At 38.1% G+C, this 68170-nt stretch overlaps 2 protein-coding genes and 1 long non-coding RNA gene across 5 annotated transcripts in view; all 3 read right to left on the bottom strand.

The window, feature by feature from the left end:
• Positions 1 to 29686: 29686 nt before the first annotated feature.
• Positions 29687 to 32707, bottom strand: LOC107837517 (uncharacterized). The gene is made up of 2 exons (XR_001663533.1): positions 32597 to 32707; positions 29687 to 29729 (listed from the first exon to the last, which is right to left on the bottom strand). It is a non-coding gene; the product is annotated as an uncharacterized LOC107837517 (long non-coding RNA).
• Positions 32708 to 33380: 673 nt separating this feature from the next.
• Positions 33381 to 42126, bottom strand: fsta (follistatin a). 3 transcript variants are annotated; one of them, XM_007563544.2, is made up of 6 exons: positions 41836 to 42126; positions 40479 to 40670; positions 40089 to 40307; positions 38196 to 38420; positions 36599 to 36829; positions 33381 to 34514 (listed from the first exon to the last, which is right to left on the bottom strand). In XM_007563544.2, the coding sequence occupies exons 1-6, from the start codon at positions 41927 to 41929 to the stop codon at positions 34426 to 34428; spliced, it is 1050 nt and encodes a 349-aa protein (XP_007563606.1). In that variant the 5' UTR covers positions 41930 to 42126; the 3' UTR covers positions 33381 to 34425. The 3 variants fall into 3 exon arrangements, with proteins under 3 accessions (XP_007563606.1, XP_007563605.1, XP_007563607.1); XM_007563543.2 differs by having other exon boundaries at positions 40473 to 40670; positions 41836 to 42125; XM_007563545.2 differs by having other exon boundaries at positions 34421 to 36433; positions 40473 to 40670; positions 41836 to 42125.
• A 6468-nt stretch (positions 42127 to 48594) lies between these two features.
• The window catches only part of itga2.2 (integrin, alpha 2 (CD49B, alpha 2 subunit of VLA-2 receptor), tandem duplicate 2), a 27149-nt gene continuing 7573 nt past the window's right edge, over positions 48595 to 68170 (bottom strand). Inside the window, exons 3-31 of the mRNA XM_007563542.2 lie at positions 67966 to 68089; positions 65763 to 65863; positions 65413 to 65504; positions 64053 to 64167; positions 62916 to 63043; positions 62687 to 62835; positions 61927 to 62077; positions 61039 to 61204; positions 60812 to 60888; positions 60382 to 60520; positions 59116 to 59261; positions 58858 to 59001; positions 58540 to 58743; positions 57280 to 57410; positions 57041 to 57204; positions 55850 to 56001; positions 55637 to 55747; positions 55446 to 55531; positions 54379 to 54517; positions 54094 to 54177; positions 53927 to 54003; positions 53741 to 53824; positions 53535 to 53637; positions 53343 to 53453; positions 53116 to 53223; positions 52476 to 52589; positions 52291 to 52380; positions 51956 to 52072; positions 48595 to 50648 (exon numbers count right to left, since the gene is read on the bottom strand). Coding sequence (XP_007563604.1) covers positions 50559 to 50648; positions 51956 to 52072; positions 52291 to 52380; positions 52476 to 52589; positions 53116 to 53223; positions 53343 to 53453; positions 53535 to 53637; positions 53741 to 53824; positions 53927 to 54003; positions 54094 to 54177; positions 54379 to 54517; positions 55446 to 55531; positions 55637 to 55747; positions 55850 to 56001; positions 57041 to 57204; positions 57280 to 57410; positions 58540 to 58743; positions 58858 to 59001; positions 59116 to 59261; positions 60382 to 60520; positions 60812 to 60888; positions 61039 to 61204; positions 61927 to 62077; positions 62687 to 62835; positions 62916 to 63043; positions 64053 to 64167; positions 65413 to 65504; positions 65763 to 65863; positions 67966 to 68089 — 3497 coding nt within the window. The 3' untranslated portion in view covers positions 48595 to 50558. The remainder of the gene's footprint in view (positions 50649 to 51955; positions 52073 to 52290; positions 52381 to 52475; positions 52590 to 53115; positions 53224 to 53342; positions 53454 to 53534; positions 53638 to 53740; positions 53825 to 53926; positions 54004 to 54093; positions 54178 to 54378; positions 54518 to 55445; positions 55532 to 55636; positions 55748 to 55849; positions 56002 to 57040; positions 57205 to 57279; positions 57411 to 58539; positions 58744 to 58857; positions 59002 to 59115; positions 59262 to 60381; positions 60521 to 60811; positions 60889 to 61038; positions 61205 to 61926; positions 62078 to 62686; positions 62836 to 62915; positions 63044 to 64052; positions 64168 to 65412; positions 65505 to 65762; positions 65864 to 67965; positions 68090 to 68170) is intronic.

The raw sequence follows: 68170 nt of genomic DNA, 5'->3' as shown, positions 1-68170 counted from the left end.
AAAAAATAGAAGTTGGAAAAATGAGTTGATACTGAGCAGTCACAGAAGGGTTTTGTTACCCTAGTTACAGACATTTAGTCTTTCCTGAAAAGCATCAATGATGGCGCCAAAAATATGAATCCGACTGCTCCAACAGGTCATCTGGAGGTAATCTCAAACTTCGGGCCCAAAAAAAAAAAAAAAATTGTCTTGACTTCAGGAAAATGTTGGTTGGCAGTCGAAATGGAAATATGCAATCAACTGTGTCATGTTTTTCTTGTCCATCATCAGACTGGAGAGAATTATTTCCACTTTAAATATCAGGGGCGCTGAAGAACAGTAAATTGTTATAAATCTGAGGAGTGAACATTTTTATAGACGCCATAAAGCAAGCGAAATGTTTTGGTTGTGTTTTTATCGTTTCATTGATATGATGGATTTTTTTGACATTTCTCATTTTGAAACTGCCCCGTTTTAGTGTTTTGACCTGCCAGGATTTTAACTTTACTTTCTTTTTACTTCTTGATCCGTGTAGTTCATTAAAAGCTGAAAAGTTTGTTCAAGCTAACAGTTTTACTGCTCATGCCCAGTTGTCCTCAACCACAAAATTCTCAGCTCATGGATTTCACTTAGTATAATTCAACGGTTACAGTTGCTGAATTTTCTTGGATTAAAATACCACATTCTGCATGTGACTTACTTGAAATGAATTATTTTTTAAGTGGTAAGAAAATATTTAAAACTAAGCTTACAAATTACCTTTGGTTAGCTTTTGATTTGTGTATTTTAGAATTTAATAGAAGTAATATTTTGCAAAATTATAATAATATAACAGACAAATGATGGATTAGATTGTTATTGTCTATGGGGAACATTTTACCAGTTACTGTTCTAAGCTCTTGTGAAGAAATATCACTTTATCTTCCTAAAAAACTACCTCAATACTACGCCAGCTTAAAGCAATGGAAACTGTGCATTGACATGTAAATATGCGTCTAAGTACAATTAAGTTATTATTCCTAACCCTTGCGGTTTTAGGTCTAAAGTGGACTTTTAATAGATTTCTGATGCAGATCAAAATGGTTTAACTCTGCTTCGCCTAAAAGCTTAGGTCTTGGTTCGGTTGAAGTGAACTCTGAAACAGTTTGAATGCTTATGTGGATGCAAGCAGATATCAGACTACAGAGCACCCTGGGTAAATGCAACCAAAACAAACGCACGAGTTTAGCACTAGCCCAAGAAATGGCTCATGGTCTTCCACCAAAGACAAGAGAGAAGTCCAACAGCCACTAAAATCTGATGGAACTCCATTTTCATCCCAACAAGCCAGATGTTTATCACCAGGCTGAAAGAAAGTAGGCCAGTGTGACAATTGGAGTAGGTGGGACCTGGGAGCCCCTTCAGGCTCCTATCAAAGATCTGGTCCAATTCTTCAGGGAATTAGCAAACAAGCACTGGGAAGTCGGCGACAAAACACAGACGAACCTCCCAGCACGCCGGCAGCAGCCACCCAAAGACTGAGGCCTTTCCAGGAGGTTCTCCTTTCAATGCAAGAATTTTACACATTTCAATGGCCATTACAACTTCAAAGAATCTAATTTTCATCATTGTCTGTCATCTGCCAGTTGATTTGTAGAGAGGGGGTCATTTTCCATGAACTCCACACAAAAGCCCGCCTTTCTTCTTGCCAAGGAGCCTGCGATGGCATCTAAGCCCAGTAAATTACAGGTCTAACCACGAAACTACAGCTTGTTTTAGTGAAACATCTTTTTGCTGCGCTTAGAGGCAAGTACAGCCTGAATTTAATCATAAACAAGATCTGCACATTGAAAAGATTGTTAAAATGAAAGGAAAAGGACAGACAAAAGGAGGAGGGATGAGGGGGGCTGGACTTCGCAAGTGCTTGGTAATTATTTCCGGCTGCCCTATCTACTTAACCTTAACAATTCCTTCTTGTCACAAAGAGGAGGAAAAACATGTTCTCCTCACCCAGAGGGGGTAATGGTTCATGACACAATAACACACAACATAGTGTTGCATAGCAGCAAAAACGATGTTTCTTCACCAGCTTGGTGATCGGAAATGTGTCTTGAATTTAGTTTTTATTTTCAAGGGTGTTCAAAGATCTGCATTCCCATAAATGGGAGGATAGAAACCTTTTGAAAGTCTTGGAGCGGAGACCAAAACCTAAAACTCACCCTTCTGTACATTTAAACATGAAATAAATCATATCTGCAATCAGAAACTTTCTTTTTGCCGACTTAGTTCTGGTGGCTGGATGCAGGAAAATCTTTCTTTGAGCCACACTAGAAATGATGCCTCTGGGATTAGCAGGTCAGACTATGGTTCCGCGTATGTAGTTACATAAACCATAACTGACACATGGGGCCCATGCATGGTACACTGGTGTGGTAATTTGTCCAGATGTAGCAGACCTTAAATCATATCGTAGGGAGTGGATCTGCACATAAACAGAGCCAAACAAGAACTCTGCCAAATCACTGAAAACCTTCTGCTCATTATCCGGCTTTGCATGCAGAAATACAAGTCTAGACCTCTATGATGCTCTTCTTGCATTACACCCGAGAGGTAGGAGGGTTATCGGCATAGCAGGCTCACCCACAATGCCCGGATTCACAAAGGAGGGTGGGGGTGGGGGGGGATGATTGTGGCTGGAATGTGGTGTGTTCCCAGGAGGACTAGAAAGGGTCGTCACAAAAGGAAAACCCACACGGTGGGCACTTTTTCTTCTGCCATGTACAGGAAGCAAAATGAGAACTATCAAGTTTGACACTATTCAGAGGGCCTTCACAGGGCCCTACAATACCTGGCTGGGCAGACAGAATGGCGGGCTTTAAGAAAGGAGGGTGGGGGAGATTGGCTGGCAAAGTCTTCGTCACGTGAAAGCGTGTCAATATTTCTGACACCTCCTGGCTACGGGCCAAATAAAAGCGCATAGGAGGCTGTCGCTGTGGGGCTGCTGGCCCACCAGACTGCTGAAAGCTGGTACCCCTAATACTCCAACAGAGACCTGGAGCTGAACACTTCTGGGTAAACAACAAAGAAATCTCAAAGTGCTTTAGTCTGGAGGAAAGAAAAACTGCTGGAAAGAAGGGTGTTGATAATATGAGCTTTAAACTTTGAGAATCTTGAGCTGATGGTGCTAAACGCTAAACCAAACACCTGTAGCACTTATGAGTAATGTTAAAATCTAATTACCTAAGGTTTCTAGAAACAATTAGATCCACATGTTGCTCAATAAAACTGAAACTGCATTACATTCCCTGTCGAATGTTTGGAACGTTTGACGGGGAATGTTTGGAGTAAAAGTCTGCGTTTTCTTTCCTCCTTGAATGTCGTGCTGGTCCAAGTTGAAAAACAAACAAAAAAAAAGCTCAGCTGGCTCACGCTTTTGGACGCAAAGCGCTCCAGGAAATTCATTCTCTAGTAACAGACATGTGAACAAGTGTCAATATGAAGGCTGAAAAATGCTGAAGGCTCTCTCACAAAATAAAAACCATGAAAACACACAACATGGCAAACAAATAAAACGACAAATGGAAACAGACCGAAAAAGTATATATGGAAAAGCACATTCTGATTTCCATTTAATTAGAAAAAGGATCAACTGTGAATGATGAATTGGACATTTAGAAGATGCTTTTTACATAATCTGTTTAATCGAAGGAAACCGTGAGAGGGAGAGCAGTTCCAACTGGAAACTTTATTGCTTTAGAAGAGTCGTGTGGTGGACCTTCGATAAAACTAAGGAGAACTTAACAATTTACATCACACAAGTTTTTAACGCATCCTAGACAACTTTTTAATGTGACATTAAAAATAAAACAAACAAATCAGACCTAAATAAGTCCTTGATTTATCTTAAGTACCTCCTAACGTGTCAGGAATACTGACCATGGACCATAATGCAATGGGCTGAGTGAGCTGTAAGTAGAGAAATGATGTCTGTAGTTCAGATATTCACTCATTTTTACACCATGCACAGTTACCAACCAGTCAATGCATTGATTATATTACAGAGAATTTAGTCAGTCACTTAAACTTCCCCTATGACGTTATCATCATTCGCAAGGAGAAAAAACAAACTTTTAAAGGTAGATTCTCATAGATCATTTTGCCAAATCGGCGCTAAGCATGGTTGGACACAAAGTCAGCGGATGGGACTAGATGAAAATATTAGCATTTAACCAGGCATTCAGCAGAGGTTCCTATATCTACAAAGGGTTTAAAGTTTTAAGGTTTTGCCTTGTTGCAAACCTGTTTGATACCTTCATCTGTCTGTAGTTTAACAGAATCCAGTGCCTCTGCCCATGTCTGTCTGTCAGTGTTCACTCACTAAATTTTCTTCAAAGAGACAACATAGAAAATGTGCAACAGGAAGACTGACATGTAGGCATGAGACAATTAACTGCCGTCTGTTTAGAGGAAGTAGGGATCTGTCTGAAAGAGGGAGTTAGGAGACAGGACTTTACCACCTAAATTCTCTGAGTCGGTTATTTTATTTTTAGCTTCAGGGATCAAATGGCAAACAGCAGAAGTGTTGTGTTCAGGTTTCAAAGTAAAAGAAAATCACAAAAAAAAACCAAGAATGTCTGCACAGATCCACTCAAACAATGTTTGAGAGAAGACAAAAGCAGCAATTATTCCTCCACCTTTGCAAATCAAGACTGATGTGCTTCATATCACCTACATAAGTCTCTCAGCTGTTTTATTTGTCCGGTTAAAGAAAACAGACAACAACGAGCAACTTGACTCTGAACTGGACATATAGGCAGCCACACTGTCCTTTCCTCTAAGTGTTCTTCCAGCCACCATTACCCTCGTATCGTTTAACACATCTTGTCAGCTTCAGATGATTTGCAGGTGAATATCCGCGTTTCCTGCAGTTCACTTCCCACAGTTTATACAAAGGAATATTAAACCCAGATTTCTTCCTCTCAGTGATCTAAAACATGGCCTCCTTAGTCCTTCCGATATTATTTGCAGACCGGTCCAAATGAAAGAGGAGATTTTCTGTGGTGTGTTATGCTTTTCTGTAAGCGACTGAGCTTCACCAAGACAGCAAATGTAATTTAGCCCTGGAAGTAGCCTGCCAACAATAAAACATATGGAAAAGGAAGAGAAAGTGAACAATCAGATATCACTTTTGGATGTGTGTTTGAGAAAGTCTTAATACAAATCAGATGAATTACTTAAAAAAATAATTTCAATTGTGGAAATGTCTACTGGCTGGAGGAGAAAAACTGAATCAGACTTTCAGAACTGAGAGACTTATGGCTTTGACTTTTAAACGTCTTTTACAATTTAAAAAAAAAAGTTTTTTCTAATCATAGAACCAGTTTTTTTCCTTTTTTTTAACTTTCAAAACGGTCAGAGTAAAAGTAAAGTTATTTTCTTTTACCAACATGTTTTTTTTTCTGACTGGAGTTAAAGGCAATTTTTTCTGGCTCAATGTCCCGATCAGAATCTGATGGAGAATGTTTGGAGGGAACTAAAGATGAGGGTGATTGCACAGAGACCTTCCAGCCTCAAAGAGCTGGAGCTTCTCAAAATAAAACATCACAATTGTTAACAGGGTAACAACGACTCAGCTTTTACATAAAAGGTTTGATTGGCCAATAAATAATTTATAACTTATTTCTACCAGAAACAGACTTCTTAATAGTTGGGAAAAAAAATCTAAACCTGCTCTGGTAGTGAATAATTTTGGTCTCTATTGTATATGAACAGAAACTGTCCAGGTTGTTTGGTTTTATTATTTGTGTTCAGCAGATCATGAAACAAAATGAAAAGGTGAGGTAAAGAAGCAATTCACAATTTTTTTAAACCACTTTTAAAATATGTAATGCTTAGTTTGGATTTTTTTTTAAAATGCAAATTATATATCATAAAAAAAATCCAGAAAGAGAGTAGTGATGATGCTTTGTTTAGGGTTTATAATGACCAAAAAAACTGCCTAAAATTGCTCTTTTTTGAATGATTGTGCTTTTATTTCTACGTAGAATAGGTCATCGTGACTCAAATGCATTTTTATTTTTAAATACTTGATCATAATTAAAGAATATTAATGGTATAAGTATTACTTTTTTAAGAATTCAACACGTTTTTAACTCTTCCATATATGAAGTAAAACTACAACAATTAAAAAAAATATAACAATATAATAAGGTTCAGCTGCTTTTATATGGTAAAAGCAACTGAACTGAAATGTAGTAATTCTGTTGGAAGTTTGTTACATCGCATATTAAAGGATTGCATTCTTGAATTAAGTAAGAGTTTTAACTCTGTCACTGATTTTATCCATAAAAACAATCAGGAAATATTCTGACAGTCAAAATTGTCTTTTTTTTTTTTTATAAGCTATGAAAAGACGTAGCAATGTACTTTGAGCCAGCTGACTGGCAGTGCAAAGCAACAGGTAGGAAAGGAGAAATGCTGCGTGGCTCTGGACTGCGTGAGAACTTTGCTGTTAATTCCCCAGACTTACACTGCGAAGTGCACTTCACGGCCAGGACTCAAACCACTAGGAAAAAGCAGAATTATGTATCTAATTCAAAACAAGTCGACGTAATTCAATGATAAATCTTCCCATCTGCTGACCCTTGAAGACAGCATTATTTGTTATGATGATTGTTACCTCTCCATGAACTGCAGCTTATTGGGGTAAAAGAAAACACAGAGGAATAATCCTTGCAGAAACAACATGATTAACGTGTTTGTCTAATAATTTTACTGGTTTAGATCAGTGTTTCCCAATCCCAGTCCCCAGAGGCCACTGCATTTTAGATGTGCCTCTGTTCCAAAACACTCGATTCCAATGATTGCAGGACCTCCTTTGCATGCCATCAAGCGCTGCAGAAGCCTGTTAATCACCCACTTATTCAGGTCAGGTGTGCGGCTGAAGGGAAGCACCTAAAACATACAACCGGTCCCTGATGAAGCGAGTAGAGAAACACTGGTTCAGTTAAATGTTTTATAACGGACATTACATTCAGCATTTAACCATTCTGAATATGATTTTTATGTGATTAATGCCATTCACTGACTTTTCTTTAAACTTCTTTAACATGAGGATTTGATAGGGTAGTTTGGATGTGGCCAGTTGTTTATGTACCTTTCAAACAAATTGTATTACTGGCAGAATAGCAAACTTTTATTCCAAGTTTAAATTAGAGCAGACACTAAAACTACAACAGTGCTGGTACATGGCTACAATTGCTCAACAAATGTTTCTCAGTTGTCCAACTTTTAAAACTCATTAATTTAAGCTTTCCAGCTGGCTCTGCACATAGAGGCAAATAAACACGAGCAGCAACATTTTTTGCGGACCTTGTACAAGAGTGACTCCTCTACCAAGCTGCAGCCTCTCACAGTACCAACACCTGTACACCAAAACTGCAGCTCAGCGGCGTAAAGGGGGCCGTAAGGTCAGCCGCGCTGAATGATGTTGAGTCAGCATGTGCTGAAAGCCCAAACACATCACCCTTAACCCCACACCGGCCGGCCCACACCCAGACCGAGAGGCTCACTCATCAGCCTCCGCCGGTTCCCACCTTCAGACGACTTTGAAGAGTAAAAAGCGTGCCAATTACTGATTGGACATAGGAGGGGGGCGCATCTAATAGAAACAAATATTATGTTGCTTGCTCATGTGTGGGAGTGATCCAACACTGGAGCAAGAAGCAGCTGGCTCGAGGGTCATCTCGGATCTCGCATTACACAGCCTAGTGAGAATCGGAAGAAGGGGACAAAAGGAAAGGTCATTCAGGGAAGAGTTGCACAAAGGCATGCCTGTTTGTTTGGGGGAACATCTTAATACTAAATAGGAGGTGAAACAACTTACTTGGAGGTGATGGAACCAAATCCTGGAAATGACACTTTTTCTGTTTTGTATATTTTTAATTTGTAGAACTTTGGGGAATCCAGTAGCCATTTTTCAGAATTGTTTAAAATTATGTAGCAGCAGTATTTCAGTTAAGTCATGAGATTCTCAGACCTTAAGTAAAAAATTTCACAGCATTTACCCCACAGCGTAAAGGATGATAGCCGGAACTAACTAAAACCTGAAAATACTTAAGACCCCCTCTCGAGCTGCCTGTTCTTAACAGCTTAAACATCAAATATACGTTAATGTAAATAAATACGCACAGCAGAAACCGTCTTAGGACTAATGCAGGAGAATTACAGTCTTTGTTATTTATGCTCTTGGTGGTATGGCCAATCAACACAGAGGAAAATAAGTAGCACTCCTGGATTGGCTGCTTTGCAAACGCCAGGTCAATAGCATGTCGAGTGGCATTGTGCCCCGTATTTCAGCTTTGCAAGCTGCATCACGAGTATTTTAGATATACTCTATACAAAATTCTGTTAAGAGATAAATAAATAATTTCTCCTGTTACCTAAATTAAGTTTGTATTACTGAGAATATACCATATTATGCCACGGGGGTGATGTATATAGTGTTCAAATCATGGCTGTTTGTGTTTTGTTTTTTTTTGTTTATTTGTTTTTGCAGTCACTGATATCTCCAAACATCTGAATCCGTCTTTCTTTTAAATGTTCTGTCCGCCAGTTGAACAGCAACGAATGGCAACAAGTGCAGGAGGGGCAGCGCTGCATTATTCTGCGTTCTGTCCAAGCAACCAAAAAAATAATTAAAAAAATCCAGAACTTCTTCTTGTATCACATGAAACCAAATTAAACAGAACATTTTTGAAACCACAACTTTATGAGACCTCAGTACACCTCCATACAATTAATTACCATCAACCAGGTTTTGTTTCCAAACTATTATTGTGATTGGAAAATTTTTTCAACAGCTGAATATCATATTTCTTGTAAGAGTGCGAAAAGATTTGCAGTCTTCTTTCAGCAAGCTGACTTGCAAAGGGCAGCAGCATGTTGAGGGAAAAGTCTTGTTATTTTCTGGTATGTTAATAGGATTACATGCCTGGTATCAATAAGATTTATCAGAAACGATGGAGCAGTTCTCCTTACCTGCACCCTACGATGGTGCAACAGTCATATGAGTCATGCATCATAGAATGATCCATTCGTTTCTGTTACTCATTTAGTTGTTTACCTTCTTGCTCATGGGGAAAACTTCAGAGCACATATTTGGAACCTTTGTCAGATTTTGTAAAATCGAGAGGGAACAAACACATTTTGAAGGCGGTCGGTTGCCTTTATCACTAACGAGCAAATGCAAGTGTAGGCAAACAGAAGTGACCCTCCTTTTTCCACTTCCAATCTGCAAACACAACCAGACACTTCCAACATGAAACTCTCACTGACAGCAGAAGAGTCCTCCTAAGAGGCTGGTTCTCAATGGAAGCAAGCGCTAATAAAGGAAATACCTTTTACTGAATGATGCATAATAAAGCCTCTTGTCTGGTACTCTTCAAAGACTAACATCCTCTGACCCTCTACACTCCAAACTTGAGCTGTGAGATCTTTTTTCCCCCCTTTTGGATAAACGCGCCGTATGAGAGGTTCAACCAGACAAAACAGACACTTAAGTTGCTGTGTGCAAAGGAGGGAGGAAGGGTGGGAGAAGGGTAAAAACGGAGGGGGGAGTCGGGGTAGTGAATGTGGTCTGCTCCATGGTAGGTCACCCCGTCTGCGAGAGTGGTCTGAATCTGAAAGTGTTCACCTCTGTACTGTAGACTTCAAAGTGCTGCTGCGACGCATATTTACATGCATGAGTTACCCGGACTGCGAGCGGGATGCAAGGAAAGTTCACGTATATGCATATGAATGGGCTTTACTCTTTTGTTTACAAATAACATTTAAAAAAAAGATTACAAATTTAAAAAAGTTTACATTTCTCCTCCATTTAGCAGCTGTTTTTTTTTGAGGAAAGATTTTGTGGCTTTCCAGATTAGGGCAAAAAAAAAAAAAAAAAGAAAAAAAAAAGAAAAGTGAACCAAAACTCCCAGTTGACTCCATTTTGAGGCCAATTAAAATCATCCTACATGAGAAACCCTGTCAGTCAAGATAAATGCTGACTGACAGGCGCAGGATCCCTCAATCTGATTCTAATTTAGGTCTTTAAAAAGAACCAACAACATGCCTTTTGAGTCAACCACCTTACCGCAGTCAAACCCAACATCTTGTGCACAGATGTTATGTCAATTGCCAGGCAAGTGGTGTGCACCGAGATTCACTAGAAACCAAGAATTTTGCACTAAACAAAGCATGCCAGGAATAAAATGGCCCTACCAATCTAATACACCCCCCTCCTCTATCCACCTTCTTTCCTGTTCGTCGATTCCTCGTGGCCTAATAACTGTCCTCCTCCGCCTTGTAAAACCCCACGGCCTTTAGAGAACTCTATAACAAGGCTTCAACAAGCGCTTTAAGATTATGGTGTTGTCTTTATGTGGAGAGAGAGCGCGGAGCGGGCCGTGGCTGAAGCGGGAGTAGTAGACGTTTGGACACTTGTGAATAAGCGGGGGTACAAAGTGCTGCTTATTGAGGCAGCTGTTATGGCTGTTTCTGCAGAAGGGGGCCGGAGTGCTAAAGCAAAAAGGAGCTGACTCTAATTGACTGAGGTCACAGACATTCCCTGTAAAAGCTGTGTATCAGTGGCCAGCCAGCCGGACCCTGGGAGCTGCCCAGCATGCTTAATCAAACAGTAATTACAAACAAAGGCGCGTCGGGCCGGGCAATCCGGGGAACAGCCCCGGGCACTGGAGCTCCATCACGCATCTTTTTTGTTTGGCCTCCATCCAAAACGTCTGACAATCACGTCAAAGTTTAGTTGGTAATATAGTCATAATTCAAATTTTACATTTGAGAAAATGGGGGGAAAAAACCCGTCAAATGCTTAAATTAATTCAAATTAAAACGGCAAAGAAAGTATTCATTGGGGAATTAGAAATTCTTTACATTGAAGCAATAAAATAAAGGTAGAGTTTGGCTTTTAAAATCCTGGAAGAAATGCTGCTGCCGCATAAGTCTTGAAAAACCCTAAATACACAGCCAGAATTATATTTTTGTGTTAGAATGGCCTAGTCAAAGATATAACATGAATCTAGTTGAAATTGTTCTCTATCCAGTCTATAGCACCTGAGCCTATATTGCAAAATCTCATCACATCTTTCTTGTTTGTAAAATAAAAATTGAAAGCTGTTGCTTTGTTGGTAGCTTATAGCATAAAAACCCTAAAAATAAGTTTAAGTTTGAGGTTTTAAAATTATAAGACGCTTAAAAACTTCAAGAGGTTTTTACTTTGGTATATCAGTATAAATTGGTTGATTTTAGATGCTTCAATTACTAATTATTGTTCTCTGTAACAGTCAGTTATTGAGCCTTTCCAATAAATTTGTTTGCATTCTGGGAGAGATGGAACTTTTTTGTCCTTCACCTCCTAAATTTGAGCGTAACAGAGAAGGACAGAAAACCTGTGGAGATGCGAGTTCCTGTAAGGGGTTGCATTTTCTTGGACAGATGAGAACAAAGGACAAGATAAGCGAGTATCACAGACAGAAAGAGTCAGACGGTTTCTGGAGCGAATTCAAAACATCACTTGCCCTGCTCAAAAACTGCAGCCTCATCTAAATGAAATAAGCAGAATGCCACGACCTCCTCTGGCTGGCAAAGAGAGGGAGCGCCCTCACCCGACATCACCTCTCAAAAGATCGAGATCTTTTTGCCGATTGGTCTCCACAGAAAGCAATTTCCACTTATCGACGGGCTGACGGCCGGCTAGAGTGCCGACGTGCTCCCAAATGCCCGGCAGGAAGAGCACTCTTGCTGCCCTCTTCCATGTGAGATTGAGACCACCGCACTGTAAACAGCTGAGGCCCTCTCTTTTTGGCCCGTCTGGGTGAGCATTAGAGTACTTCCCGCCGTCGCCAGCAACAACACGCCACAAAGGAAGCTCTGTGACCAACAACACTGAGGTGGCCACTGTCTTTTTTTTCTTTTTTTTTTTTTCTCCCCCAATTGAGTCTCACAAACTTTTTTTTTTCTTTCTGTGCAAACTCCTTTTCTTTAAAATCCCTCACTGTGTTTTGGAGGCCCTTTTTTCTCGTCTCTGCTGGTCCTCTCGGCGGCCCCTACTGAGAGGACAGAGACAGACACTCCGCCTAGCCAAAGGTTTGTCTGCCAGTATGGCCAGCTTTGCTTTGAGACAAAAGCACACCGATGCTGCTCACACCGCCCCCTGGCCATTTAAAAAAAAAAAAAAAAAGGTCCAAAACAGACTCCCTCATTCCTCCTAAAATCAATTTTGTTTGCACTTATTTTCTATGTCCTTGATGTTTCACTAAGACACCACAAACTTCAAATGCTTTGTTTTAAGCGGCTGGTGCAGCACTAACTTTGGCCACTTCAAACATCGATTTATTTTGTGTTCAGGTCAGAAAACTGCATGTTTTTATCCGTCTTGTATTGTTCTTTTTTTTTTTCTTTTTCAACCAACATTAGATCCATACGTGCCGATGAGAAAAGAACCCAAAACATAAAACATGCAGAGGTGAGTTCATGTTTTAATTAAAAATTGTGTAAAGCTGTGAGCCGCCTGTTTCTTTCCTGAACACTGAGAGTAAAATCTGTTTTGAGTAAAGTCACCAGATGTTTGTGGTCACATTTACTATGAATCAAAACAAAAGCAAAACACTGAATGTAAAGGATGGATACTTTTATAGTGAATATTTTAATTTTTGTGTAAAAATCTTTCCCTAAACGTAAAAAATAAATAGTGTCTGTGCACTGTTCTTGAACTGGTCAAAGACACATGCCATATAAAGTCATTTTGAGAGCCACAAATGGCGTGTTGTGCTAATTTATTTTATCTAAGCAAAATTACAGATCCAAACTCACAGCACAGGCTATAAAATCCTAACTTACATCTATCCCCTAGAAGACTCTGTGTGCCATGGATTGGTCACCTCTTTGGTTACCGAGCAGGAAATTTAACAGAAGGTAAATCTCTGTTTCCATTTATCAGTCGGCGAGAGAACAAATGTCTCAGAAGTCAAATGCCAAACCGAGGTCAAATACTAATTTACTAATTTAAATATTTACAAGTTTGCATGGAAGACTTGCAAGTTACATGTGGAACTACGATGACTCCCTACTGACCCTGGTTTCCTCTGTCCACAGATTGAATTTTTAAAACCTAAATGACATTAAATCAAATCAAATCAAGCTTTCTTTTCAATCTGCTGTGCATAGAATCGTAGTGAAGTAAACTAAAAGCGTGTCTTTCCCGGGTCAACATCACTAAGTCAATAAAGGCCACAATTAGGCTTGGTTGGTAGGTATCAGATCAGTAAGCTATTTTAACAGGAACATTTTTTTCTTCCACAAGGATCATTTCGATTTAATTTTCGTAAATGTCAGTTTATCTTAATTCTAGCTCCAATTCTGCACATTTCAAGTAAATTTCAGTTATCTTAAGCCATCACAGTCCGATTGTGCTTCACCGATCTTTTCCATCTAAAAGATGAGCTATGAAATCTCACATAAACTGCTTACAGGCTCACAGGCTGCTCATTTGTGGCCTGATTAGTGGGAAAAAAAAAACAAAAACAAAAAAACACCGCAGCAGTTAATTCATGATTACATGAGGTTGGTTTTCATGAGTTTCATAAATATAACTATTATTTAAATATGCATTTTGTATTTAATCGAGTTATGTTTGTCACATATTCAAATTTGGTTGATTATCTGAAACATTTAGTGAGTTAAGAAACCCAGAGGAAATCAGTAAGGAGGCAAAAAATTGTAGGTGACGCAAAAAAAACAAAAAAAAAAAAAACAACCTAATCATAAACATGGCAGAAGAGTGACGATCAAAATATTTCATATATGAATAAACAACAACAAAAATACACAGCAGTATTTATCAAACTCTTTGCATTTAGAGTTGTGGACCAGAATTTCTCCACCGGATTCGACTCTGGCCTCTTAGTTTGTTTGTGAGAATCTGTTGAATGCAAAACGTGATGCTCAAACAGACAATTTATTTGTTGGCCTATTTGATATTCATCTAACACCCTGCTTGACCTGTAAAAGAAAAAGTTAATTTCAGACATCGAGTGACACTGTTGATGATCACAGCCAATATTTAGTCATTAATAACCTGGGGTAAGGCACAGTAGAGCCAGGAAAGAGCTGCTACTGGATGCGATGAACCAATGTTACATTTCTCTCACTCTGTGCTCAATATAACATGAAACCTTATTGGTTTATGTAATGTTGGACAGCCACAAAACTGTACAATATCAACATATATTTGAATAACAAAGAAAACACCATAAGGGTCAAGAAATGAATCATCTGTAGTTATTTTGTTGCTCTACAAACTATATTTTTTCCGTTATACGTGAAACTAGATTTGAGCATTACTCGCAGCAATTCTGCCAAATTGCTGCCCAAATTCCACTCAGTAAGCTATTCAGTAGTTGTAATAACAAGGACGGCTGTGCCAAAAGGATTAATGTGAGCGTTGAGCATGCACACTAATGACGAAACCTGCCATCAAATTGTTGCAAAAGCCTACTGTCCTGTTGAAGCTGATTAAGAGTTTCCAACTGTTTACCAAGAAAATAATTGGTAGACGGCAGATCAGACAAAAAAAAAGAAAAAGAAAAAAAAGCAGCAGCTATGTGTCACGTTGAAAAGCAGGGATTCTTACCAATTTCTCATCAACGGTAATAAGTTGCGTGTCTTGTTCTGCTTTCTCTGCCAGCCTTGATGCTGATGTGCTTGCAGACCTGAAAAATCAATGAATGGACATTACACTCAACGGCCCACTACAAAGCAGGAAATTACACAAACAAGTGGCATTCTGCAGCCACCGACAGTCTTGGAGGACGCGGTGGGGTGAGGGTACAGTGAAAAGGAAGCGGCTAGGAAGGAATCCCCCCCGCCACCTATTAGTTCTGTCTGGTGAATCTCTGGCAGAGCCTCGCTCTCATCCTAATGACGGGACGTGCTTACTGTTGGCTGCTGGGTGACTGGCAGGCGGGGACTGTGGAGCTCTTTGTGAAAGTGCAGCCGTATCCTGACACTGAGCGGCGCAGATCCATCGCCACTCAGCCAAGGAAGGGCTCACTCAGCATAATGTCCTAATTATCAAAATATGACCGAGACAATTTGTCGGAATATTGGCTACAAAAGCGTAACTTTAGTTTTCACAAAAGAGAACGGAAAAGCTGTGCTGTGCTTGATGAAATGCGTTGATTGTTTGGCCGGTAACTGCAGATTTTTACCTCAACTGCATCAAACTAATAAACCAATCTGTACCGCTGCACATTGTCACATTAATTAATCAGAAAGCTTAGAGGGGGCATGACTTGGATTTTCTCTTTTTTTTCTGTTTGGCCTTTCATGGTAACAAATTTTGCTGGATGATAAATTGTCCCAGAAGTTATTGTGATATATTGCAATGTTGTTGTTCTGAGACCATTTTCAAGTAATATAGTGGTAATGATAAGGTAATATTGCAAAAAAGCGTTGTCAAAGATCAATGCAATTTTAATTCTTATAGAAATTTAACACTGGAACTGGAAGACATTTTAAATATCCAAAATAAACAAAACAATATAAACAACAACAAAAAAATCAATTATGAACAAAATTGTCCTTCGAATGTACGGCAAGTATTAAATACATTTCTAACTGTATTCTGATTTTGTAGAATGAGCGATATTCTAATGTTTTGATCCGTCATCTGGTATTTAATAATTATTATTTCTGGACGCAACTAGGCAAGGTTTCAAAACAACAACAAGCTTTAAAGTTTAACATCTCTTATGAGGAAACAAAAAAGAAGTTTGGAGATCAGTTTTTTTTTGTTTTTGTTTTCCAGCTGTAAACAGCGATGAGCACAAGGTCCTGTGAAAACCTTTCTTCCCTCCACTAGTTGCTGCATACTGCCAATCAGCTGTCTGAAGGAAGCTTATTTACACTTTTCCTTCACTTGCAAGACCGGCACACTTGTATGTTTGAAAGATTTCGGTCACAAACAACACAGATATTAAAGGAGCTAAAGAAGCACCACCTTCCATCTACTTAAGGAAGCACTATTTTGAAATTAAAATCGCTGTGAACTGCATGTCTGTTAGCAGCCGACTGCAGCCTGGCCATGATAGCTTATACATCATTACATAACTCATGTGGTGGGATTAAAAACAATTCCAAATACTAGTTAATGTTGACAGAAAAAGCACAATAACCAAAAATAAATAAATATCAACAACAAGCTGTCTTCAACAGAAGAAAATTAAAGTTTTGGAATGGTCCAGCNTCCAACAGCCACTAAAATCTGATGGAACTCCATTTTCATCCCAACAAACCAGATGTTTATCACCAGGCTGAAAGAAAGTAGGCCAGTGTGACAATTGGAGTAGGTGGGACCTGGGAGCCCCTTCAGGCTCCTATCAAAGATCTGGTCCAATTCTTCAGGGAATTAGCAAACAAGCACTGGGAAGTCGGCGACAAAACACAGACGAACCTCCCAGCACGCCGGCAGCAGCCACCCAAAGACTGAGGCCTTTCCAGGAGGTTCTCCTTTCAATGCAAGAATTTTACACATTTCAATGGCCATTACAACTTCAAAGAATCTAATTTTCATCATTGTCTGTCATCTGCCAGTTGATTTGTAGAGAGGGGGTCATTTTCCATGAACTCCACACAAAAGCCCGCCTTTCTTCTTGCCAAGGAGCCTGCGATGGCATCTAAGCCCAGTAAATTACAGGTCTAACCACGAAACTACAGCTTGTTTTAGTGAAACATCTTTTTGCTGCGCTTAGAGGCAAGTACAGCCTGAATTTAATCATAAACAAGATCTGCACATTGAAAAGATTGTTAAAATGAAAGGAAAAGGACAGACAAAAGGAGGAGGGATGAGGGGGGCTGGACTTCGCAAGTGCTTGGTAATTATTTCCGGCTGCCCTATCTACTTAACCTTAACAATTCCTTCTTGTCACAAAGAGGAGGAAAAACATGTTCTCCTCACCCAGAGGGGGTAATGGTTCATGACACAATAACACACAACATAGTGTTGCATAGCAGCAAAAACGATGTTTCTTCACCAGCTTGGTGATCGGAAATGTGTCTTGAATTTAGTTTTTATTTTCAAGGGTGTTCAAAGATCTGCATTCCCATAAATGGGAGGATAGAAACCTTTTGAAAGTCTTGGAGCGGAGACCAAAACCTAAAACTCACCCTTCTGTACATTTAAACATGAAATAAATCATATCTGCAATCAGAAACTTTCTTTTTGCCGACTTAGTTCTGGTGGCTGGATGCAGGAAAATCTTTCTTTGAGCCACACTAGAAATGATGCCTCTGGGATTAGCAGGTCAGACTATGGTTCCGCGTATGTAGTTACATAAACCATAACTGACACATGGGGCCCATGCATGGTACACTGGTGTGGTAATTTGTCCAGATGTAGCAGACCTTAAATCATATCGTAGGGAGTGGATCTGCACATAAACAGAGCCAAACAAGAACTCTGCCAAATCACTGAAAACCTTCTGCTCATTATCCGGCTTTGCATGCAGAAATACAAGTCTAGACCTCTATGATGCTCTTCTTGCATTACACCCGAGAGGTAGGAGGGTTATCGGCATAGCAGGCTCACCCACAATGCCCGGATTCACAAAGGAGGGTGGGGGTGGGGGGGATGATTGTGGCTGGAATGTGGTGTGTTCCCAGGAGGACTAGAAAGGGTCGTCACAAAAGAAAAACCCACACGGTGGGCACTTTTTCTTCTGCCATGTACAGGAAGCAAAATGAGAACTATCAAGTTTGACACTATTCAGAGGGCCTTCACAGGGCCCTACAATACCTGGCTGGGCAGACAGAATGGCGGGCTTTAAGAAAGGAGGGTGGGGGAGATTGGCTGGCAAAGTCTTCGTCACGTGAAAGCGTGTCAATATTTCTGACACCTCCTGGCTACGGGCCAAATAAAAGCGCATAGGAGGCTGTCGCTGTGGGGCTGCTGGCCCACCAGACTGCTGAAAGCTGGTACCCCTAATACTCCAACAGAGACCTGGAGCTGAACACTTCTGGGTAAACAACAAAGAAATCTCAAAGTGCTTTAGTCTGGAGGAAAGAAAAACTGCTGGAAAGAAGGGTGTTGATAATATGAGCTTTAAACTTTGAGAATCTTGAGCTGATGGTGCTAAACGCTAAACCAAACACCTGTAGCACTTATGAGTAATGTTAAAATCTAATTACCTAAGGTTTCTAGAAACAATTAGATCCACATGTTGCTCAATAAAACTGAAACTGCATTACATTCCCTGTCGAATGTTTGGAACGTTTGACGGGGAATGTTTGGAGTAAAAGTCTGCGTTTTCTTTCCTCCTTGAATGTCGTGCTGGTCCAAGTTGAAAAACAAACAAAAAAAAAGCTCAGCTGGCTCACGCTTTTGGACGCAAAGCGCTCCAGGAAATTCATTCTCTAGTAACAGACATGTGAACAAGTGTCAATATGAAGGCTGAAAAATGCTGAAGGCTCTCTCACAAAATAAAAACCATGAAAACACACAACATGGCAAACAAATAAAACGACAAATGGAAACAGACCGAAAAAGTATATATGGAAAAGCACATTCTGATTTCCATTTAATTAGAAAAAGGATCAACTGTGAATGATGAATTGGACATTTAGAAGATGCTTTTTACATAATCTGTTTAATCGAAGGAAACCGTGAGAGGGAGAGCAGTTCCAACTGGAAACTTTATTGCTTTAGAAGAGTCGTGTGGTGGACCTTCGATAAAACTAAGGAGAACTTAACAATTTACATCACACAAGTTTTTAACGCATCCTAGACAACTTTTTAATGTGACATTAAAAATAAAACAAACAAATCAGACCTAAATAAGTCCTTGATTTATCTTAAGTACCTCCTAACGTGTCAGGAATACTGACCATGGACCATAATGCAATGGGCTGAGTGAGCTGTAAGTAGAGAAATGATGTCTGTAGTTCAGATATTCACTCATTTTTACACCATGCACAGTTACCAACCAGTCAATGCATTGATTATATTACAGAGAATTTAGTCAGTCACTTAAACTTCCCCTATGACGTTATCATCATTCGCAAGGAGAAAAAACAAACTTTTAAAGGTAGATTCTCATAGATCATTTTGCCAAATCGGCGCTAAGCATGGTTGGACACAAAGTCAGCGGATGGGACTAGATGAAAATATTAGCATTTAACCAGGCATTCAGCAGAGGTTCCTATATCTACAAAGGGTTTAAAGTTTTAAGGTTTTGCCTTGTTGCAAACCTGTTTGATACCTTCATCTGTCTGTAGTTTAACAGAATCCAGTGCCTCTGCCCATGTCTGTCTGTCAGTGTTCACTCACTAAATTTTCTTCAAAGAGACAACATAGAAAATGTGCAACAGGAAGACTGACATGTAGGCATGAGACAATTAACTGCCGTCTGTTTAGAGGAAGTAGGGATCTGTCTGAAAGAGGGAGTTAGGAGACAGGACTTTACCACCTAAATTCTCTGAGTCGGTTATTTTATTTTTAGCTTCAGGGATCAAATGGCAAACAGCAGAAGTGTTGTGTTCAGGTTTCAAAGTAAAAGAAAATCACAAAAAAAAACCAAGAATGTCTGCACAGATCCACTCAAACAATGTTTGAGAGAAGACAAAAGCAGCAATTATTCCTCCACCTTTGCAAATCAAGACTGATGTGCTTCATATCACCTACATAAGTCTCTCAGCTGTTTTATTTGTCCGGTTAAAGAAAACAGACAACAACGAGCAACTTGACTCTGAACTGGACATATAGGCAGCCACACTGTCCTTTCCTCTAAGTGTTCTTCCAGCCACCATTACCCTCGTATCGTTTAACACATCTTGTCAGCTTCAGATGATTTGCAGGTGAATATCCGCGTTTCCTGCAGTTCACTTCCCACAGTTTATACAAAGGAATATTAAACCCAGATTTCTTCCTCTCAGTGATCTAAAACATGGCCTCCTTAGTCCTTCCGATATTATTTGCAGACCGGTCCAAATGAAAGAGGAGATTTTCTGTGGTGTGTTATGCTTTTCTGTAAGCGACTGAGCTTCACCAAGACAGCAAATGTAATTTAGCCCTGGAAGTAGCCTGCCAACAATAAAACATATGGAAAAGGAAGAGAAAGTGAACAATCAGATATCACTTTTGGATGTGTGTTTGAGAAAGTCTTAATACAAATCAGATGAATTACTTAAAAAAATAATTTCAATTGTGGAAATGTCTACTGGCTGGAGGAGAAAAACTGAATCAGACTTTCAGAACTGAGAGACTTATGGCTTTGACTTTTAAACGTCTTTTACAATTTAAAAAAAAAAGTTTTTTCTAATCATAGAACCAGTTTTTTTCCTTTTTTTTAACTTTCAAAACGGTCAGAGTAAAAGTAAAGTTATTTTCTTTTACCAACATGTTTTTTTTTCTGACTGGAGTTAAAGGCAATTTTTTCTGGCTCAATGTCCCGATCAGAATCTGATGGAGAATGTTTGGAGGGAACTAAAGATGAGGGTGATTGCACAGAGACCTTCCAGCCTCAAAGAGCTGGAGCTTCTCAAAATAAAACATCACAATTGTTAACAGGGTAACAACGACTCAGCTTTTACATAAAAGGTTTGATTGGCCAATAAATAATTTATAACTTATTTCTACCAGAAACAGACTTCTTAATAGTTGGGAAAAAAAATCTAAACCTGCTCTGGTAGTGAATAATTTTGGTCTCTATTGTATATGAACAGAAACTGTCCAGGTTGTTTGGTTTTATTATTTGTGTTCAGCAGATCATGAAACAAAATGAAAAGGTGAGGTAAAGAAGCAATTCACAATTTTTTTAAACCACTTTTAAAATATGTAATGCTTAGTTTGGATTTTTTTTTAAAATGCAAATTATATATCATAAAAAAAATCCAGAAAGAGAGTAGTGATGATGCTTTGTTTAGGGTTTATAATGACCAAAAAAACTGCCTAAAATTGCTCTTTTTTGAATGATTGTGCTTTTATTTCTACGTAGAATAGGTCATCGTGACTCAAATGCATTTTTATTTTTAAATACTTGATCATAATTAAAGAATATTAATGGTATAAGTATTACTTTTTTAAGAATTCAACACGTTTTTAACTCTTCCATATATGAAGTAAAACTACAACAATTAAAAAAAATATAACAATATAATAAGGTTCAGCTGCTTTTATATGGTAAAAGCAACTGAACTGAAATGTAGTAATTCTGTTGGAAGTTTGTTACATCGCATATTAAAGGATTGCATTCTTGAATTAAGTAAGAGTTTTAACTCTGTCACTGATTTTATCCATAAAAACAATCAGGAAATATTCTGACAGTCAAAATTGTCTTTTTTTTTTTTTATAAGCTATGAAAAGACGTAGCAATGTACTTTGAGCCAGCTGACTGGCAGTGCAAAGCAACAGGTAGGAAAGGAGAAATGCTGCGTGGCTCTGGACTGCGTGAGAACTTTGCTGTTAATTCCCCAGACTTACACTGCGAAGTGCACTTCACGGCCAGGACTCAAACCACTAGGAAAAAGCAGAATTATGTATCTAATTCAAAACAAGTCGACGTAATTCAATGATAAATCTTCCCATCTGCTGACCCTTGAAGACAGCATTATTTGTTATGATGATTGTTACCTCTCCATGAACTGCAGCTTATTGGGGTAAAAGAAAACACAGAGGAATAATCCTTGCAGAAACAACATGATTAACGTGTTTGTCTAATAATTTTACTGGTTTAGATCAGTGTTTCCCAATCCCAGTCCCCAGAGGCCACTGCATTTTAGATGTGCCTCTGTTCCAAAACACTCGATTCCAATGATTGCAGGACCTCCTTTGCATGCCATCAAGCGCTGCAGAAGCCTGTTAATCACCCACTTATTCAGGTCAGGTGTGCGGCTGAAGGGAAGCACCTAAAACATACAACCGGTCCCTGATGAAGCGAGTAGAGAAACACTGGTTCAGTTAAATGTTTTATAACGGACATTACATTCAGCATTTAACCATTCTGAATATGATTTTTATGTGATTAATGCCATTCACTGACTTTTCTTTAAACTTCTTTAACATGAGGATTTGATAGGGTAGTTTGGATGTGGCCAGTTGTTTATGTACCTTTCAAACAAATTGTATTACTGGCAGAATAGCAAACTTTTATTCCAAGTTTAAATTAGAGCAGACACTAAAACTACAACAGTGCTGGTACATGGCTACAATTGCTCAACAAATGTTTCTCAGTTGTCCAACTTTTAAAACTCATTAATTTAAGCTTTCCAGCTGGCTCTGCACATAGAGGCAAATAAACACGAGCAGCAACATTTTTTGCGGACCTTGTACAAGAGTGACTCCTCTACCAAGCTGCAGCCTCTCACAGTACCAACACCTGTACACCAAAACTGCAGCTCAGCGGCGTAAAGGGGGCCGTAAGGTCAGCCGCGCTGAATGATGTTGAGTCAGCATGTGCTGAAAGCCCAAACACATCACCCTTAACCCCACACCGGCCGGCCCACACCCAGACCGAGAGGCTCACTCATCAGCCTCCGCCGGTTCCCACCTTCAGACGACTTTGAAGAGTAAAAAGCGTGCCAATTACTGATTGGACATAGGAGGGGGGCGCATCTAATAGAAACAAATATTATGTTGCTTGCTCATGTGTGGGAGTGATCCAACACTGGAGCAAGAAGCAGCTGGCTCGAGGGTCATCTCGGATCTCGCATTACACAGCCTAGTGAGAATCGGAAGAAGGGGACAAAAGGAAAGGTCATTCAGGGAAGAGTTGCACAAAGGCATGCCTGTTTGTTTGGGGGAACATCTTAATACTAAATAGGAGGTGAAACAACTTACTTGGAGGTGATGGAACCAAATCCTGGAAATGACACTTTTTCTGTTTTGTATATTTTTAATTTGTAGAACTTTGGGGAATCCAGTAGCCATTTTTCAGAATTGTTTAAAATTATGTAGCAGCAGTATTTCAGTTAAGTCATGAGATTCTCAGACCTTAAGTAAAAAATTTCACAGCATTTACCCCACAGCGTAAAGGATGATAGCCGGAACTAACTAAAACCTGAAAATACTTAAGACCCCCTCTCGAGCTGCCTGTTCTTAACAGCTTAAACATCAAATATACGTTAATGTAAATAAATACGCACAGCAGAAACCGTCTTAGGACTAATGCAGGAGAATTACAGTCTTTGTTATTTATGCTCTTGGTGGTATGGCCAATCAACACAGAGGAAAATAAGTAGCACTCCTGGATTGGCTGCTTTGCAAACGCCAGGTCAATAGCATGTCGAGTGGCATTGTGCCCCGTATTTCAGCTTTGCAAGCTGCATCACGAGTATTTTAGATATACTCTATACAAAATTCTGTTAAGAGATAAATAAATAATTTCTCCTGTTACCTAAATTAAGTTTGTATTACTGAGAATATACCATATTATGCCACGGGGGTGATGTATATAGTGTTCAAATCATGGCTGTTTGTGTTTTGTTTTTTTTTGTTTATTTGTTTTTGCAGTCACTGATATCTCCAAACATCTGAATCCGTCTTTCTTTTAAATGTTCTGTCCGCCAGTTGAACAGCAACGAATGGCAACAAGTGCAGGAGGGGCAGCGCTGCATTATTCTGCGTTCTGTCCAAGCAACCAAAAAAATAATTAAAAAAATCCAGAACTTCTTCTTGTATCACATGAAACCAAATTAAACAGAACATTTTTGAAACCACAACTTTATGAGACCTCAGTACACCTCCATACAATTAATTACCATCAACCAGGTTTTGTTTCCAAACTATTATTGTGATTGGAAAATTTTTTCAACAGCTGAATATCATATTTCTTGTAAGAGTGCGAAAAGATTTGCAGTCTTCTTTCAGCAAGCTGACTTGCAAAGGGCAGCAGCATGTTGAGGGAAAAGTCTTGTTATTTTCTGGTATGTTAATAGGATTACATGCCTGGTATCAATAAGATTTATCAGAAACGATGGAGCAGTTCTCCTTACCTGCACCCTACGATGGTGCAACAGTCATATGAGTCATGCATCATAGAATGATCCATTCGTTTCTGTTACTCATTTAGTTGTTTACCTTCTTGCTCATGGGGAAAACTTCAGAGCACATATTTGGAACCTTTGTCAGATTTTGTAAAATCGAGAGGGAACAAACACATTTTGAAGGCGGTCGGTTGCCTTTATCACTAACGAGCAAATGCAAGTGTAGGCAAACAGAAGTGACCCTCCTTTTTCCACTTCCAATCTGCAAACACAACCAGACACTTCCAACATGAAACTCTCACTGACAGCAGAAGAGTCCTCCTAAGAGGCTGGTTCTCAATGGAAGCAAGCGCTAATAAAGGAAATACCTTTTACTGAATGATGCATAATAAAGCCTCTTGTCTGGTACTCTTCAAAGACTAACATCCTCTGACCCTCTACACTCCAAACTTGAGCTGTGAGATCTTTTTTCCCCCCTTTTGGATAAACGCGCCGTATGAGAGGTTCAACCAGACAAAACAGACACTTAAGTTGCTGTGTGCAAAGGAGGGAGGAAGGGTGGGAGAAGGGTAAAAACGGAGGGGGGAGTCGGGGTAGTGAATGTGGTCTGCTCCATGGTAGGTCACCCCGTCTGCGAGAGTGGTCTGAATCTGAAAGTGTTCACCTCTGTACTGTAGACTTCAAAGTGCTGCTGCGACGCATATTTACATGCATGAGTTACCCGGACTGCGAGCGGGATGCAAGGAAAGTTCACGTATATGCATATGAATGGGCTTTACTCTTTTGTTTACAAATAACATTTAAAAAAAAGATTACAAATTTAAAAAAGTTTACATTTCTCCTCCATTTAGCAGCTGTTTTTTTTTGAGGAAAGATTTTGTGGCTTTCCAGATTAGGGCAAAAAAAAAAAAAAAAAGAAAAAAAAAAGAAAAGTGAACCAAAACTCCCAGTTGACTCCATTTTGAGGCCAATTAAAATCATCCTACATGAGAAACCCTGTCAGTCAAGATAAATGCTGACTGACAGGCGCAGGATCCCTCAATCTGATTCTAATTTAGGTCTTTAAAAAGAACCAACAACATGCCTTTTGAGTCAACCACCTTACCGCAGTCAAACCCAACATCTTGTGCACAGATGTTATGTCAATTGCCAGGCAAGTGGTGTGCACCGAGATTCACTAGAAACCAAGAATTTTGCACTAAACAAAGCATGCCAGGAATAAAATGGCCCTACCAATCTAATACACCCCCCTCCTCTATCCACCTTCTTTCCTGTTCGTCGATTCCTCGTGGCCTAATAACTGTCCTCCTCCGCCTTGTAAAACCCCACGGCCTTTAGAGAACTCTATAACAAGGCTTCAACAAGCGCTTTAAGATTATGGTGTTGTCTTTATGTGGAGAGAGAGCGCGGAGCGGGCCGTGGCTGAAGCGGGAGTAGTAGACGTTTGGACACTTGTGAATAAGCGGGGGTACAAAGTGCTGCTTATTGAGGCAGCTGTTATGGCTGTTTCTGCAGAAGGGGGCCGGAGTGCTAAAGCAAAAAGGAGCTGACTCTAATTGACTGAGGTCACAGACATTCCCTGTAAAAGCTGTGTATCAGTGGCCAGCCAGCCGGACCCTGGGAGCTGCCCAGCATGCTTAATCAAACAGTAATTACAAACAAAGGCGCGTCGGGCCGGGCAATCCGGGGAACAGCCCCGGGCACTGGAGCTCCATCACGCATCTTTTTTGTTTGGCCTCCATCCAAAACGTCTGACAATCACGTCAAAGTTTAGTTGGTAATATAGTCATAATTCAAATTTTACATTTGAGAAAATGGGGGGAAAAAACCCGTCAAATGCTTAAATTAATTCAAATTAAAACGGCAAAGAAAGTATTCATTGGGGAATTAGAAATTCTTTACATTGAAGCAATAAAATAAAGGTAGAGTTTGGCTTTTAAAATCCTGGAAGAAATGCTGCTGCCGCATAAGTCTTGAAAAACCCTAAATACACAGCCAGAATTATATTTTTGTGTTAGAATGGCCTAGTCAAAGATATAACATGAATCTAGTTGAAATTGTTCTCTATCCAGTCTATAGCACCTGAGCCTATATTGCAAAATCTCATCACATCTTTCTTGTTTGTAAAATAAAAATTGAAAGCTGTTGCTTTGTTGGTAGCTTATAGCATAAAAACCCTAAAAATAAGTTTAAGTTTGAGGTTTTAAAATTATAAGACGCTTAAAAACTTCAAGAGGTTTTTACTTTGGTATATCAGTATAAATTGGTTGATTTTAGATGCTTCAATTACTAATTATTGTTCTCTGTAACAGTCAGTTATTGAGCCTTTCCAATAAATTTGTTTGCATTCTGGGAGAGATGGAACTTTTTTGTCCTTCACCTCCTAAATTTGAGCGTAACAGAGAAGGACAGAAAACCTGTGGAGATGCGAGTTCCTGTAAGGGGTTGCATTTTCTTGGACAGATGAGAACAAAGGACAAGATAAGCGAGTATCACAGACAGAAAGAGTCAGACGGTTTCTGGAGCGAATTCAAAACATCACTTGCCCTGCTCAAAAACTGCAGCCTCATCTAAATGAAATAAGCAGAATGCCACGACCTCCTCTGGCTGGCAAAGAGAGGGAGCGCCCTCACCCGACATCACCTCTCAAAAGATCGAGATCTTTTTGCCGATTGGTCTCCACAGAAAGCAATTTCCACTTATCGACGGGCTGACGGCCGGCTAGAGTGCCGACGTGCTCCCAAATGCCCGGCAGGAAGAGCACTCTTGCTGCCCTCTTCCATGTGAGATTGAGACCACCGCACTGTAAACAGCTGAGGCCCTCTCTTTTTGGCCCGTCTGGGTGAGCATTAGAGTACTTCCCGCCGTCGCCAGCAACAACACGCCACAAAGGAAGCTCTGTGACCAACAACACTGAGGTGGCCACTGTCTTTTTTTTCTTTTTTTTTTTTTCTCCCCCAATTGAGTCTCACAAACTTTTTTTTTTCTTTCTGTGCAAACTCCTTTTCTTTAAAATCCCTCACTGTGTTTTGGAGGCCCTTTTTTCTCGTCTCTGCTGGTCCTCTCGGCGGCCCCTACTGAGAGGACAGAGACAGACACTCCGCCTAGCCAAAGGTTTGTCTGCCAGTATGGCCAGCTTTGCTTTGAGACAAAAGCACACCGATGCTGCTCACACCGCCCCCTGGCCATTTAAAAAAAAAAAAAAAAAGGTCCAAAACAGACTCCCTCATTCCTCCTAAAATCAATTTTGTTTGCACTTATTTTCTATGTCCTTGATGTTTCACTAAGACACCACAAACTTCAAATGCTTTGTTTTAAGCGGCTGGTGCAGCACTAACTTTGGCCACTTCAAACATCGATTTATTTTGTGTTCAGGTCAGAAAACTGCATGTTTTTATCCGTCTTGTATTGTTCTTTTTTTTTTTCTTTTTCAACCAACATTAGATCCATACGTGCCGATGAGAAAAGAACCCAAAACATAAAACATGCAGAGGTGAGTTCATGTTTTAATTAAAAATTGTGTAAAGCTGTGAGCCGCCTGTTTCTTTCCTGAACACTGAGAGTAAAATCTGTTTTGAGTAAAGTCACCAGATGTTTGTGGTCACATTTACTATGAATCAAAACAAAAGCAAAACACTGAATGTAAAGGATGGATACTTTTATAGTGAATATTTTAATTTTTGTGTAAAAATCTTTCCCTAAACGTAAAAAATAAATAGTGTCTGTGCACTGTTCTTGAACTGGTCAAAGACACATGCCATATAAAGTCATTTTGAGAGCCACAAATGGCGTGTTGTGCTAATTTATTTTATCTAAGCAAAATTACAGATCCAAACTCACAGCACAGGCTATAAAATCCTAACTTACATCTATCCCCTAGAAGACTCTGTGTGCCATGGATTGGTCACCTCTTTGGTTACCGAGCAGGAAATTTAACAGAAGGTAAATCTCTGTTTCCATTTATCAGTCGGCGAGAGAACAAATGTCTCAGAAGTCAAATGCCAAACCGAGGTCAAATACTAATTTACTAATTTAAATATTTACAAGTTTGCATGGAAGACTTGCAAGTTACATGTGGAACTACGATGACTCCCTACTGACCCTGGTTTCCTCTGTCCACAGATTGAATTTTTAAAACCTAAATGACATTAAATCAAATCAAATCAAGCTTTCTTTTCAATCTGCTGTGCATAGAATCGTAGTGAAGTAAACTAAAAGCGTGTCTTTCCCGGGTCAACATCACTAAGTCAATAAAGGCCACAATTAGGCTTGGTTGGTAGGTATCAGATCAGTAAGCTATTTTAACAGGAACATTTTTTTCTTCCACAAGGATCATTTCGATTTAATTTTCGTAAATGTCAGTTTATCTTAATTCTAGCTCCAATTCTGCACATTTCAAGTAAATTTCAGTTATCTTAAGCCATCACAGTCCGATTGTGCTTCACCGATCTTTTCCATCTAAAAGATGAGCTATGAAATCTCACATAAACTGCTTACAGGCTCACAGGCTGCTCATTTGTGGCCTGATTAGTGGGAAAAAAAAAACAAAAACAAAAAAACACCGCAGCAGTTAATTCATGATTACATGAGGTTGGTTTTCATGAGTTTCATAAATATAACTATTATTTAAATATGCATTTTGTATTTAATCGAGTTATGTTTGTCACATATTCAAATTTGGTTGATTATCTGAAACATTTAGTGAGTTAAGAAACCCAGAGGAAATCAGTAAGGAGGCAAAAAATTGTAGGTGACGCAAAAAAAACAAAAAAAAAAAAAACAACCTAATCATAAACATGGCAGAAGAGTGACGATCAAAATATTTCATATATGAATAAACAACAACAAAAATACACAGCAGTATTTATCAAACTCTTTGCATTTAGAGTTGTGGACCAGAATTTCTCCACCGGATTCGACTCTGGCCTCTTAGTTTGTTTGTGAGAATCTGTTGAATGCAAAACGTGATGCTCAAACAGACAATTTATTTGTTGGCCTATTTGATATTCATCTAACACCCTGCTTGACCTGTAAAAGAAAAAGTTAATTTCAGACATCGAGTGACACTGTTGATGATCACAGCCAATATTTAGTCATTAATAACCTGGGGTAAGGCACAGTAGAGCCAGGAAAGAGCTGCTACTGGATGCGATGAACCAATGTTACATTTCTCTCACTCTGTGCTCAATATAACATGAAACCTTATTGGTTTATGTAATGTTGGACAGCCACAAAACTGTACAATATCAACTTATATTTGAATAACAAAGAAAACACCATAAGGGTCAAGAAATGAATCATCTGTAGTTATTTTGTTGCTCTACAAACTATATTTTTTCCGTTATACGTGAAACTAGATTTGAGCATTACTCGCAGCAATTCTGCCAAATTGCTGCCCAAATTCCACTCAGTAAGCTATTCAGTAGTTGTAATAACAAGGACGGCTGTGCCAAAAGGATTAATGTGAGCGTTGAGCATGCACACTAATGACGAAACCTGCCATTAAATTGTTGCAAAAGCCTACTGTCCTGTTGAAGCTGATTAAGAGTTTCCAACTGTTTACCAAGAAAATAATTGGTAGACGGCAGATCAGACAAAAAAAAAGAAAAAGAAAAAAAAGCAGCAGCTATGTGTCACGTTGAAAAGCAGGGATTCTTACCAATTTCTCATCAACGGTAATAAGTTGCGTGTCTTGTTCTGCTTTCTCTGCCAGCCTTGATGCTGATGTGCTTGCAGACCTGAAAAATCAATGAATGGACATTACACTCAACGGCCCACTACAAAGCAGGAAATTACACAAACAAGTGGCATTCTGCAGCCACCGACAGTCTTGGAGGACGCGGTGGGGTGAGGGTACAGTGAAAAGGAAGCGGCTAGGAAGGAATCCCCCCCGCCACCTATTAGTTCTGTCTGGTGAATCTCTGGCAGAGCCTCGCTCTCATCCTAATGACGGGACGTGCTTACTGTTGGCTGCTGGGTGACTGGCAGGCGGGGACTGTGGAGCTCTTTGTGAAAGTGCAGCCGTATCCTGACACTGAGCGGCGCAGATCCATCGCCACTCAGCCAAGGAAGGGCTCACTCAGCATAATGTCCTAATTATCAAAATATGACCGAGACAATTTGTCGGAATATTGGCTACAAAAGCGTAACTTTAGTTTTCACAAAAGAGAACGGAAAAGCTGTGCTGTGCTTGATGAAATGCGTTGATTGTTTGGCCGGTAACTGCAGATTTTTACCTCAACTGCATCAAACTAATAAACCAATCTGTACCGCTGCACATTGTCACATTAATTAATCAGAAAGCTTAGAGGGGGCACGTCTTGGATTTTCTCTTTTTTTTCTGTTTGGCCTTTCATGGTAACAAATTTTGCTGGATGATAAATTGTCCCAGAAGTTATTGTGATATATTGCAATGTTGTTGTTCTGAGACCATTTTCAAGTAATACAGTGGTAATGATAAGGTAATATTGCAAAAAAGCGTTGTCAAAGATCAATGCAATTTTAATTCTTATAGAAATTTAACACTGGAACTGGAAGAGATTTTAAATATCCAAAATTAACAAAACAATAGAAACAACAACAAAAAAAATTAATTATGAACAAAATTGTCCTTCGAATGTACGGCAAGTATTAAATACATTTCTAACTGTATTCTGATTTTGTAGAATGAGCGATATTCTAATGTTTTGATCCGTCATCTGGTATTTAATAATTATTATTTCTGGACGCAACTAGGCAAGGTTTCAAAACAACAACAAGCTTTAAAGTTTAACATCTCTTATGAGGAAACAAAAAAGAAGTTTGGAGATCAGTTTTTTTTTGTTTTTGTTTTCCAGCTGTAAACAGCGATGAGCACAAGGTCCTGTGAAAACCTTTCTTCCCTCCACTAGTTGCTGCATACTGCCAATCAGCTGTCTGAAGGAAGCTTATTTACACTTTTCCTTCACTTGCAAGACCGGCACACTTGTATGTTTGAAAGATTTCGGTCACAAACAACACAGATATTAAAGGAGCTAAAGAAGCACCACCTTCCATCTACTTAAGGAAGCACTATTTTGAAATTAAAATCGCTGTGAACTGCATGTCTGTTAGCAGCCGACTGCAGCCTGGCCATGATAGCTTATACTCATGTGGTGGGATTAAAAACAATTCCAAATACTAGTTAATGTTGACAGAAAAAGCACAATAACCAAAAATAAATAAATATCAACAACAAGCTGTCTTCAACAGAAGAAAATTAAAGTTTTGGAATGGTCCAGCAAAAGTCTGACCAGAGTAATTTGAAGATAGCTGTGCAACAGATATGCCCTCACAATCTGACAGATTAGGAGGATTTTTGCAAAAAAATAAAAAATGAAAATAAAAAATCGCAGCCTAGTGAAAATGTGTCATGAAGGCATACTTCTACCAAAAAGACTGTAAAGTGCTGTAAAATAAAATCAAAAACTGTTTCAACAAAACATAGTTCTATGTTTTATTCTCAGTTTTATGTGGTTGCATAAAAATCTACGCAACCACATCAGTTTTATAAGTTATATGTCAGATTCATGGTAAAACGTGACACATTATTTAATTATTTTTCCATCACAAAGTGTTAAAAAATAGGGGTAGTAGACTATTTACATCTACTTTGTAAAAGATAACTTAAGCCAAGAAAGCTAACACATTTCTTTTTAGAGAGATCATAGTATGTCTCTCAGCATTAGTCAAAAATCAAACCAGCTCACAGCCTGTTCACCTTAACGCCTCTGACAAACAACATAAATGTTACTGCTCGTGAGATAATTATTTTTGAGACAAAATCATGTTTGATTATTTAAGAAACATTCATAATATTACAGTGAAAGAGCATTGTGCCAAACTGCGCAAACTCAGACTAGACCGACATGCTTTACACTAAAGGAGTTAAAGCAAATTTTTCAGTGGTTAAGTACTTGTCAAGTACTTGGGTTCCTAAAATTGATATACAATAGTATGGATACTGGTGAAGGCCATTTTTAGCAAAACAAATGACCATAGCATATATACAGCTTGTTACAACAGGATCTAATGTGATGAGGCAGATAAATATTGAAGATTATGTCCGATGACACGTTCAGTGCCGCTTCAACTTACTACCTTACTTGACTGTAAGGTTGAATGTTATGCTGAACTTTGCTATACAACTTCACTCTGTCCCATAACGCTCCTCATTAAAGAAAAGTTCACAATGTCGCGCCGATCATTACGGATGGTATTTTGATGTACGCAGCAGCAAAGAGTGTTTAATTGCGTTTGCTCCTAAACTGATTTGTAGCTTAGCTTCAGCTAATTAGCTACCTCGCAGCGTTTGCGAAAGGACATTGACATTTATCTGATACACTAGGAAAGACGAAAAGAAGTCGATAAAATATTCTGACATATAACTAGCCCCCAAAAGATATTTATTTTTTTCATTTCTGTTTTTTATAAATGATTAGTTTCCAGGGTTTTATTTTAGCTTGGGGCAGACTAGATTGATCGGCCTGGGAGGTTTCTCCACATCTGAGCTGAAAATTCCATGAATAATCCCAAAAATAGTAAGACAAACGGATATAAAATAATATGATAATCAATATTAAATTACCTGGCTGGATTCAGTAGGATCCTGGAAGCTACATTGCTGAGAGACAAACGACCTAAACCGAGAAGTGACATTGAGGACGCCATGTTTGTTGTTAACCATTTGGTACGGTAGCCGCGATGGAACAAGTAGAACGAAAGAACAATATTAAAAAATTACAGAAAAATAATACGTATGGGTAAATTTACATAAATGTAACCTTTTTGAAAGATAGTAAAGATAGTTCTTTAAAGATAGTTGATTGAATATCGGTTAATAATAATAATAATAATAATAATAATAATAATAATAATAATAATAATAATAATAATGTTATCATTTAATTTCAATAATTTCAATACCTGTGTCATTCCAGATTACCTTTATATGAATGACACATTTAGAAAAATAGGAAGTGATTCTACTGTAAAAACAAGGTGACATTACTAAATATATTTCTTACCAACACACAAAGCTATTTTTTAATTAATTTGTTAACACTGCAGATATGACTGTTAAAACATGAAAAACAATATCTTTGATAAGAAATACTTATGTCTATTATCATAGTTTAATAATGGCCTGTAAAAAAGATTCATATTGTTTTGTAATTGTGTTTTATTATGAAAAACAATGAAAGGATTTTTTTTTTATCAATTTGGAAATTTAAAATTTGTCAAATAAAAAATGGCGCAAGAAGTATTCCTTTCATATCATTATCCAAATTCTAACACAAATATTTAAGTTAACCTTCTAGAAGTTAAACTTTTACTTGTTGGTTATATAGAAAAATGAAACAAACTCAGAAAAAGTTATAAGGAAAAGATTTTATTGTTTCACTCCTCATATCTGTACAAATACCATCAAACTTTGTATGTACATATGACATTTACATAAAAATACAAAACTATATATTCATAACAGAATTTTGTATTTCTCTAGTGATGTTTGAAAATAAAAAAAATGCAGTCAGAGGGGAAAAACGGAAAAAAAAAACAAGGTAAAGGAGTCTGGTACAGAGTAGAATACTGCAGAGAAGTAATCCTACTGTCACTCTGTGAGAGCAATACGGAGCACGTTGGCAAGAAGACAGTTCACAAATGTTAATGGCACATTGTTTCCAAAACGATCAAGTATTGTCCAAAATTTGACTATGCTTCAATGTTGTGAGATTACATAAATGCTGTGGAATCATGTTTTCAGGTCAAAAAAAGAAATCTAAAGGACTGAAACCACAATGAAAATATTCTAAATATGAGAAAAGAAACACAATTGGCTCTCTTTTTTTCTTTTCCATTTCATTCCTGCACCATTTGCAATGCTCAAACCAGTGAGAGAACCCCTTTGGTCAGTTATGATAGCTGTAAACAAACAAAAAAAAATGTATGTACATAAAATGATTGATATATATACCCAATAAATAAACACACAGCCTAAACATGCATTTACGTATGTGTGACATAAACATCTGTGATAGAGATTTGACAGAAACAAGCAGGTTTTTTACAGCTCAGGGAATGCAATTTACAGCTTGAAGATGACTTATACTTACATGGTAAAATGACAAATAAATAACACTGTTTTTCTTTGGACAGATATAATTCTTCATGGTAAAAAAGGAAGTAAAATAACAACAACAAAAACGGGTAAGAATATATGGTGATAAATGAAAGCCGGACAATGTAAATGTATAAATTATAAAACACAAAAACAGTATAAATAAACATCTAGCAGACTGAACTATATGTATACTTCCTTTTTTCATTAAAAAATAAATAAGCATACACATAATGTACAGTATGGACATGATTCCTTGTCCTAAGAAAAGTTCCCCCCTCTATACTGATGGGAGCTTATCCATCCAGTAGAGAAGATAAATGGACATAGGCCTTGTAGTCTGAGTCCCCATCTTCCTCATCCTCCTCCTGGTCTTCTGTAATGGCTAAATGGGAGAATACATGGTAGCTGTTGTATGAATACGGACCACAACAGCGCAGAATATATCAGTGAATGTCAAAAAAGTTCACAACAAAACATCTTACACTTTCTTTTTATGTTTGTTAGTTGTTGCTTAAATGGTCACTTTTATGAAAAAGAGTCTGTGTTACTTGGCTGCAAGAATCACCAATTATACAATGTCCATTTATATAATCAAGCACGTCAGTGCCACAGAACGGGGTAAAAAAGGTTGAAAGGGGAATCACAAGGAGGGATATACAGATATAAGGACACTGGGGCTGATGTTCCAGTAGCTCTGTTCTGTTTTCGGCAGAATCCTGAAAAGCAAAAACACATATAACACCAAAAAAAAAAAAAAAAAAAAAAAAAGTGTTCTTCTGCTCTCCAATTCGCTTTGCTTTTTTTCTGATTAAGATGGAAGGTCAGGGTGCAAACGTCCAGGGCCGTGGCCAATGCATTAAATGTAATCAACACAGTTCTGAGGTATTTTCTTCTGCTTTTATACATAGATTTACATTTTTGAAAAAAAAAAAAAAAGAAAGAAGAAAAGCACGCAAGCAAGCGCAAGAACGACAATACAAAATAAAAGAAGGGTCCCTCATTATCTTAAAGTGGATGTAAAATATCTGATACATTTTTCACAACAGTGCAGACAGTAAAAGCCAGCTAAAAAAAACAGCTTCTCCTGCTTACAGTAACAAATTACATTTGTAATTAGCTCACAAGGTGATCATAAAGTTGGTCACCAGTCCAATACATACTTTAAATACGACTTAAGAGATTTTTTTCAGGTGAAAGAAACTAAGAAGAAAAAAAAGACATTCCCAGATATTCGGAAACTGGAATGTACGTTAGATATTTCGGGTTTCTGAGAGTCCAAATGGTCTTCTTTTAAGATTCTTTTTTATGCGACACCAACGTTACAATCACCTTTCGCTTGTTGTGAGCTAATATTTCTAGGGTGTTTGATCAATTACAGCCAAAAGCAATACAAAGAAAAACATCATAAAGAAAGAAGGTTTCTAAGAATCAAGCAGTGCGAGCGTGGAATTTACAAGCTGTAGTAATGTGATCTCTAAGATGAGATACTGCATGAAATTTAAGGCTTCCTGCTTCTGCAGGCGACTAGCATGACTACGACTCTAACTAGGTTTAAGTTTCAGGATATTCCAGAGCTGGCCAAAGGTTTTAGGAGCCCAAAGCAGAATGTGATTTGGGAGCCCACCTACAGCTAAGACCATTGACCGACATGTCACCTCAGATATGAGGTATATTTATGCAATATATTATATGTCAAAACAAATGCATTTGAAAGTGCATGTAATGGTTTTTCAAATGACATCATCATTAAGGTTAAAAGTGAATGAAGTTACAGCATTTTACAACATTAAACTGGGCGGCGTTTTGCTCTTCCTTCTGTTTCTCTTTGTTACCCTCTTAATACAACAGCTAGAAACTTTAACTGGTTTTCAAACTTGCAGCTGGAACATAGTTAAAGTGGGCGTTATTTCAGTCCCAGATCCAAAGTTCAAACATCGAAGCAAACTGAGACTCTCTTGAGGGCCTCCTGCTGGCCTGGATGTCCTCAGCAGCAACTCAGTTCCCTTACGCCTTGGGCCAGCTCTAGGGTTGCGCCACAGCAAGCAAACTAGGTCTCTTCTAGTGTTTGAGCTTATTCAATAAGATTATCTTTCCTCCCAGGCTTTTAGCGACAACTTACATAGGATTAAATCGTTCAGTCACTTTTCTCTTAACTTGCCTTCCAAAAAAAATACTTAAAAAACGTGAGAGAAAAAAAAAATCAAGAACACAAGAACAAAAAAATCGGCGACAAAGACAAAAGTCATGCAAGTTCCTTCCATTTCCAAGTCCTTTCCGCTTCCTATAGCTGGAGTGATGTAGCTGGTGAGGGAAACATGGGAAGAGTTGGGATGAAGGGACACTTTCAGGAGAGGGTATTTGTTTTGGAAAAACACAGGAAACATTGTCTCTTGCTTGGATGGGGATGGGGGAGGAGGAGTTTTATTTCTCTTGTTTCATATTTCACTTTTTTGTTTTCTTACTTACAGTTGCAAGATCCTGTGTGCTTGACTTCCAGCAACACCCCCATAGAACAAGCAGCCTGCTTCATGGCGCATTCGCTGGGATATGTGGTGTTGTCGCTGGCGCACACCGACTCGTCCGTTCTGCTCTCCGGACAGGACTCGTTGCAGAGCGAGCAGCGGCCCCGGCTCATCCGAGCGTCCCACAGACACTTCTTCCCTGCACTGCACTGGATGTCCTCACATGACTTGGCCTCTGGACAGAGAGAAGAGGAAATCAGCAATTGGGGCAACCTCCAGAAAATTTTGTAATGCATGGTCAGAAGGGGACTATTGAAAATATTGAAGGGTGGGTGAGTTCAAAATGAAATCAAAAGCCACAGCAGAATTTTGGAGGTTTTATTATGCCTTCGTCATGAATTTCTGGGTTGCTAGAAATGAGTGGTCCAAGGGCACTGTCAGAAAATTATCATAGGGGAGGTCAAATGAGGGTCACCAATAACCCTGAGGAAAACACAAACACAAGCGGCATAGCACAGTTTCAGGAGTTTCACAATACTATTGTTACGTGTAGGTAGTGAGGGTAGATGGAGCCAGTAGTGACTGACAAAAGAGCAAAAGAAAAAAACAAGAAAGATGGAAAGGGAAAGAATAAATAAGAAACAAAAGAAACAGAGACAGACTAAAAAAATGAATATAAAATACATGACACACCGGGAGAGTGTTTTGGACACAAACTGTCAAGAAAAACTGATTGATAAAGGAAAAGAAAAAGATATAGGAAGATCAGTCCTGGGTCACACCTTGCTTAAGATCAGCAATATCTGACCTGCTGATCTCAAACAAATCTAATTTGACCAATTCAATTGTGAAGATTTTATTTTCGTTTAACACAAAGAACCGAATGAAATGTTCCCAAGCGGAAGTTGCAGTTTTCAATCAAACAGGAAATTAACATTTCAAAATTCTGTGATATTTGACCAATCAGCAATCACAGCCAGTCAAGACATCCAAATAACTGGCCAATTGATTGTCCTCGGCTTATTAAAATAAATGTTGATAAAATAACATTTATAGAGTGTAGTGGGATGGATTACTGACAAAGTGGCAGTCTTTAAATAGACAATTTACTCTGAATAGCTTTCAAGCAGGAGTAGAAAAATCAGTAGCTTTTCTTGGTTTACTATGAATGGAACAGAAATACAATCCAACCTTATAGGGTAAATAGTTATGAAGGGAACAGAAAATTGCTTCAAATGAGCATTTTCAGAGTGCAAGACTTAGACTGACTGCTATCTGGATAGGAAATTATTTGGTTAAAATCTTGAAGTATGTCTTCATGGCCCCCAGCACTCTTCCTTCCTCCCCTCTCCTCCTCTTGCTCCCTTATGAGATAGTGTTGCCAACATCAGGAAATAATAAGATGTCTATCATTTGTTGAGCAAACACAAGCAACTACCAAACACCCCCTCTGTCTAAGCCCCTCCCAACTGGAATGTTGGCAGTGAAAATACACAGTTGGAAGAGAATAATGCACTGAAAGCATGTTCAAAGTCAGAGACTGTGGAGGCGCAGTGAGGGTGTTAAATCTCACGCTCTCACGTCTCCGGTTGCACACTTACTGATGCATTTTCCGTCATATGCCACACCGATCGACCTGCCCAAGAGACAGGTGGCCTTTCTCAAGTGACAGGCGCTGGCGTAGGTGATCCCGTCGTTCCCACACAGGTAGTGCTGAGATGACGCCACGTCGGGGCAAATCCGATTACACGTCACGCAGTATGCGTTGTTCGTCTGGTCCACGACGCAGGTGGTGGTTCCCGGGCACAGGACACCGAGGCAGGTTTCTGCCGTCACAAAGAGAGGAGAAAGATGTTACAGGAGGTGAAGAGGAGAGACGGCGGTCATGTCTTTCAGACAGGACTGAACAAAGCGTTGCACAGCGTCTGAAGCAAAGTCTGATTTAGGAACCCAACAGCCACCGCTGCTGCACCAAGCAAATAACATTGACATGTTTTAGCAACAATGTTAAAGTAACGATTTAGCAACGTTTAAGCTGTTTTAGCAAAACAATAAATGTCCTGATATGAAACGATAGGTCTTTAATTTACAATCCTTCACTTAGTTTTAATTGTTTGCTTACATAAACTGCATTTAGTCCATAAGAAAATATGGCATATGATTTTACTAAGTAATATCTACCATGAGGAGGTTGCTTCTAGTTCTCAGAGAGATCAGAACCACAGTCAGTGGGAATAGAGTATATCAGGTTTTCAGATAATAATATGGAAAATGACTGAATTAATTATAATATGAGGGTCACAAAGGTCACATGTTCCTATTTATGAGTGATTATGAAAGCTTCTCCATATATGGATTACATATTTATTAATGTTTATGATATTGCAACTACATATTTCTGCTTACTGTCCATTTCCCAAGTGGTTGATTGGCAGTGAGTTTCATTGTGCTACTACAAGACTTTTCAATGAAAAAAGGTTTTTTAAAAATAATTCAATTGGTCAATATTTCTATTTAAAATCATTTATGTATTTAATCCAAATTGACCACATCCTACTAACTTAACTTTTGAAGTGTTTGGTCAATCAATCAGAGAGGGTTGTCATACTGAATCTGTGTTTGCTGCTTGTCTATCTTTATGTGTCAGATTGTTGACACAATATGTAAACACTTAGCTTGCAAAGCAGAGATTCCCATCCCCAGTCCAGAAGAAAAGATAAGCACCAAACTGTCAGCTACTGACAGCGTGCATGGGTACGACCCCGTCTCAGACGCAGGCACCACAAATGATCAAATTGTTGGAATAAATTACAAATAAATTCTTATTTGAAATAATAAAGTCATGTTTTCATTATGTTCAAATGTAATTTAAATTAATTGGTTTGAAAACTTAAGTATTAAGACAGTCTGTCCTTAACTTCAACCTCAGAATATTTAGGCTGGTTCTATATAAAACTGAGAAAAAAACATTTACTCATGAGAGCCATGGTCAGCAGAAGAGTAAAATTCAACTGCTCTTTTGGATGCCTGCCCCCTGCTGGCCTGGCACGTCCTGTAGAGGGTGGCTTAGTTTGGTTATGCCTTGGTCCTGCCAGCACCTCCAAAGACTTTTCAAAGGGGGTGAACATATGGGAGCCCTGATCATTTTGGAAAGTCAGACCAAAACCTTACAGAACAGCATAAGTTTTATTAAGTTGTCTTCACATATAAGCAAAAAAGCAATTACTTATTTATTTTAATATTTCAAATTGGCACGCTACTATGCTCAAAACAATTACATGGGCATAAACATAGATTTTTTTTTAGTAAATAAATGTTGCCAATGATTAAACTGCGTCCTCTCTGATCGAAATTCTATTAATAATTTACATTGTAGACTATCTGGCTTGGCGGGAAGCTAGCAAATTTAGCCCCGGCAGGCTTCCCCTTAGTGGCGCAGCTGAGTTAAGTCATTTTTAAACGTGACTTAGAATATGTACATATGCTTGACTTACTCTTGCATTTTCCTTGGTACTGCACGTCCAGGTCGGGCTGGCCTTTGCATTTCGCCTTCAGGAGTCCGCATTCGTCTTTGTAGGTCTTGCCGTCTGAGCCGCACACCGGACCTTTCCAGGTGATGTTGGAGCAGTCTGGAGCGCAGACGCAGCGCGGCTTACCTTTCCTGTTCATCTTGCACCTTTTACCGGGTCCGCAGTCCACATTTTCGCAGCTTTCTAAAAGAAAGAGAAACAAGTTTTTATTAGGTTCTGAACAGGATTTTGGCTGTAAACTTGAAATATTTCGGCTGCTATACTTTACGCACGCTGGCATGCGCCAATCAGATCGCCTGCGTGCATTTTGTGCTTATTATAAGGGAAAACAAAGGAAAATGAGTGCACCTCCACCTTTGCACGGTATGCAATTAGGAGCTCCGCCATTGAAGATCATCCACCTAAAGAGCGTGCTGTTGGGGACGTCCTCCTCGGTCCAGGACGTCCCCAGTCTCCCGCTCCGACAGCACTCCTCTCGGGTCATCCCAGGCATGTAGAGCACCTGGCACCTCCCGTTCTTCCCCTGCTGCAGCCAGCAGTTTCCAGCTGCAAACGACAATTCATTATTAACTGGAATATCGCACGTTGAGCGTCTAACCACTGACCCAGACGCACCACACACACACACACACACACACACACACACACACACACACACACACACACACACAGACCGCATTATCCGAGACGCGCCCTCCCTCCTCTTTCGCCCTCCCGGCGGTATTTTGTCTGATTTTTTCTTTTTCCCCTCTTTCTTGCAAGACAGTTAACACTTGCCTATTCCAACTGTGACTGACAGCCCTTACAATGCAGCCACGAACCTCAAAAAAGTGAGAATATTCTTTTGAGGGAGTGGGAGGGGGGGGGTTCTTTTATTCCCGGAGTCTCCTTGTTACCACCGGACAGAAACTGGAGCGTCTAGACGGCGAAAACCACAGTCTTTAGGTATATAGGCTGCAACAAGACTGAACACACCGCCTTCTACTTTATCCCAGACATGCATATCCGCCAGACATTGACACGCTCATTGACAAAACACAGATAAACGCAATTCAAAGATTTTTTAAAAATCCTAAATTGGTTAGTGGCACAGGAAAATAATTTATCCAGGCACAAGTTGAACGTTTAAAGCGACGCAGACACGCATGACATTGTGTGTCTGGAGGTTTCTTATATTAAATACAGATTTCTACTCGACTGATTTGAAACATAAACCCCGCAAATGACAGAAAAGTCCGCCCTGTTCTTGCTTTTGTCACAATCCAAAATCTAAATTTGCGATTTGGCGCACAAAGCTGGAAGGGTGTGTGCGAAAAAAAAAAATTATAAATAAATACCTCACCCATTAACTCAGACCGATTAGAAAGAAGTTTGCTGTATGATAGAGTAAAACACAATTAAGTTCAAACTGTTCACGAAAAATCGTCTTTAAAATGTCTTTGGACAAATTTGGCACGGACGCCTGCGTCTGTGCGCGCGGAATGGGCTGCAAAACTTGCCATTTCTCACTTTGAAGTGTCCCACACTATAACACCTGTTTTATATATGCCGAATGCACGCAACGCCTGCAGAAGAAGAAGTTTCAATAATACAGGGGGAAACGAGAACTCTATGAAAAGTTTTCAATAACCCGACACCCGCGCGTTTTTGCGCATGACAGCAAAGTTTAAAGAGAAAAAAGAAACAGAAAAAGGAAATAAAAAGAGCTTACCTTGAACTTTTTGATCTTTCATGAGATGGCATAGCCATAAGAAGAAGAAGAAAAGAACACCCGGGTGAAGGTGGTGCTGGAGCATCCCAAACATGATGGATGTAGGCAAAGTGAAGCACGTATTTGACACAGGCGAGCGCAAAAGTAATCTGCTTAAGGTGGCAGTGTTGAATAAGTGTCAGTCTGAGAATGCAGCCTCTCTTTTTAAATCTATAAGGGGTCTCGGGTTGACTGTCTCTGGTGGGCGGTCTCCTCTTCTGTGGGGGTGGGGAGATTTTTTCTTTTTTTTTTTCTTCTTACCAAAGTTCTTTCAATCCCAATCAGGTGACACACAAGTAAACTTTCTCTTCCTGTGATCACCGAAGAACACGGAAATGTGTGTTGGAAAACGGAACAGGCTGGGATCGTTGTAGCAGATTTGCTAGGAGACTAAAGATAGCTGAAAAATGTGGCGGCAGATATGGATCGGAATTTTGATGGACTAATGTTTGTGTCAACTTATGCATTTTTACTTATTAAGAATGTTTTTATTTTTTATTTTGGTAAATTGAATATTTTACTAAAAATATTTTATTTTACATGCATGTATTTATTATCAAGGTAATAATAATAATAATAATAATGATAATAATAATAAATAAATAAATAAATAAATAAATAAATAAATAAATAAATAAATAAATAAACGGCCTTTATTACTGCACAATGAAACAGGCCGACAGCCAGCAGATATATCCGGTCATTCTACCATCATAATATTAAATGCACCACTTGGTGAAAACTGATATTTCTTTCCATCAGCTGTGGGGACAAAAGTGCAAATCTTTTGGTGCGCGTTGCCTTCAGGAGCACATCCGAGCCTCGGACAATAATAGAACTCATAGTAGTCTGCAGCCAGCCGCACTGCTAATATTAGATCAGACAGTTGTTTGGGTTTCTCTCCCGGGTCAAGCTTTTAAATACAATCAAACCTGTTTCCGAAGGCATCAGACGGAGGAGAACAGGGGTGTTGCGTTTCATTGAATGAAACTCACACACACACACACACACACAGAGGTCTCCAATCACACGGGCTCACACACGCTGAACTCCTTCAGAAAGTCCTTGCGCGACCTCTTCAGCGGAATTCTGGTCACAGCTTTCCTGTGTATAGAGCAAAGCGTTTGGCAGCGAGAACCAGACACCGGGGAGTTCATTATCCGTTTGTATACCGAGCAGCTAGGCAGAGGACGGTGTGATCTTTCTCTTTAGCAGCGCTACAATATCTCGGAAGTGTCTTTTATTTAAAGAAATAGTCATGCAAATGCAACAAAACTGCTAAAACGCGGGACTGCACATGCAGAAGTGATGCGTAGGGCCTAATGAAACATGCTTCAACTTCTTTAATTCTTTAAGTATTAGTTTGTTTCACCTGCTCACAAACCTGCTTTTATTTGCTCGTTTTTAATGAATGTGCAGAGAATTCATTTCGTTCAGTTGTTCGATTTAATCAGCTAAAATAAATTAAGTTCGGATCAATTACATTTGAGCTGCATCGCAAATTTCAAGCAAAAGTACAACTCAAGGAAAGCTAGACAAAGATATAAAAACAAACTAATATTGCGATAGAGGACAATTAAGACATTAGTCAGTTATCATGAAAAAGATCAATAGAAACCATGAAATTAAAGAAAGCATAGCAAAGTGGTATAAAGCCAATTAAACCAGAGGGTTTTAAAAGTGTACAGGAAACCATTCAGTAAAATACATAAGAAGAATGAATGAAAGTTCTTTCCATTGGGAGAGTATTGACTGTGTCCTACATCAAAAGAGGAAACTGATTCCACTGCAGAAGGAGCTGGAAAGTAAAAGCTGCCTGTGGCTGAAAATTGTGAGGACGTCAAACAGACCTCCACCTTGAGAGCAGAATATGAATATTAGTGATTAGCAACAAATCCTGCAGGTTAGGTAGTGACAAGATATTCAGGGTCATGGTCATAAAAGAGACATATGACCCCTTTTCAATAGTGTCACCACACTAATCTGAATCAACCTGAACTCTTTGGACACCTATTATCTAAACTTCAACAAACAAGTCTTCATGCTAGATTCAGATGAAGATGCACCTTGTGTCTGAGATATTGAGCAAGTGAAGGAATATAGTTTTATAGAGATTCATCAATTTGTAGAGGGAGATGGAACAAATACTAGAGCATCAGACGGACATGGGATGAAGTTTGTGATGATAAAACTAGACAAAACCAGAACTGAGGATCGATTATAAACCAGTTACTTTGAAAACATAGATTGTTTCATATCGTTAGGCATAAAAAGAAACCACTTTACTGCTATTAAACTCTGCTGCCTTTCCAAAGGGTGGACCCACAGTAAACCATAAAGCAAAACCACCAACAATAAAGTAGACAGCCTACACACTTTTGGTAGTTTTACCACAGCATCTAATTCCACTGCCGAACCCTGAGGTCCCTTTGACTGATATTCCTCTTTTGTTATGTTAACCAATTCTAACCTGTAAGCCTCAGCAGGCGTCTGCTGAATATTTTACATAAGGTGCGTCAGCATTCAGTTTTCATGGTTTCCAGCAAAGAATCATGAGAAGCAGAGACTAAAAAATTTGAGGGAAATGGCTTTTAAATACAATCAAACCTGTTTCCGAAGGCATCAGACGGAGGAGAACAGGGGTGTTGCGTGTTTGATCCTTTCACTACAGGAAATTCATTTATCCCAAATTTTGGTTTGACTGAACCAAATCAAAGGAGAAGAAATGTCATCTGCTGAATGAAATGACATTTTGCTTAGAGCTCTCCTCCTTGATTTTGGACTGAAGAAATTATGATTTCATAAGAATTCTTTTAGACTTCTGATGGAAGCGCTTTCCCAAGTTTTCTTTTTAACTGTAGCCAGATGCATACTCAACACGAGAAACTGATGGAAAGTTCACTGTTGCTACATGCAGATCCAGGAAGAGACAGTGCTGCGAGTTGAGGTGGTATTTGTTGACAATTGGTGCTGTATGAATAAATTAAATTGAACTGAGTTAATATGCTGAGATGCATAATCGAAGAACATTTCCCCAGGTCATTATCACAATCTCCCAAAGTAAAAAGGGAAGCTCTAATTACTTTGTAGGTATAACAGTTAATATTACCACATATTTTTATTCATATTTGCCCTGTAGTATTTTGTAGGAATGCAGGTCTAGAAGTTTAGCACATAATTTTCCTGGATGATAAGCAGATGAATGAATGAGATGAACAAAGGTTGAATCATGGAATATTTTGGGGGCATGAACAATAATCTCAGTTTCAAAAGGCAAAGAGAAACAAACAATTTTAATCCAAGATTTTATGTATATACCACAAGTTTTCAGACTAGACTCCTGATCAGACTCAACTGGCTTAAAGAAGAAGTGGATCTTATTTTCAGAGTGATCATAGTATTGTTGGGTAAATATTATTTTTACCAAATTAGTCGTAAGACTGATCATTTCAACTTTAATATAAAATATACTCATGAAAATGAAGTCAGTCATGGTAACCAATGCAGACTTGCTTTTGTGCACCACACTTCTTTAATTATACAATGAAATATTTTATCAGGAATCAATGACAAAAACACCTAATCAGAAATTTTTAAATAAAACTTTGGTTTGGATAGACACAGCTGTGAGAAAAGCTCTTACCCCCTTAGAGATTTATTTTGTTTTTGCAGCCCTGTTAGATATAAATGTTACTGATTATCAACCAGATTTCAACATTACACATAACTTATTTATACAAACTATGTAATTAAATACAATTAATAATTTTTCGAAGAGAAAACAATTTCTTTTTTTTACGTTTTTTGCCCCCCATTTATTAAAGGAAAACAATCACACGGAAACTACATTTTGTATTTACTCAGGAGAACTTTAGCTGACAGTAAAATTTACATGGTCTAAAAATTTCGGTGAATCCTGCAGCCTCAAAAAAAAAAAAGTCATTAAGTGGGAAATACTTCTTCACATCGCTGCAGAATGTGTAAGAAAACAAAAGTAAGAGTGAGTCATGATTGGTCATCACTGAGTTGACTCCAACTTCTGTCAATTCTTCCTTTAACACAGCAAACAAAGAATGCACAAACAAAAGAGGAGGCAGTTTATCCTCTCTGACCTCTTGCTTGAGACTTACTGACTGGATTGTGCTGTTCTCAGTTAAAATAAATTGGACTGATCTGAACTAAAGTATGACTGGATATGATTTTATATGACTGGATATGAATTAGACCTGTTTCTCTTTTGAAATGACATTTGCTTCGCATTATATTAAATTCAAACTATGTTTTAAAAAGTTCTTTTCTTCAGTGCCCCAACACTGATTGTGCAAGAGCAGTCATCTGGACCCAGTACTGCATATCAGCATGTGGATGTGTGACCATTTGTGACAGATAGATTTGCTCAAAAGCCATTTGAAATGCCATTGTAATCAGAAAAGCTCTAGATCAGCTCAAACCCTTGGAGTATATTTTTTGTGCCTGTGTTTATGGCACAAATGATTGATGAGACAAGAGACTTTGGAATGGTTAAGGGTTTGAAATACGTCCTGTAATCTGAGCACATTTCTACTCTGCTGCAGGTGGAGGAGTCCATCATAAATTTGCAACTTCTCTTTCAATGTTGCAATGTTGATTTAGGTCCACATCAGTCCCGAACCTGCATAATGTAAGGTCTATATGAAGCATCAGCATATTAAATTGCTGAAATATGTTTATGGTTTTAGTTTTTTTGTTGGACCCCAGACTGTCAGAGACCTCTGACTTTCTGACCTCCCCTTTAAATACTTTCTAGTTGTTGCGGTTCTATTGCTAGTTGCAGTGCCGAGATGATGAACACCATACAAGTAAATGGAGTATCAGAGCTGCCAGTCCTCAGACAGAAGGTCCACTACATAAAAACTATGTGAATGGTGATTGAAAAATGCCTAATTGCATTTATCACAATAAATTACAAAATTATTCCGATTTATTCTTAGAAATATATAAAGAATCTGCAAGATAACGGCTTCACACGGTACTTTAGAACCAAATTGGGGATTCCCACACAGCTATTGGGTGCTAAATAATTCTTAAAACTAAAGACTGAGGACCCACTGAAAACTGGCAGGTGATCCATTGAGCTGTTCTGCATTGTTCTGGTTCTGTATTAGGTCTTGAATGGATTTTTTTTTCCCTCTCTCTGTATGTCAGACATGTCTTTCAGTCAGTGTTCTGCTGTGGTAGTCTGTCTTGGCCACTTTCCTCACTTCATAAAGAAACTGCAAGGTAAGCTGTCATGGTTAGGTGCAAGGTTTAGAAGGGAAAATGAGTAGAAAAGACCTTAGAAACTTTAGAAATGTGCAAACTTAGGTAAATTTGAAAAGTTGATAGGAAGGTTTGTAAGCTAAATGTTAAGAAAACAGAGGAAATTCAAAACTTTACGCTACGCTTTTCAGTCATCAGTCTACATGGATAAGAAGTTCCTGATGGAAACCAAGTGACACTCAAGCTCATTCTGGAGGCTCCCAGGGTACTCAAAGATTTAAAAAATGGGACTACATGTTATCTCCAAACGGAGACTTCGTGATCAGAAGCTCAGATCATCTTAACCAACTCCTTTCTAAATCAAGGAGTAGCAGTGAGTTCTACTCTGAAGCTCCTCTAGATGACACATTCTGTAACCCTGGCTACTTTATGGAGAGAGTTTATTTCAGCTACTCATTTCTAGGATCTCATTTCTTCAGTCATGATCCATGCCTCATGTCTGTAGGTGATGGACTAGAAAATCAGAAGCTTTTCAATTTAGCTCAGATCTTTCCTAACCTTGACCTGCAAGAGTGTTGCCAACATTACTGCAGATGTTGACTTGTCCATCCATCTTCTGCTTCATTCGGCTGTCACTCTGATACCCGGTCTCCTCCGTTTGTGACAGAGAGTAACCACCATCATCTGAAGTAAGATAAAACTGTGAAGTTACAGAAGCAGACACCCTCCCATTTCTCTGCCAATTGTAAGTCACCTCCCTATTTACTGAACACAATCTTCATCTTAGAAGCCTTAGAATAAGTAAGAAAAAGACATGGATAAAATTTAGGGGAAAAAAACAAATTCAGGACAGCAGTTAAAAAATATGCAGTGATATCATCTCTGATTTACATTCACATTGCAGCAATTCAGCAGTAATCATCCCACTGTGTTGGGGGAGCCAGTTGTTTGGCCCTGTAGCTGCCAGTCATCTAAAGAAAGTCCCAGAAGGATGAACTCACAAACGTGCTCAAAAACTTTTCCTGTATCTCATTTCACCAAGTATTTCCACATCGCTCCCTGTACACCTATACATAGAATCTAACAGCTGTTTCACAACAGTGCGCCGCGTGAGTAATTGTGAAACAGTGCAGCTCAGCCGTTTATCAAACCTCGTATACCCCCCTCTGAAAAAGGAGAGACTCGGAGCCCAAGATCCTGGAGAAATATGCAACTTATAAGATACGAATGGCATATTCTATTTGGCCAGATCTACAGAAATGAATATTAAAGACCGCTGGTTGCAGGTGTTTACTCTGTGAGAAGGAAAACAGTTAGAAACACATTCCAGGACTGTCAAGGGAGAGAATAACCTTACAGTGGGAAAACATGGCAATCAAAATGTGAGGAAAGTGGTTGTTTTAGATATAAATGTCAGCACGGTGTTCCTAGAAGACAAAGGACTGCTGAAGATGTTCCAGTCAGAAACAGCAGGGGAGACACTTAAGAAAAACGAGGATATTTTATTTAAAAACGGCACCAAATCACAGGGATCAGACTTTTAATACTTTGGGAGGAACTATAATTAGCTTTTTGCTGCCACCTCGTGTCAAAGATGTGCCAATGCATGTTTTCAAATTAATGTGACAAAATATCAAATGTCAAATAAGTCATGTTTATAAGATTAGAACATTATCAATAAATATATTTATGTTAATACATTACATTAGTTAATTACTCACAGACTGATGTTTGGAACCTTTATAATTATTTTCTGTTTACAGTTTATGGGAAAAGGACAGACCAATACAAAAAATATATATATTTCTATTTGAATATATGTATTCAGTATTATATAACTGTTTCAGGTTGAAAATGTCCATCAAAAATGTTCGATCTTTATTTCTACTCCACTAAATGTCTTTAGAAACAGTTAATGCCCAAACACTGTAAAGCATAATGCACATAAATGCACATTGGCACATAGACCTCTAATAAGAACAATGACATGATGCACCATCACAGATAAATTAAAGTACAAGCTTTGAGATCTGAAATAAAAAAAATATGCATGTAGAAGAGCTTAACATGGGATGAAGTTGTTATAGACTAATGTATTGCAACATTTGGATGTGTTAAATTTGAATAATCATTTGTTGGTAATGAAAGAACTCAGTATTTGTATTATATTAATTTACATATTATTTGACTATCTAAATAATCAGTAAATTTAATAATTTAACTGAAAACTATGGTGAGCTTTCATCAACAAATGACTAATAAATGACGCCTCTAATGATAAAAATCAAGTACCACAAATGTAATCAATAGCCGTGTATAAAGCTCCAACTCCACATAATAAAAAACTCTGTAAAATCATCCTTTTAGTTCTTACAATACATACAGAAAAAAAAAATTAAACACAGCAACAACATACAGTACGCTCCATATTTATGTTCCTAAAATACATCCATGTTTTATTGCAGCAGCTGAATCTCACATTGAAATGGTTTGAAAAACCAACTGTTCATTTGAGACCAAATAAAGGTTCGCTAAAGGAACCTTTATTAGTTCTCAATGATTACCTGATTCCCTGGGGTACAAATATGAAGTGGCACAGCTTTATTCTCTTACTCTTCCAAACGGAAAATATGAAAGGACAAGCCATTCAAGTTGATCCCCGGAAATCCGAAAATAGCAGATAAAAAATGGCGATTTACCTAAACTTAACCACATTATCAGGGCACTGATTGAAACAGAAGAAAACAACAAGAAGTGTGATAAACTATGCTTGATGACAAGCCACCAAACTGTCAGGAGGAGGGATCTCCAATCTGAGGAAATGGCAGCAGTTTTGTTCAGCTGATGATACAACTGCAATTATATGAATTTATTTGAAAGCCTTTTTCAACATCTGTGTCAAGGAGTTTTAATAAATAAAGAGGGTGTTGTAAATTACCACTTACAGGATCTCATTCTTTTTTTTCTATCTTGTTTTTAGACCATTAATGTTAGTACTTTTAATATAAAAGTAGCCCTGAGAGTGAGATGCAAAATTTAATCCCCAAGTCAGTTTGTGGCACAAACTGCTTAAAGCAAAATAGGAAAACAAAACAAACATTTCCCTCCCCAAAAATCATGCAAGATCCAGTTACAGTGTAAAATTGCAGATGATAATTCTGCATCTAATTGCAAAGTCCATCCATAACCTAAAAAATTATTATTTATGATGAAAGACAAACAGTGCACTTTTGTCACAAATCTCTACAATTCACAAAGCAAAGCACAACAACAATCCCCTGTAAAAGAGCTAAAGAACTTAATCTCATTCATCCACAAACTTACAAGCATCCGTTTTCTTAAAGTGCCCAGTTTCCAGTGAATACGTTCTGACCCGTTTGCGCTACAGCTGTGCCAATACCAACACTGGAGCTTTACAGACAGAGAGATGGCTGAGGGGTTCCTCTTCACAAAACTCCATCATCATGTGCATCGGTCTGTTTGTCCTCATCATCCTCCTTCTGAAGCTGATGGTACTTTCTTTTGAAAAATCCAAACTAGAGAGTAAAAAGATGGAGGTTACTTTGTGCTAATGTTAATCCAAGAAAAAATGCAGTTCCAGCACCCAGTGCTGTGCAAAGGTTTTAAATGACCCCTAATTTTTTTATTCTTTTTCTTCAAAAGACTGAAACTTTCTCGTACTACCAGGGCTTTGGTAGAGCAGTATTAATTTTCAATCTTTCTTCAGAGAGAATAAAAACAAGCTAAGAATGCTTTTGAAAGTTGCAGATCCATAACAAAACGGCCACCCAAGAATAATGTATTGATACCAGAACTTTCCTGCTTGAACGCAAATTCATTACAGAAAGATTTGTGTCAAATACCCAGTGAGACAGAGAAATTCAGGAGAAATGTTGTTGCAAGCAGTAGCCTGGAGACCTAGCAGGCCAGTACCTTATCCAGAGATTTAAACGCGCTACGTCTTAAACCTGTCTGAACTGTGGGCAGCCATTGCCTTTTCCTCAACCTTTATTGTTTCTTTCCTTAAGGCCACTTCTCTAAAAAGGCTATTGTAATATTCCTTTTGGAAATAAGTGGCTCAAATAAAGAAACACTATTATTTTTGGTGGCTGAGAAGTAGCCCTTTTTTTTTTTTTTTTTTTTTTACAAATTTCAACCATTTTTTCTGCATAACTTCTCAAAAGCTTATTTTAACCTGAGAATCAAGCCTCATCAGAATGCATATTCTAATTCATTCAATGTGACTGTGTATTCCTGATATTTAAGAAAAGTAACTCTGTTCATTCCCATTTATTGTGTTACCAGAGTAAGAAGCCATGTCTCTGGTTTCTGTAGTTCTCTATCATAACATCTATGTCTCTATGTCTCTGGCAACTATGCTATGTTTGCTATGCTCCAGTTCTGGATTTAAGTAAGTGTAGAAATAATCTAAAATCAGTGAGAAACTTAAAAATAACTTCAGAAAGCACAGAAAATAGCTGCTTGAGACTGCTTTAATAAATTGCCGAAGGTCTTTTATAGTTAAATATATATAAAAAAAAAAAAACGGCAAAACTTTTTCAGGATTTTGCTCAGTATAGTGCAACATAGGGAGGTGTTTCAGTAGAATGCCAGTTTTCAAATAGTTCTTTTAAATTACAATGCATACAGATGCATCATCCAATGAATATAAATAAGCTTCATCTTGTTATTTTTTTTTTTAAAGAAGATACATTACATGTAGTTTACTCTAATTTACTCCTATTTACTCGGAATTATCACAGTTGCTTTTCCATCAACCATAAAAAACATGTCCCCAGTGATAATCTTCAGTATTTTCCATAATTTTTAATGAACTCTTTACCTTATACAGCAGACCAACAACCAGAGCCAGCAGCACCAGACCACCTATGGCACTACCAACTATCACACCAACTGGAACATCGGCTTTCTCTCCAGGTTTGCTGACAGGCAAAACCACCTGGACACAAAGAGGTTTTGGCAAGGTCACTGTAAGATCTGTCTCCAAAGAGTGCAGACAAATAAACTTTAAACTTATGTTTTCTTTGATGTACAGTTCCCACAAATAGAAAATGCCTGAATAATCCCATCCTGCATGAGTAAAATTTCAAATGCTGCAGTTTCACATGAGGTGTTTTGTTGTGAGGTACAAACAGAAACATCTTAATGTGAACTTACATCCAGATGCTTGTGTTGGACAATGAGAAGATCCGGTTTGGAGGTCTTCACATCCAGGCTGGAAATCAGATCTATGCTCTGATATGAAGCCTAGCACAGGAAAATTGTGGATTTAAGATATTAGTATGATTTCAATTATCAGTAACATAAAAATACATTTGAAGACATATGAGGTAGAGATTTACCGTAATAAATGTGCCATTCCAGATTCTTGTTTTAACCTTTACCAAATAGTCACTCTTTACTTCAGTGTCTTTAAGGATGCATTCTATTTTCTCACATTTTGCACTTGTACAGTCCTATCAGGTGGAAAAAAAAAGAAACAATAAAACGATTATAGCAACAACAAAAAGGAGGAAAAAAGCAGATCAATTTGGCATAATCACCACAGGAACTTCATCTACATGAAAATCATACTGGCAGAAAAAGGAAATTTACACATATTTGTTTTGTAAGTTCAGCCCTAGTGGTTAAAATAATAAGACTGGACTAAACTACTGCATTATTTTTCTACTGCATTGTTTTTGTATTATTATTTTGTTCTAAAAATCATATAATTCGAAATAGGTCATAAATGATACAAAATGTGTGTCCTGGAAATAGTTTTTACAGTGGAGTAATATGTAGTTTCAATAAGCTGACAGATCTCATAGAATCACATTTAAAGCGGGAAGCACTGTGTTTGCTACCATGTGCTCAATACGGTAAATATAAAAAAAAGACATATTTAGGATTTGATACTTTAATGTGAACATGCAATCGGAAATATCATAACCACACCATTAAAACAAGGTAAACATTGAACAAAGGGAGTCACCAACTTACCAGTGTCTTTGTACCTTTGAGATTCTCGTCTCTGAATGAAACCGTCTGGGTTTGTTCACCAATATGTGGGGGATTCTTTAGGCTGGTGGAACAGCTGATAGATCCTCTCTGTTTGTGGACATGACCATCAGTAATGCAATTATCAAAACCCATTTACTGTAAATTATATTGGCAAAACAAATATGCATGTGGTGGTATTTTCATTATTACAGAATAGGAGCACTCACAGCTTGTGGCTCCACGCTGGTTAAATACAGGAGCGGATTTTCACCTTTTGTTTTCACTGGCAGACTTATTGTGAGAAAAAGGAGGCTGAGAGGGAACATACCTATTGAGACCTTTGAACACATTTTGCTTTAGTCATTAAACACAATAAAATGAGACAATAATCCTGCATAAGGTGGATTTGCTAAATGTACCTTCACTGTAAAGGTAAACTCCGGTCCTATGTCATCCAGAGTCTTCACCGTGGTTACCACTTGATTGGTTGATTCTGCCACATAAAAGTTGATATTTGACTCCCTGTAAAACAACAGGAAAAGTATTTAACGTATTTCATGATGCTATTCTTTAATTTCATATTGCTGATAAACTGAGAAAAAGAAAAAAAAAAAAACAGACTCACGTGGACAACACAACTCCTGTGTCAAATTGCACAGGAATGGATATTTGCACAGAATTGTCGGCAGGATTTTCCTCTTTTCCATCACTGAAAATCATATCATATCAATCACTCGTCTCATTATCATCTCATGAATGTTCATTTAAAGAAAGTCAAAGTGGAATTAAAAGGATTTCCAGGTCTTTGTACCTTCTGGCCTCAAATTTCACAACGGCTTGGTTTTCCTGAGAATCAAAACTGTAATCAAATGTGATCTGAAAGTTAACCTGTAATGAAATAACAGGGTGTTAATCATAGCTGTTTGAGAAATTAATAATGACACCAAATCCAGCTCAGAAAACAGTATTTATATTTACCTCTTGGTCTTTCTTTAACACTGCAACTCCCACCTGACAAGTGACTGTATTTTTTAGCGTTGATGTGCATTTGACTTCATCTGTCTGCAAATACAAAGTGCACACTAGACAATAATATTTATAGCTTTATGTTTTATTACCATTGACTTTGAACACTTAACTCAGCAGTATTCCAGTGAATACAAAGCAGATTTTGTTTAGTTTGCTCATAACAATACAAACATGACATAAAATGGCCAATCATTTGTGAACAAACTCAAATACACAGAAACATAAAATACTCACAGCCGTGGCAGAGGAGTAGAAGAGGTTGTTGGAGAACACGGCAGAGACCTGTGTGTTGTATGCGTTCTCGTTTTTATTCTTCACAACGACTTTGAATTTCAGCTCTCGGTTGTTGGCGCTGAACAGAACGGGGCTTGAGCTGTAAAAGAAGCGCACAGAAAATTTGATTGAATCTGAATGCGAAACACTGGGAAAGCACAGTTTTTAATTTTTTATTTTGTGACAATTGAATAAAGCAGAGGGAGTAATAGGAACTGAGCATACTCCGCACATTCAGAACAAACACAGAGACCAAAAAAGCTCTTAAAAGCTGTGGTAAGCTCTCTCTGAAACTGTTGCTTTCATTTGAATTAATTCAATGCCTTAGTCAAAATTGGCACTAAATACTTGAAGCTCACCCTCCAAATTCTTAACAGACTTTAGGTCTGCAGACTCAGAAAGTTTGATTTTCCATCTGTTGACCTATTTGTGTGCTGCTTTGACCGGGCAGCTGGAAATATTATCCTGCTGAAACACTGCAGTTAAGCTGCAGTGTGTTTTATGCTACAGAAACATATTTTGAGCTCTTTTCCACATCTTTACCAGGACTGCCAGTAAGCATGGAGGCCGCTGTCAATCTGTACTACTACAAGGCTTCTTGTCATATCATAACTGGTTTACAATTGCTGTTCTGGTGAAAAACAAATTACAGGGATTTAAGGCTGTTATTAAAAGAGATGCTTCAATTTGTACCAAAGGAATATGTCAACACAATGTTTGAACCCATGACTCATCATTATAGTTAGCACTTTGACTGCACCTGCTGCAGGACAATCATGATGTAACAGGAAACAATTATACATTAATCATCACAAAACAGTCTTTTAATTATTACTTAGATCCTCATTGGGTCTTATTTCGATGCTAATCAGTTGGAGATATAAGTCAACAACCAAAGCACTTTGGTAGCAGAATCTAAATAGGTTTGAGAGATGGAGGATCTCTGCACACCTCCAGCCAATGAGAGCAGTAATTGTTAAGTCAAGTGTGCTGTACTATATAGGACTGCAGTAAGCTGTCATTCTTACCTGGACCCCTGCCTGTCCGCCTTCACTTTCAGCTCCAGATCATTAACACACAATTCATCAGACCCACAGTCTTTAGTAAAAGGGATCTGAAACAGTGACGGACCAATAAATTCAGCTGGACGCGATGCTGCAGTTTTAATTAGGAAACTAATTTATCATCACGTAAACATGTTTTAAAGCTTCTTACTTACAAAGAATTCAAAGGCTTTTGGAGAAAAGCTGTCGAGGACAGGGTTGACGTCTGGACTTTCTTGCTCAACTTCTACTTTCAGACTGAGGGAATTTACCAAGTCTGGTGTTTCCTGTTTGATGTATTAAAAAAAAGAGCAACACAAGTCTACATCTCCAGAATAGGAACAAGAGAGGCCAATTATACTCAAAAAGATTTGACGGTGAACACTTACCTGAACATGAACCCTGCGATCTACACATTGGGATGTGGAGGATACTTTTATCTTCTCCTTCAGGTATCGTTCGTTGTTTACTTCAAACTGTCCTCTTGAAGTTACCCGTGAACCCTTCAGGTCAGCGTCCAGAGTCAATGTGTAGGACACATCTGAAATTAAAGAAACAAGATCAACAACAACAAAAAAAAAAGGAAAACGATATTTGAGACTCAAATATTAAATATTGAACCCCTCCAAAACGTAGACATTTTGGCACGGATGTTTCTGAGAATTACTTGGACTATACACAGCTACTTTTGAAAAACAAAAATGAGGCTGGAATAAATTGTTCCTTTATTATTTACACACTTTAGACTTTGACCCATAGATACACCCATCCATCCGTCAAATCAAATACATTTTTTATTTGATTTCGATCAAAAATAAAAGTGCTTTAAAACTATGGCTATTTTGCAAAACCCACACAGTCTCTTTAAGGAGTTTCTGAAACTCCTACTTCAGTACATCCTCACAACAATGTTTCTTCATTATGCCATTTTCAACTATTCATAGGAGCAATGCACTGAGAAGTAGCTGGTATGACAAATAAAACACATTCATAGTTCCCCAGGTGTTTGCTAATTGCTGCTGCTGCTAGTTTGGAGGAGTTGAGCAGGGAGTGGGTGTTCTCTGAAGCCAAAAAATAAAAGGAATGCTTTTTAGTCTATACATGACACGACATGCAACTTTAATTTTAAGCACGTCCTTCTTAGTTAGAAATCCTTGAAGTTTGATTCCCAGTGCAATGACGTTTGGAAGTAGGAGCTGTCAGGGAAAACGTTTAACAACTTTAAGGTGTTTTTATAGCATTTTGGAAGCACTTTGCTCTTACATTTTTAGAAACTCCTTTATTCCTCCTTTATTGCTTGTTTAATCTAAACATTTCTATCCTAACTCCATTAGTTTTCCAAATCTGGCTCTTGTATGTTGGATCTATTTCTTTTCAGCTTACTTCTAACCTACTTTGTTTTAGTAACAGAAAGACACATTTTAATGAAACAAAAAAGCTAAAGATAAGTTCTTTAATAAAACTGCCTGTGAAAAAAAGTAGCGTAGGTCTATTTGAAGATACAGCAATATCCTTCCTCTTAATGTTTTTTTGCACAGTCAAATCTATTGTTTAAAGTTACTTTGAGGAATCCAGCTTACCTACGGGTCCTACAGGATTTGTGGGTCTGAATGAAGCACTAAAACAGATGTTCACGTTGAAGCAAGAGACTTTGCGTCCACTACTGTCACAGTCTTTGTTTAAAATGTTGATTTTATCCGGTTTGAAGGAGGCTTTAGCTGTAACAACTGCCACTCCTCTGGACCTGCAATCAAAAGTAATATCAGTTGCATGTTCGCATGTTCACAGTGTTCCCACACAACTTTTTTCTGGAACTCACCAAAGCTGGACAACGGATCCGTAAGCACCAACGGAGATGTCAGGAATGGTATCATCATTCAGGTCTTTATTGCTGTCTAAAGATCTTCCAAAAAACTGAAGTTGAGGATTCAGTTTGGAGCCTGGGATTCTCTGTGAAACAGTAAATACAGTTAAGTCCAACACTAGTCATACCTCTGGTCAAAATAGGCTTAAAATTATTTCCGAATAGACACACAATGATACCGAGTTACTGTGTGGTACCGAACGTCAACGTTCTCTTGGGAATGGCCAGGAGCACTTTATCATGCCACATTAATTTTTGACAGTTCATTTCTTCAGTCATAAAAATCTAAATGAATCCACACTGACTTTATGTAATTCTGGTCTTAAGAGTTGTGTCTCAATCCAAAGGGAGGATGAGTGGCAGGAGAGTTTCAGAGTAACCTGACTGTCCATCCAGCCATGAAAGAGCTGGAGTTGATGGACCCATCGGAGCAGAAACACGGGTTGGTTGTGGAAACTAAACAACCTGGTCTGAGACATGAAGGCAGCCTTCCAGACTCTAATCCTGGAGCTTCAGCTGTTGGAAACTGATGAATAAAAAACTGGTTCAGAATGTGAATTTGATTCTTCTTTTTTTTCTCTCCCAGTCCTTCGCTCTCAGATTGACAATCTGTCGGATTAGATACTAACCAATATCTAAGGACTTTTTGTGGCACTTAATGAGAAATGTTTTATAACAATTATTCATTGATTACAACCCAAAATTAAGCCTCTTCCCCTTTTCTTTAAACTTTTGAAACATAGGTACACTCTTGACATGTATTCACCCTTAATTATTTTTTGAAAAACATTTGGCTTCACATTCCTGACACGTTCTCTCCGAGTAGTAGAGAAGGGTTTAATTAGTGTCAGTATGTTTGTGTTTATCTTTGTGTCGTATTGAAATTAGTAGTAAATCAGTCTTAGTCTGTTTGTTGAGTTGTTGTTTGGCTGCATTAATTATCATTTCTCATTGATTTTTCTAAAACAAATTTTTAGTGGGATACATTCTGTGTATGCAAAAATCTCCTTGCTTTCATAGAAGTCATTAAATGTGGAGTAAATAAAAGCATCCTTCAGAAATACTTTGAACATGTTAGGAGTGGAATTTTTTCATGCACATTGAAATAGTTAACAAAACATACTAGTTTCACACACATAATTTCAGCTCCAAAGATATATGAATAAAACCTCTACTCTTCGTGTATTTCTTAAACACAAAAGTTGTGTGTTGTACCTGTGAGAAGTCTTTTTTCAGACCCTTGTTGTAGCCATTGTAGATGTAAATCACACCCTTCCCCTGGTCCTCCAGGGGGGCTCCAACCACAACATCACTGAATCCGTTGAGGTCAAGGTCAGGAATGACAGAGATAGCAATTCCAAAACGAGCATTTTCATTTCCAGAAGGACCATTGAGGAATCCCTGCTCACTCAGTATTCCCTTCAGAAGAAGAGACAAGCAAAGTGTGAGACTTATGCACCGAGGATGAGACTCTGGAGTTAAAAATGCTAAAAATTTAGAGATGATTATTATCATTTTTTTAATCATTGTTACCTTGGTGACAGAGAATAAGTAGACCCTGCCTTGTTCTTTCTTCACCTCATTCATGTACATGGGCGCTCCAACCAGAAGCAAATCCGTCACTTTATCGTCGTCTACGTCCAGTGAGCACAGGACGCTCCCAAAGTACGACCCAATCTGCAATGAGTTCCAGCTGCTTATCCATCACATCGTAAATCTGATCCGGTTGCAGATGAAAGTGCACATTTTCCACTGAATTTACTAGGTGGATACATCATTCAATCTCCAAACCTGTTTCCCTCTTTCTGTATCCACAACCGCCGGTTGCTTCTGGGGGTTCACAGTGTAGATGATCACTTGTCCGGAATGGTTGGAACGAGGAGCTCCAGCTACAAAATACTCTGTAGACCCATCAGTCAGCGTGGTGAGAGCATAACCTGCCCAGGAGAACAAGAAAAAGATATACTTATCCAAGTGATTGTGTTTTACTATTTTTACATTTTCCTTTCCTTTGTATGTTTGCTTTTTTCTTGTTTTACGTTGTGTTGCACATGCGACAAGCGATGCTTTCAGCATGAGGGCAACTCGCGTGTAAAACATACCAATGTGCCAGCAACCCAAAGGTAAACAGCAATGGAGGGAGGAAAGAGATGCCTGTTTTACTACACCATCACCATTTTGAGTTTGTGCCAGCTAAATATGACAATGTTAAGGTTTGCTGTGCACTCTATGCAGGTGGCAAAGTTTTGTTTAGTTTTAAAAAACAATAAGTTAAATTTAAAGAAACATTGTCAGTCGCAGTGTGACACAGAAAGAGAAAGTACCACCAGGTAGTCCCAAGCAGACAGCAACGACTAACAAACCTGGACTTCTGTGCAAAACCAGTAAGTGCTTTTGTTTGTTTGTTTTTTAAACAAGTATTTTCATGTTTAGAAAGGCTGTGTTTATTTTATTTTTATTTTTTTTATAAAAAACATATTTCCTGCAGAAAACAGTTTTTAAATTAAACTTGAAATGCCTGATGAACATTGTTGATGCTAATTTTACAAAAGCACTCTCTATAAAGTGAATATTTAGCAAGACTGGTTGTTATTTTTAGATTGAGGCAGCAAATTACCTTTTCATGGCGAGTATCCAACACTGCTTCTTTTTCTAATTTTTCCAAGTTTTTTTTTTTTCTCTATTTGTATTAAAAATGTTCTATGAAAAAAAAAATCTAAAAGCCTGACTTTTTGATAAAATATTTCTTGTTTCTTGTTGTAAATGATTATTTATATCACAGAGAAATAACAATACTCCAGTGAACATTTGTTGAAATCTCACATTGAAATGAAACTTATCCCCTAATCTTGAACAATATTTATGTGGGTACTAGAAACATTTAGCTGCATTGGCCATTCAGTCATCCAACACATCTGTTAAATATGAAGACTGAACTGCAGTCTTCATATTTAACCATATTTAACCATATTTAATCATATTTCTGTACCAGAAATTGTATTTCTGGTACAGAAATACAATTTGTAGGATGTGGCAATAAAAACCTGAAAAGCGTACCCAGCAGCGAGCTGTGATTTCTCTCTTGAAGCGTTCCCTGAAAGGCGGAGAAAGGGAAAATAGTTGCTACAGATCCTTTCTGATGGACAACAGTCCCACTCCAGGCGTATGCTCCCACTGCTCCCAGCATCATCATATCCTAGAAGCACCAGGGAACCAGTAAAACGTCATAAACATCGACACATTGTGGTTCCTTCATTTACCAGCACAAGAGTTTCCAAATAAAACGTGACTAATTTAACTAGAATGAAAAAAAAAAGTAACACTGAAGGAAAATGGTTTTTAAAGCTGTGGCGGTTCTCTAACAAAGATACTGAGCCTCTGTGGCCACATTAATTCTCCTTTTAACAAGCAGAAAGGACCAAATGGAGATAGATCCACTAATAATTACTTAATATATATTTCTTCTACAATTGTATTATTTCTGTACCTGCTGCTTGGAGTAGTATGCACTGAATCCGACCTGGGACATCTCCATCTGGAAGCTATCTCCCTCTTTTCCGGTACCTTAGGCAAACAAAGCACAATAGAGAAGTTAAGAACAGGACGGCAGATCAACGATAGCAATGAAATGTGCACTTTCCACTTCTCATCTCTGCGGTTGTTTCCTACAGAACATGTACATGAACAGAAAAACAAAATGGAAACAATATCCACCCTCTATGTTGAAGATGCGTTTTCCTAAAGTCCCAGCGATGGTGGAAAGGACTGCTTCTTCTGACACATTGAAGAAGTGCTTCTCTGTGGGCTCACTGGCAATCGATTTGATTTCCTGGATGAGATTTTTTGTATCTATGTTGTTTCTGGTGTAGTAACCCAACACCTGAGGAGCAAAAAGGAAAAACTCAACTTTTACATATTGATATAGAATTAATCAGAGAGAAACAACAATAATCAATGCAAAGGTGCAAGGTCCATCTTTCAACAGGGAGATTATTTTTTTAGGTTTTGTAATACCTATAATTTTGTTAAATTGTATTTTTACAAACTGAACAAGTGTAGTCAAATTTCTCTAAATTTTCTTCAGCATTACATTCTACTAACAAAAAGCCTCATTTTACATTTTGTGTAAAATGAGGCTTTTACACAAATTTACCAGGAAGTACCAGTTGCAATAAGCAATAAATCAGTTAATCAGATGATTAATTAAAGAAACCTAAAATTTCTATTTGCATGATTTATTGTTTTTCTATTTCAACTAAAAATTGGATGACAAAAATCTTCAGTCTGGTGTTTAGGTTTAAATTAGCCCCTTTTTTTTAAAAAATAATTGTGTCTACAGAGACAAATTTTATTTGTTGTTTTATTTGTTTATTTTGAATATTTGAAATGTTTTCCAGCTCCAGTGTTAAATGTTCATTAGAATTTAAAGTTTATTCATTTTTGAGAATGCATTCTTCCATTACCAGGGAGGTCAGTAAATTTGAAGCCACTGAACGCATTCCAAGCTTCTTATTTTTCTTGTTTTAAAGAGTCATCTGATGATTGTCTGTTTGAAATCTTAACCTATTCAATATTTAGAGTACACAATAACTGATCACATACCGCAATACCAAATCGAATGATGCCTTGCTTGTCACACTCAGCGATGACGCTGTCTCTAATGTAGTTATCGTGCGACTCCCCATCAGTAACGACCACCATGACTTTAGCAGCTTCAGGTCGGCCACCGTTGCTTGCAGAAAAAGCTTCCTTACTGAGGTAAGGTTACAAACAAAAGACGTTCTTACAGTAAGATAATTCAATTCAACCATTTCTTTAGCTCCGATTCACTATGTGATGCCAAGACACTTTACAATGAAAAAACAACATAATGAAAAATAACGGTAGCCCTTTATGTGATGGGCTGTGCATAAGACTGACATGACACTGTCATAAACATGACATAACACCTATTGTGAACAGGAAGGAGTCTTTATGAACGTTTATGACTGTTGTCATCAAGTGTCATTCGGTAAATAATGACACTTTTAATGCAAAGTTGGTACTTTTAGTGGACTTTTAATGCAAAGTTTAAAGCAACTTTGCATTAAATGTGTCATAATTTTCCAAATGTCTATGACAACATTCATAGAAATTCATAAAGACTCCTTCATGTTCATGACAGGTGTTATGTCATGTTTTTGACAGTGTCATGTCAGTCTTATGCACACCCTGTCAAATAACTGTCAAAGTGTTACCAAAAATAACCCTTAAGAAAAGAAGGAAGGAAGAAATGACCAAGCCACTAAGTTAAGAAGTAAAAAAAAAACACAGACTCTGCATGTATTTTAAAAGAAAAAAATGTGTTTACTGTCAAACCAACCTGGCAAATGAGATTGCGGCGAAGGTATTGGTAGAAGTGCCATACTTCTGTCCGATTTTGGATGCTGCATTAAGCATCTGGCTCCTGTCTGTGTAACGATTCAGTTTGAATTCAACCTTTTGGTTATCACTATACTGAATGACGCTCATCTATTGTGAGATAAAAAAAAATAAAATAAAATGAAAAAGAGCATTCAAGAATTGTCGTAACTCAATTGCGCAAGAGTCACCTGTGTACTTTGAGGTCCGATATCTAAAGAGGGTATCAATTTGAGCAGGAACTCCGTCATTGGTGGCCAAGGATAAATGCTGTTTGAGCCGTCCAAAACAATCACAATGTCCATCAATCCTGTACATTCTGTAGATTAGAGGGAAAGCTGGTTAATGCATCATTAAAAAAGATACAACACTCTAAAAAAATTGTCTTTAACTTTTACTGAGCCACTGGTTTAGGTTTTTTTTTCATTGACAAAAGCAATATTTGTTTGATGGTATTTTGCACATGCTAAAGACATGACCTTATGGTGTCCAGCCTTTTTATTTAGCACTGTTGGTCAAGACTGTGTAAGTTTTGACTAAGATACAAGTATTTTGTGATATTTACAGGCCTGCTTGTGTAGTTAATAAGGTTAGTATTTCTGTTTACAATGATTAGTTTTTAAAAAAAATTGCCTATTAAGTTTCCTTGAACAGATTAAGAAAGGACTATGAACTCTACAACACATGTTCATTATATATATATATATTTTTTTACACATAATCATAGATAATGGCATTTTAGTCTGGTCAGTTCTGTCTATTTTAAGCTCCTTTCAGGATTAGCTGTTTTCTGTCACTTTAAATCCAAATAAACTGCAGCTGGCCACGCTCCCCAACCCAACATTTACACCGATACCTGAAAATGGCTGCAAACAGATGTGCAGCCATCTGTTAGAACCATACAGAACCATACAGCTTTGAAAAGCAGAAGTTGAGCCTCCTGCACAAGTGATAGGGCTGCTTTTAGAAGCAGTTGAAACCAAAATGAAAGTACAAAAAAATGAGACTAACTATCTTACATCACCAAAGAAGGACAGATGATGGTTATTAATAATGGGGACCTGAATGACTTTTGCTCTGAAAAAGAACTAGCCTCCCTTAGGATTTCTTCTTCACTTCCCTAAGCTAAACGCTAAGTTCAGGACTGAAGCAGGAGAAAATAGCTTATAATGTCAAAGCTTAAAATTCACGCAAAGTCTTTTCTTTAAATGTTTCCTCTCATGCATCCAAAAAATAAGCTGTTGGGTTCAGTAACTGTTGTGACTGAGAGTTGTGAAAAACAAGAGACAGATTTGTAATAAAGTGAATACAGGGAAAATACTGCTTACTCTGAATGGCAGGCGAGAAGGCAGGTTGAGGCTGAAAGAGGGGGTTGAGTTTCGAGCAAATTCCTGGATAAAAGTTCTGATCGCCACACTGCTGTCCCCAAAGAGGACCACACATCTGCAGCAGGGATGACAGAAGAAGAAACAAGAGACCTGATTAATACATTTACTTGGCTTCCACAGCAGCCAAAAGGCTCCAGAAGGATGCAGTGAGTAAAATTATGTAATTAAATAAAAGTTTATTTATACAGGACATCTTTTACAGTTCTGTTGCTTCACAAAAACACAGAAAAACACAAAAACAAAACACTATACAATCACGAATGCCTACCATAAAAGTCAATTAAAGCAACAGCTTGGAAATATTTGTCTATTTAAGTCCTGAAAAGGTGTGGTGAAACACTAAAAGGCTCTAAATTTATGATCTAAGACAATGGGAAGGGATGTTTATTTGAATCAAATTATAGGAATGTTCATTGTTATAACTGCTGTCATTAGGTGCTGGCCTGTAATGTTTGTACATTAAGCTGTGACTGGTGGGCAGAAATACTGCAGTATGCTACCTAAGCAAGATACCACTTCCTGTACCCTGGTTATGGTGTGAATGCTTCTATATCTTTATATACATCTGTTTCTTTTTCCTGTGTATGTTGGTTTGGTAGTGTCATTTAAAAAAAAAGTTCATTCCCCATGAATTTCTTCCCATTTTCAATATTTACAACAACAAACTTGTTTTCTTGAATGACAGTTTTGAGTTCAATTTCTACAAACAAAACAACAAAATGTGACATTCATTTCTATTCAGCTCCCCTGAGTCAATATGTTGTTTGACCACTGTTCGCTGCAGCTATTTTGTGGTACATGCAAAATAGCTCAAGCTTAGGCAGATTAGACAGAGAATATGCAAACACATCAGTTTTTAAGTGTTGTCACAGATTCTGAAAATGACTTTGAAAAGTCCATCCTAATACATGAATTTGTTTTGATTTAGAGCATTACATTCTCGCTCTGGACTTTTGTTTAGGATCATTGTCCTGTTGAAATCGCAGTCTCAAATATTTTGCAGCCTATTTCTTCCAGGCTGCAAAATAGGATTAGCCTGTATTTAATTGTCTCAATTTTCCCATAAACACTGATCATATGAGTAGAATAGAATAGAATAGAATAGAATAGAATAGAATAGAATAGAATAGAATAGAATAGAATAGAATAGAATAGAATAGAATAGAAACTGCCTGTTTTGGCATCTTCAAAGTTGTGACATGCTCTTCCCAATTTTTAAAAGGATGAGCTGAATAGTGCTCTGTGAGATGCACAATACATGCACAACAACAACAATAACAACAACAACAGAAAAACTTACCAAAAAACCATGGCCTGTATGGTTGGGAGCAAGAGTCAAACCCAGAGACATGTTGGTGTTGACACCTGTAACATCTGGAATTGTAACAGAATCTGCGAGGGGAAAAAAACATAAAAAGGCAAAATTAGGAATATGTTACATGAATTGCTTTGATTCATGTAACATCATGAATCAAATGATTCATGATTCTTAAGAAATTCTTCTTTCTTAAGAAGAATTCTTTCTTCTTAAGAAAGAATTGTCCTTCTTTCTTAAGAAGGAAAATTCAAAGAGAAAGATTTGTAGACTTCATTAGGCATTTTTTGAGTACAATGGAGAGGGTGGAAGTTAAACAAAACCCTGAAGTTTACCTTGAAGGTTGAGCTTATCACATCTATTACTGGATCCCTGAACTGGACACTTGTAAACATCTCCCTTCCTGTTGTCACTCCAAGGAGCTCCAACCAGGAGCCTGAAGAAAACAGGATTATTAATCACTAAACCTCCAATAACAATGAACTATTATGACTTCATTCTTACTTGAAAATGGGAATGTGTTTTAATAAAAACAATGTAAAAATACAAGCTTACAAATCAAGCAAAAGAATGTGTCAATTTGCGATCAGAAGGGATCCAACCATCATGCAATTTTAAGATAAAACACATGCTAAGTATAGTTAAGAAACTGAATTCTGAACAAGATTCCTCCAGGATAGTCGGATCCTCTTAAAGTTTTAGGGAGTGCCTCGATCCTGTCAGGACCTGGAGCTCTCACTTGGGAAATATTCTTCTCTAGTTCTTCGATCACGGCAACAGAGAGAGGTCCAAACTGCATGCATCTGCAGGCGATTATAGCAGTGTTTGGATACTTCTGTGCAATCCACACCATGCATTCAGAGCAGAACTAAATAAGAAAGAAAAAACATCTGGCAGGGAGACTGAACGTCTTAGTAAGTTCTCTTTACTGCGTATCAGCATATGGCAGAAAATTTGTCATATCTTTCCTTTTAATTCTCTGAGATAAAGAAATAAGTTGGTGCAAGTAACTTCACCATATCTGAAACTAAATAAATATCCAAAACTGTAAAAAGTGACTCTTTGAAGACTTGATGACAGGAAACATTACGTATACTGGTGTGTCATAGGGGGGCTTACAGTCAGAGACTATGATCAGAGGCACTGTTTTTTTCTGAGTTACACAACAAGGAACTCCTCCAGACATTAAATTACTCTATGAGTGTGACTGACTGTACAGACTGGGAGTGTCACTCTGGCCTACAACAAGGAGTTTTTACTGCCGCTTAGCTAAACGTTAAACAGTAATGTGGTATATTGCAACATGAATTGCAAGAAGAAAGCAATTCATGTATTCTCCCATGGCTTTTATGTGCCATGGGAGAATTAATAACATTTAGTGACGATATCAGGAAGATGATCATGGAACTGTACACATACGTGCAAAACCCAGATGACTCAAGGTACCACATTCATCTGTTAAAAATATGATATGCCAGTGTAAACACCATGGAAAGGTTCTGTCTTGTTCGTGTGTTTTGGTGTGGAAAGTGTCAATCAACCACAGAGCAAAAGAACAAGAACTTGTGAAAATAGGGTTGCACACAAGGCTAAAGAAATGAATTTTCATCATACCACACACTCTGTGGTCTACTGATGGAAGAACTTAGTCATGACCTGTGAGTGTTTATCTGGTGATCTTCACAAAAGACATCATGAGGAATGTAGTAATCTCTAATCTGTAGTAAAATCTCTAAATAAACTGGTATTTGAAATGGACTATGCATATTTGTCCATCCATTTTCTAACACCCTTTTCCCTAATGGGGTCGGGAGGGTTGCTGGTACCATATATATTATAAGTGGCAAAATATCCCATGAAAATCTTTGTTGACTGAGTTGAGAAGGTGTGTGTGACCAAGGCAGCCTACAACATGAAGTTTCACCAGTTTCACCAGTTCTATTCAACCCACTTCATTTGTTTTGTTATACTCTGGTAGCTCAGAGTAGGAATGATTAAGGAAGAAAAAAAAACATCTTCAAGCTCACTGGTGGAGAACTGCATTCATCAGAGTGATAAATGCATTAAGAAATGTACTTATTTGAAGACATTTCTTTTTTTTTTCACCAAGGGAGGCAACGATTGTGTAGCGTGTTGTAAAATAAATAAAAACCTGTAAGATCAAGTGAAAAAATGACTAATGAGGTCAAACTTTGGTATCACAAAAAAAAATAAAAGTGGCTGAAGTGAATAAAACTGATGATGATCCAAGAGTGTCAAGACTTGTTTGCAGTGTTGAAAGACAACCAAAAACCGTGTGTGCATCATTCTGCAGGCAGCAACAGGCTTTCATTTCCAAACTGAGAAAAACTATCCCTGACATGAAGCAGGGGTGAAGATGTTTTAAGTTCATCAATACTGATCGTTCTGCATATTTATAAGTGTCATTCCCGTTTTACTGTTTTGATCACATTAATGAAGTTCTATGAGAACGCTCTTAAAATCTTTTGGACAGGATAACTTAAAAATCAGTTTAGAGTTTATTGATCACATTCCTACCATTTGTCCTGATAGTTTGGTGCTTGTTGGACTGTGTAGCCAAATTCATCAGAAGCTGGGCCGAGGAAAATCTTAGCTCCTGCGGTGCCAACATTGAAGGACTGCAATTGGCTAATCTTGTCAGCTGGTAGAAGAAACAGAGAAGGTTCCATTAAGACTTATGAGACTCTTACAGTTCTTACAATGCCTTGAAAATTTATCCGTA

Source organism: Poecilia formosa, unplaced genomic scaffold (assembly GCF_000485575.1).
Source record: "Poecilia formosa unplaced genomic scaffold, Poecilia_formosa-5.1.2 Scaffold148, whole genome shotgun sequence".
NCBI lineage: Eukaryota > Metazoa > Chordata > Actinopteri > Cyprinodontiformes > Poeciliidae > Poecilia > Poecilia formosa.
This window is presented reverse-complemented; position numbering and strand designations above follow the sequence as displayed.

What these genes read in the sequence shown, in the direction of transcription:
- fsta (XM_007563543.2), bottom strand. Translation starts at nt 41,929, where the DNA reads ATGTTTGGGATGCTCCAGCACCACCTTCACCCGGGTGTTCTTTTCTTC. An exon ending in GTACCAAGGAAAATGCAAGA is followed by an intron (nt 38,421 to 40,088) that starts GTAAGTCAAGCA and finishes TTGTGACGGCAG; the next exon opens with AAACCTGCCTCGGTGTCCTG. An exon ending in GCACACAGGATCTTGCAACT is followed by an intron (nt 34,515 to 36,598) that starts GTAAGTAAGAAA and finishes TCTCCCATTTAG; the next exon opens with CCATTACAGAAGACCAGGAG.